The sequence below is a fragment of the Gossypium hirsutum genome, chromosome D03 (genome assembly GCF_007990345.1).
Source record: "Gossypium hirsutum isolate 1008001.06 chromosome D03, Gossypium_hirsutum_v2.1, whole genome shotgun sequence".
Classification (NCBI taxonomy): domain Eukaryota; kingdom Viridiplantae; phylum Streptophyta; class Magnoliopsida; order Malvales; family Malvaceae; genus Gossypium; species Gossypium hirsutum.
Window position 1 is genome coordinate 16,683,915 of NC_053439.1, and position 72,089 is coordinate 16,756,003.

General features: G+C 31.3%; 1 non-coding gene and 2 pseudogenes across 1 annotated transcript; 1 reads left to right on the forward strand and 2 right to left on the reverse strand.

Moving 5' to 3' along the window:
• Nucleotides 1–2,229: 2,229 nt before the first annotated feature.
• Nucleotides 2,230–6,026, reverse strand: LOC107951958 (probable acyl-activating enzyme 9; annotated as a pseudogene).
• A 10,845-nt stretch (nucleotides 6,027–16,871) lies between these two features.
• LOC107949472 (amino acid permease 3-like) lies at nucleotides 16,872–45,690 on the forward strand (annotated as a pseudogene).
• An 18,513-nt stretch (nucleotides 45,691–64,203) lies between these two features.
• Nucleotides 64,204–64,310, reverse strand: LOC121215808 (small nucleolar RNA R71). Its single transcript, XR_005911781.1, has one exon. It is a non-coding gene; the product is annotated as a small nucleolar RNA R71 (small nucleolar RNA).
• Between the last annotated feature and the right edge of the window lie 7,779 nt (nucleotides 64,311–72,089).

Sequence of the window (72,089 nt, forward strand, 5' to 3'; positions counted from 1 at the left end):
GGTTAGCTACTTTGTAAGGTCGATAATGTGATTTGTATGTCTTCTGTATGTGAAATATATGGTATGGATATGGTAAGTGTAACATCTGTAGTATGTCAGTAGAATTAATTTTGCATCTGATCTATAAATACTGAGAACTTTGTTAAGCATGATTAATCTGTCTGTATCTGAGCATGTTTTATGTATCAATATGTGCATTGGGGTGGGATATCTATGTGACGGAGGAAGTGATAGTAGTCTAATGATCTACCTTATCTAGTGGTTTTACCACATATATTTGTTCTAGTAACTTGACTGCAAATATGGTGGGAAAAATGGTATAATTTAGATGCTAGATTGTGAATTAAGTCTTTTTTTTAATAATGCAAATATTTTTAAATAATTAATTTATCTTAGAAAATATCTTTTTTTAGGCAGTGTCTTCATTGCATTGAAAACACAGTAAAAGCACCTCAAAATCTTTTGTACTATAGCTTAGAATGCATTTTAACCATTCTACTAAAAATATAGGCAAATTAGCCCCTGTATGTTAGATGAGTGAGTAAAATAACCCCTCCATTAAAATTTAGTGTTTATATACAATGTATAACAAATTTGACCCTCAACCTTTACACAATTATTCAATTTGTCCCCTGCTCTTTTATTGGAAGTAAATTAGAAAATTTTGAAACTATTAAGATTAAAGGGTCAAAAAGGCCTTAGTAACAAATTTTAAAAAAAACAATTAAGCCCTTTTAAAATTTTAAAGTATTAAAAAAATATAAAAATTATAAACAAAATTTACAAAACAAAGTTATAAAATTTTTAAAATCATAAATTTTTTATTAAAAAAATAAAAATACCGACCCATTAAAATATAACAGTTATAAATTTTAAAAAAATTGACCCTACACTTTTATCGGGTCAATATTGTTAATTTTTAATAAAAAATTTATAACTTTAAAAATTTTATAACTTTTGTTTTTGATTTCTGAAATTTTTTTAATTTTAAAAAGGCTTAATTGATTTTTTTAAGTTGTTATTATGATCTTTTTGGCCTTTTAGCCTTTTTAGTTTTTAAAATTTTTAATTTACTTTCAATAAAAGAGTAATGGTCAAATTGACTAAATAGTTAAATTTATTATTAGACCTTATATAGAAACACCAAAATAAATATTATTAGACCTTATACTCAAAATAATACACACTAAAATTATTAATTTTACTAAAAATAATAACTAACTATAATAATACTAGTTTTTTACTAACTAGTTTATTTTGGTAAATAAAAATAATAACTAACCATAATAATAATACTAGTTTTTTACTAACAATAATACTACTAAGTTACATCTTAATACATTAATAACATCTTAATACTAACAACAACAACAACAACAACAACAACAATAATAACTAAAACTATCAATTTCAGTTTTATTAATCTTAATAACTAAACTAAAACAAAAAATATTACAAAATATACAAAACAATAACAACAATATAATCAATTATTTTAAAAAAATACCTTCTTTTTCTCTTCTCTTTCTCTCTTTTTCTCTTCTTTTCCGCAACACCTCTTCTTCTTCTTTCTTTTTCTTCTAATTTTTCTCCCTTCAGCTGAACGGAGGTCGTGTTTATAACTCAAGTAATGCCGCCAATGCCTTTGGCACCATTGGTGCCGCCAATGGTTTTGGCACCTTTGGTGCCGCCAATCGTTTTGGCGTGACCAAGGTGCCGTCAAATCGGTGCAGACTTTTTTTGCAGGTTTTTTTTTTATATATTTTGGTAAATAAAAAATATACATATTTTGGTAAATAAAAAAAGTTATAATATTTTGGTTATTTTTTATTTATTTTTATAATATTTTTGTAAAAAACCCGAGCCTCTACCCCTACACTAATAAAAGGTACAATTTCTAGCAAAGATAATACCAATAGAATCAATCACTGATACCTATAGAGACTGCAAATTGCATACATAAAATTACTATGGACATACTTGTATTATATATATTTTTAATTATTTAAAAAGTAGGCAAAATAATTTTTATATGTTAAATTTAAAAACAAAAAATGGTTTTTTCTTTAAAATTTTTATTCATCAGCAACACTAATTTTAACAATAGAAATTGATAGAATTTTTAACAAAAAGTATTAAATTACTCTTTAATTTAACATATGAAAACTAATTTACTAATTTTTTAAATAGAAAAAAATATAATACTACTATACAATCATCTCCGTTATAAATTTGCCCATCAGCAGACATGAAGGCAGCAAATTGAAATCATGAACCCATTATTGAGCAAAATATTGATACGTTACGTCAAACACATTTATTACACCACCAAACCTAGGGCAGGCCAACTCAACTCATAGCCTTAGCAATTCTCTTGAGAATGAACTTCTGTACTTTCCCCGTTGAAGTCTTGGGAAGCTCATTTTCAAACACCACCGTCTTCGGCACCATATAATGTGGCAACCTATCCCTACAATACTGTATAATCTCCTTCTCGCTTGGTTTCTGAGTCAACTCACCATTCTTCTTCAAACTAACAAATGCACATGGTGTTTCACCCCAAAACTTTTAAGGCTTAGCCACCGCCGCCGCCTCATTAACCACTGGATATGAATACAACACCGACTCAACTTCAGGGCCGCTTATATTTTCCCCATCGTTTATAATTATATCCTTGGATTGATCCTTGATTTCCAAATAACCATCTGGGTGAATTACACCTACATCTCCCGTATAAAACCAGCCATTTTCTCTCATACATTTGGACGTTCCTTCAATGTCTTTAAGATACCCTAACATGAGAGATCCACCTCGTAAAACAACCTCGCCAACAGTTTTTCCATCAGGTTTAACAAGTTCCCCAGTCTTAGGATCCAAAACATCGGCTTCCGTTAAACCAACAGTGCCGAAACCTTTTTTTAAAAACAAAAAATTTAGGTTGTCGACTTTAAAAAATGAAAATTGGGAGTCGTCACCAATCTTTTATTAAGGTGTGATTGGATCACCTAAAAAACGGCTTTGGTCTACGAGTTTTAGAAAAACGGATCCGGGAGTCAGTTACGTACGAGGAAGGATTAGCACCCTCGTAAAGCCCAAAATTGGTACCTAGTTAATTAATTAGTGTCTTAATGTCGAAAATTTGAAAAATATAATCCTTAGCAAAAACTTAAAAACATTACTTATTACGACCCTTATCATTTCGAAGAAGGAAAATGTCACACCCAATGCGTTAGGGCACAACATTCTAATTTCCTCAAAAATGAATTAGTCTAAAACTCGTGTAATAAAAATTTAAAAGAATATTCATTTGTTTAAGATTTAATAAATCGCGGCCCAATACGTTAGGGCACAATTCCTCAAAATCCCAAACTTGAAATATTTCCTTTATTATTATTTTTTCAAAAAATCTTTGTCTCGAGAAATCAATACGTCACATCCAATACGTTAGGATACAACATATTTAACTCCCCAACAACAAGCTTTTTATTTTATATATTTTTTTTATTAATGAGCAACCCTCGATCGTTGGATTTAACGAAGAAAATCGGAACCCAATACGTTAGGGCTCAATTTCCTTGAAAATCCTAAATACGAGAGTTATCTCAATTTTGAAAATTTTAAAATCGAAAAAAAAATGATGTGATGCTACATTAAATATAAAATGTAATAATAAATACAACAATGACATAGAAATAAATGAAATTAATGTACATAAACAACGACATGTAAAATATCAAATGAATATAAATGAAAACATGAATCAATAAGCAAATGAAGGAAATAAACAAAAAAATATAAAAAGAAAAAGCTACAAAATATATATAAATTTGAAATTATGAAGAATAAAAGACATAAAGATAATTTACTCATAAAATTTTGGGTTATAAAACTTATATATATAAAATACATAATGCATTTATGAATACAAGGAAAATATAAATATATACATATAAAATATATTCATGCATTTACAAAAAAATGAAATATATAAGTATAGTATAAAACGTGGAAAATATTTATAATAAGCTTTGAATGGAGTATAAATATATGTATATATATTACAAAATTGTATAAACATATAAAAATCATAAAATATGGACAAACGTATAAATATTATGAAATATAAATGTGTATATATATGTATAAAAAACTATGAAAATAAAATAATAATAAAGTATGTATATAATATGTATATATATTAAAACGTTTAAAATATATATGTATATATATTAACATGCATATGCGCACATATATGTAGGTATAATAATAATATATAATATAATAATAATAATAAAATTAATAAAATAGACTAAAAACCTAAAATGAAAGATTAAGGATTAAATTGAAAATCAACATAATTTAAAAAAAATGAAGGGCCCAATTAAAAGGCGCGAATAACTCATAGGGCTCGAATGGGAAAATATCTCCATCCTTTGAAACGCGTCACTTTATTAGGGCTAAATAAAATAAATAAATAAAATTCGCAGTGGTATCACCTTCTCCCTTTTTTAAAATCGTAAATAAGTAAAAAATAATCGAAAAAGAAAAAAAAGAAAACAGTCAATCATTCTCCCTTTTTTACTGATTCTTTTTTTTTAAAACTGCCAATCGTTCTCCCTTTTTTATTGATTCTTTTTTTTTTGACAATGAAGGGAGAGACCTCTATTTATAACTGAGCCTCCTCAAATCTAACGGTACAGATCAATTACATCAACGGCTAATATTAAAGGGTATCTACAAATTAAATCTCTAAGATTACAAAATCATATCTTCTAAGATTGTATATATCATATCTAAGATTGCATATATCATTTCTAAGATTGCATATTATATCTAAGATTGTATATCCTCAAAAATTATGTTTCCATATGTGAGCCCGAGCTAAAATTGGGTATTACAAACAGTGTTCATTCCTTGTCTTGACTTTAGCCTGGCCCTTTCTGTTAATGGAAGTTTGTTCCATTTCTGTTTCCACGCACATGAGAAAACGATTCCTCCAATTTCAGTTAATCCATAACCATGGCTCACCACAAAGCCCATCGACTCGGTTCTGGCTAGTACTGCTGCTGGTGGGGGTGAACCAGCCGTTAGAATCTGGACATGGTGTTCTAATGTTTCTAGGTCGGGTGAATTTGATAGCATGTTAAGAACCACAGGTGCACCACACATGTGGGTCACCTTATGTTGTTTGACCAAACGGTAAATCTGTGAAGGGTCAACTTTGCGGAGGCAAATGTTGGTCCCTCCTACTGCAGCCATACCCCATGGGAAGCTCCACCCATTAGCATGGAAAATGGGTAGAGTCCATAAGTAAACAGGTTGATTTGGAACCGACCAATCAACCAAAGCATCCATGGTTTTTATGAAAATTGCCCTATGGCTTAAGCTCACACCTTTTGGACAAGATGTTGTGCCTGATGTGTAGTTCAACACTATTGGATCCCACTCACTCTTTGGCCTCACCCACTTGAACTTTGGATCACCGTCTTCCAGTATCCCCTCGTAATGATCAAGAAAGTGACTGTTTGATAATGTGCTTTTGCTTCCTGATGAGACCATCTCGTCATCAATGAGGATGAGTTGCGGATGTTTGGTGTTCCTTGGAAACAACGAGATTGCCTCAAGAACAAGTGAACTAGAATGGTGGTCCACAAAAACAGGCTTGGACTCGCTGTGTTAGTATCGACAATGTGTGAGCATCAAGGCGAGTATTGATGTTATTAAGGACAGCCCCGGACATGGGCACAGCAAACTGAAGCTCGTACATGGAAGGAACATTTGGGGCGACAACTGACACCACTTGGCCACGTTGGATGCCGAGGGATGTCAACGATGATGCCATCTGGAGACATCGGCAGTGGGTTTGCAACCATGTGTATGAAACATTGTTGTAAACAATGGAAGGAGAGTCGCCATAGGCGGTGGCAGCTCTATCCAAGAACCCTAAAGTTGTTAAAGGGGTTGAGTTTGCAGGATTTGGCAATAGAAGTTCCATTGAAATGAAAACAGAATTTGGGTTTTGTTTGTGTGGGAGAATGATAGTTTCATTAGTTGTGAAGAGCACTTACATTTTTATTTTAGGTTTGTATGTTAAGAAATGTTAAAAAAAAAGAAGTTAATGTAAATTTGTACTATGGTTTAGTTTTGTTGAGATTTGTCATTGTATAATTTATTACTCTATTTCAACTCTATATGAAATTTTGCAACTTAATTTTTATTTGAATGAATTTTGAAATTAAAGTTTAATTTTTTTATTAAATTTTACTATTCAATTTTAATTTAACTTAATTTAAATTAATAAAAATATTTTAAATATTTTATTTAAAAATTTAAAATTAATTAATTAACATAATATTAATTATTAATAAAAACTGATATTTACAAAAAAAATAAAGTAAATTTTTTATATAATTTAAAAATTTTCGAATCTTCCTTCCATTAAATAAAAATTTAAAGTTAATTTATAGTTTTTAATAATTGTATAAAGTAACTTAATGCTCACTATTAAAATAAAGATATTTGAAATAATATTTTTTCATTAAATTTTATTTTCAAATAATTAAATTAATATCTAATGGTAAATTTTTATTTTAAAAAAATTAAAGTTGGTAAATAATTAACTAAAATTCAAAGTTTGATGGCTATTTTCAATAACATAAAAGTTGAGTAATAAATTTATCTATATTCTTAAAGTATAGTGGCTAACATTAATCAAAATAAAATACAGTGACAAATCTCAATTTCCAATTATAGTATAGTGACAAATTTACACTATAACCTTAAAAAAGTAATATTGGATGCACCATTTGTGTATAAGTCTCACTCATCATTAATGAATAATAACTAAAACATTAATCGTAACTATTATAAATAAATAATAACTTTCAGAGATTTAGTATTTTGATTTGAGGGTTTAGGGCCTAGGATTTTAAGTTTAGGGTTTTAATATTTATTTATAATTAATTATTATTTAACTATGCTTAAATAAAATTATTAGTATTTATAAGTCTTCCACTGTTCTTTGTTTTATTTAATGATGAAATGTCATATTATTATTTACTGATGGTGTATGAGACTTATGTACTACAATGCATCAAATATTCTCCCTAAAAAAGTTAAAATGGAAATTTGTCCTCCCGAAGAATCTAAAAAACATTTTTATGTGAATTTGATGCACCGCCAGTTTATATATCTCATATACCATGAGTTACTAATAAGATGACACATCATCACTTTTGTGAAACAAAAAATATTGAAAATTTAAATATAAATAACTTTGTTTTGAAAAAATATATTAATTATAACTGTTAACATAAACAAATCAAATACAAAACCTGAAGTTCAAAACCTCAAATCTGTAACCCAAAACGCAAAAACCAAAACTTAAAATCTAAAATTCGAAACTCGAAGTCTAAAGTCTGAAAGAAAAAATAATTATATTATAATTTAATTAAATTTAACAAATTTAATATTATTTATTTTCAAAATTATTTATTTTATGTATCATCTTATTATTAAGAGGGCAAATTTCGAACAACAATTGCGACTAACACGACTCGAATCCAAATCACACTTGAAGCTGTAAATACCCTTAACCATCAAGCCATCACATGAGTTCATAAATCTCATAATTTTATTAAGTAAAATTTAGATTTTTAAATAATTAATTAATTATAACAAATTTTAAAAATATACGTACCGTACGTGTTCAATTAATTAATGCTGAATCAGTTTTTGCGTTTTAGGCAAGAAATTTCTATTAGAATACCTAATCTTTTTCCAGGGAAATCATATAAAATTGTGACGTTAATCTAATTAAAGTCATGCCCGTCTCTTTTTTCTTCTCATGATGATGATCAAAGTTAGGCTAGAGTTATTTTAGACACTAATATGTATGTAAATTCTTTACTTTCTTTTAAATTGTCGATTGAGTTTTAGTTTGATTGTCAATGTAGGAGAATATGTGTTCGGGTGAGTTGAAGCATATTATTTTTCTATTTACATATGTAATTCTAAACATTGTGCCAAAAAAAATCAAATATATTCTAATAAAAATTTAACCTTCAGAGCTCATTGTTTGTAATTAGTTATTAAACTAACCGAATCCATTAGTTGAATTAAAACTCAATAATGAACACATTGATATGATGGGGAAAGTTTTAAAGCGAAAAGGATGGATTGGGAGGGTAGAAAGTATGTCCGAATACTGAATTTTTGGAGAAGGATGTTGATGACTTCAACCAAAACAAAAAAAAAAAAAACTTTGTAAGTAAGTAAATTCTTGTTAGTTACAAAGATTTTATTTTTTCATAAAACTTTTATATATAGAAAAAAGAAAGGAAAAAAATAGTGCTATTATTAGATGGACAAAAGTACAATGAAAATAATTCTTGAGCGTTATGATACTAATTTTGCATCACAAAATACACACCATCAAATATATTATTAATGCGAAAATTATTTATAGCATGTATATCAACAACTCGTCCCTAAGTCAAGATGAAGAGCTAAATCAATAACATATCTGGACCATTTTGTTTGCTCTTTCCTTATCTTTTCCATTTGTTAACAATGGTTTTGGTGTCATGTTTCGGTAGGGTGTTCAAACGGTCAGTTCGATTAATACCCCAATTGAATTATTATTAATTAAATTATTTGAAATATAAAATCTTTAATCATTAATCGAACCATACTTTTTTTTGCAAATATATTAAGCAAACGAAATATTTCAATTAATTCAGTTTTTTCTTTTGGTTAAAATAAGTATAAAACATATAAAAATAAATTGTTAATGTTCATTTTCTTTTATTTAATAGTTCAAAAAAACTTTAAATGGAGGTGAAAACAACAAATAAGATATTAGAAACACTACATAAGTCTTGAAACTTAACAACCAAACACTACACAACAAATATTTCGGTTAATTGGTTAATTCGGTTAATTACATGGTTTCGAACTGAATTAACTGATAACCGAAATTTCAAAAAAAATCATTAACCGACATCTGAAAAAAATAAATTTGGCCATGATGCGAGTCTCAAGGCCCAGAATAAGGCTAATGAACGTGATGGGGTCAAATTTCCTCAGGGCCCAATAACGAGGTCGAAGGCTAAGCAAATCTGAGAAAGATTGAACGAGACCATCCAAGTATTCGTTACCAAGACCCTAGATGTGCACACGACCGAAAAAGAAAATCAAGATTCACTTTCTTGTTTTAAGAAAGTCAAGAAACTGAATCTTGGTCCAATTTTACTGTTTCAGAAAATTTCAAGAATCAAGAAAATCAAGATTTCAAATCTTGGAAATCTTGGTCCAAGAAGCTGAATCCTGCAACCAAGGCACATTAGATTTCATGTACGAGCTTGAATGAGCCAATTTCGAGAGCAAAAGGATCACAAGACCAAGTTCTTGAAAAAATGGCCCATTAAGATGTCTACAAGCCCATCCTGAAGTTTGGAAAATAATTTAATTGAATATCAGACCAAATTATGAAAGTAGCCCAAATTGTAAAATATTTAAACTATAGGTCCAGTTTTATTTTAATAGGTGGATCATCATGTAAGAATTCAGCTCAAGGAGCCCATTTAATTCATTTGGCTGAATTCTCATTAAAATTCCACACTTAGAATTATTTTGTTTTTTTTATTTGATGAGTTGTCATGTTAGTTATTCCATTAGGATTAGGAAAACTTATTTTGGGGGCCTATAAGTAGCATGGGCGTTCACCCTTATACACATACAATTGATTTATGTTTTTTTAAGTTAACAATAATTCTCTTTGAGTTTTTCTTCAAGAATTGCTCTTGAGTTTCTTTTAGAAGCTGTTTTAACAATCTTTCAGGTTGTTGGAATCATCTTCAAGCTTTTCTAGCCAAGATTTTTTTCTTGGAGGGGGAATTAGAGCCATTTAAAGGAGTTGTGGATTCTTAATGTTTCCAAGGCTTCTTAGGATGTCATCTTCTCTTTTCTATCCTTAATTTATCGTTTCTTGCTTATTTAAGTTAGTTCTTGTTGTTTTGGCTTGCTGATTTTATTGATTTTCATTCTAGGTTAAAGTTGCTTCAAGAAAGATGTTCTCCTATCTTATCCCATCAATAAACACATCAAAATTAGGAGTTTTAATTTTTTCTTGTTGTTTCAAACATTCCTACACAAAATAGTTTGCTTTTTGTCTTTAAAATCACTTCTAACAAATCTGTTTGCGTTTTGTTTTTCCAGATCTGGTTGGGGCATTTTCTTGAGGTCCAAGGACGGTTACTTTCCATCCAAGAAACCCTAATTCGTTCTCTTTTGGCATTTTTACCAGCCAGTTCATCTTTCTTTTGTTTCAATTTTGTTTGACTCTCTTTCATGACAACTAATCTATTTTCGTTGTCTCTAGTTTCAGTTTACTTTCGTTTAGAGATCTAGGAGAAATCTGCTACTTTGAAAAACTTTATGATCTGCTTCCGCATTCATCCACCTTATTCTTTATCATTTGGCATCAGATTTGGGCGTTTTTGGGTGTTCATGGTTGATTTCTGAACTGATTTCCATTGCAAAAGAACCTATAAGCAGTTTTTACCTAGAATTTTTTCGAAAAAAATATTTTTGAGTGGGTAAACGTTTTTCAATTGATCTAAAGTTTTATAAACTAATTCTTGGCACTGTATTACAATATAAAAAAATTTCTCACGGAAAAAAGTGATCGAAAAAGTACAGAAAAAAGAAAATACGAAAAGAAAAGAAAAAAATAAAAAAATATTACGTGATTTGAATTTTTTGCCAAAACTTTCCAGATCAGATCTACATTATTTGAGGAGGCTCTAGTTTAAATTTTGTGATTTATGGAAATTGGGAACACCTTGAACGAAGTTTGTCAAGTTGCTTCGTAATTTTTCGGGTTTCAACAATTTTCATTGACTCTTAGCCTTAGGTTTCCATTTTTTTTTTGCTTTTTATTGTTCATATACGCATTCTAACACTTTATTGTTTATTGTGTTAGTAGGATAAAGCACATTGCACATTCCTTCCTCCGTGCAACAAAAACCGTTGGTGTATAGCCACTTTTGGACTCCTAGTGTCGTTAGGATATTTGGTAGCTAGATTCTTTAACATTCTGAGTGATTGTCATAAATACTCGTAAAGGACTCACAAGATTAATTCTTACCTCATTGAGAAATTGATTTTTATTTCTAAGTGCATAACAATTAGGTTTGTTTAATTTTTGTTTTCTTGAGTATTGTGTTCTTTTTAGGCTTTCATAATGATTCACGATACTATGATTGAGAAGTTAAAAAGGCAAATAGAGGAATTATTAGACAAGGGGAGATGGTTAACTGAAAAGAGGAGAACGATTGATCTCTCACCTGTTATGAAATGTTATTGGTGTAGTTCAAAAGATCATAAGGGTTTTTGATGTCCAATTAAATATCCAAATAGAGAGAATAAGATTGAGTTATCACCTTTTGTGCAATGTTATTGGTATAGTTCAAAATATCATAAGGGTTTCCAATGTCCAATTAAATATCCAACAAGAGAAGAAAGTAAATATGATTTTTTACCTTTTGTTGATTCTTATTTTAGTGGAAAAGAGATATGTGATGGCGAACTTTGTGAACCGGAAAAAGATGATAGTGAAAATTTTTTCCTCAAATCTATGGAGTTAGATGAGATAGAAACGTCATGTTCTCCTTCCGAGATGTATTGTACTGAATTGTATATTCATAATACTTATGCGGGGGGTATGGGAAGTAAGGAAAAATCATGTGAAAAAATCGTGAGAAAAGAGACCTTAAGTGATAAAAGTCTACTTGATGGTCTAAATTTGGTGAGTGAAAATTCATATGAGGCAAAATTGGAGAGTTCTCACGAGGACAAATAATATGAAAAGAAAGAAAATACCCATACAAAAGTAAAGAATGACTATGTTTTAACTTACCCTAACTCAAATTTGTTTAGTGGTGTTTCTTTATTGTAGGACTTCATGGATCCATTGACGAACTCTCAATTATATTACTCTACCACCGATAGACAATTTTACTTGTGGGAAAGAGGTAAGTTGAATATTGATAATTCCCCACAAGTGCTACAAGGTAAGAAATGTAAAGAAACAGTAGAAATTGATTTAAGAAGGCATACAGTGAATGTTTTTGATAAGTATGCTACTGGTTTTGTTTGTAAAATATTTTCTTACAACATGCTTTCTTCTTGGTCAAATTTCATTAAACTTTGGTCTGACAGTTCAATTGATTTTATGGGTTTATCTAAATTTGTAAAGGTTAAAAATAGTAATTTTGTTGCATTAAATAAGTTTTTTAAAGCATTTTACATATTTCTCTTGCAACAAAATTTTCTATTTGGACCTTTAATGATGAATTTTTACATAATAATATTAAACTTCTTGATTTTTATAATTATGTGAAATTCTTAACTCTTCGTTGGAAATTCTTATGGATAACCATGATTTTAAGGTTATTTTTTACTTGAAGACACATGTACCTAACACTTCTTTGTTTAGGGTTGATACATTGTTTTTAAAGGAGACATACATGATCGAAGTTGATTTGAAAGATCACAATAATGTCTTCGATCCTGAAGATAGTTTTTGCGTACAAGAAAGCTTAGATAAGTTTTTTTTTCATTTTTTTATTATTTATTCTAATCCTTTTTCTTTTTGTGCAACTAAAGATTCGAGGATGAATCTTCGTGAGGAAGGGGGGAATGATACGAGTAGCTCGATCCAATTCAAAGGCCATAATAGAGATAGGCCTTTCCAAGTACTCAAGCGGATCAATCACAACGCTCATCAAATAGATTTGCCTGGTGAGTACAATATAAGATCTACTTTTAATAATGCTGATTTATCTCCCTTTGATGTTTTAGGTTCGAGGACACGAATCTTTGTGAGGAAGAGAGGAATGATGTGAGTCTTAAGACCCAAAATAAAACTCATGAACGTGATGGACTCAAATTTCCTCAAGGCCCAACAACGAGGTCGAAGGTTAAGCAAATCCGAGCAAGATTGAACGAGACCATCCAAGACTTCGTTACCATGGGCCTAGATATGCACACGACCGAAAAAGAAAATCAAGATTCACTTTCTTGTTTTCAAGAAAATTAAGAAACCGAATCTTGGTCCAATTTTGATGTTCCAGACAATTTCAAGAATCAAGAAAATCAACATTTCAAATCTTGGAAATTTTGGTCCAAGAAACCGAATCTTACAACCAAGGCGCATCAGATTTCATGTACGAGCTTGAACGAGCCAATTTCGAGAGCAAACGGATCACAAGACCAAGTTCTTTACAAAATGACCATTAAGATGTCTACAAGCCGATCCTGAAATTTGGAAAGTAATTTAATTGAATATCAGACCAAATTATCAAAGTGGGCCAAATTGTAAAATATTTAAACTATAGGTCCAATTTTATTTTAATAGGTGGATCATCATATAAGAATTTAGCTCAAGGAGCCTATTTAATTCATTTGGCTGAATTCCCATTAAAAGTCCACACTTGGAATTATTTTGTTTTTTTTTATTTGATGAGTTGTCATGTTAGTTATTCCATTTGGGTTAGGAAAACTTATTTTGGGGGCCTATAAGTAGCATGGACGTTCACCCTTATACACACACAATTGATTTATGTTTTTTTGGGTTAAAAATAATTCTCTTTGAGTTTTTCTTCAAGAATTGCTCTTGAGTTTCTTTTAGAAGCTGTTTTAACTAATATTTCAGGTTGTCGGAATCATCTTCAAGCTTTTTATTGCCAAGATCTTTTTCTTGGAGGGGGAATTAGAGCCATTTAAAGAAGTTGTGGATTCTTAATGTTTCCAAGGCTTCTTAGGACGTCATCTTCTCTTTTCTATCCTTAATTTATCGTTTCTTGCTTATTTAAGTTAGTTCTTGTTGTTTTGGCTTGTTGATTTTATTGATTTTCATTCTAGGTTAAAGTTGCTTTATGAAAGACATTCTCCTATCTTGTTCCATCAAGAAACACATCAAAATTAGGAGTTTTAATTTTTTCTTGTTGTTTCAAACATTCTTGTACAAAACAGTTTGCTTTTTGTCTTTAAAATCACTTCTAACAAATCTGTTTGTGTTTTTTTTTCCAGATCTGGTTGGGACGTTTTCTTGAGGTCCAAGGACGGTTTCTTTTCATCCAAGAAACCCTAATTCGTTCTCTTTTGGAATTTTTATTAGTCGGTTCATCTTTCTTTTGTTTTAATTTTGTTTGCCTCTTCTTTATGACAACTATTTGTTTTCGTTGTTTCTCGTTTCAGTTTACATTCGTCTAGAGATCTAGAAGAAATCTACGACTTTGAACAGCTTTATGATCCACTTTCGCATTCACCTGCCTGCCTCATTCTTTATCATTTGGCCACTGACTGATTAACTGAATTAGATCGGTTCGGTCGATTAATTCAGTTTTAACCGAATTGTGAACACCCCTATGTTTTGGAACATATTTGGAATTCATTATTATGTAAATAGTAAGAATAAAGTGAATATATTATGGAAAAATTAGTTAAAATTTAATATAATTAATATTTGATAGGAATAGAGATATGAATTTGTCAAATATGAATTTCAAAGTCATTATTAAATATCTAACAAATCTATAGATTTGAGAAATTATCATAGAAATTTAACAAATCTAGAGATGTGAGAAATCTAATAAGGGGATCCTTGAACATCCTAAGGTTACTCTAAACATTTGTCGCCTCAATCAACACGTCCTCCTATCTTTGTCCTGACTCTAAGTCTTTACAGGTGAATTGGCCTCCATAACACCACATTGACCTCCTTCTTGTCCTCTTTCCTTATTGTATTTTGTATCAACAATTGATACGATGAGTATAGACTGGGAAAAATGTCTCGGATTCAGAACGATTTTATTGACTACCTCATTAACAAAAAGAATGACCCCAACCCTGGCAATTCTTCCAATTCAATGAATGACAATGATGCTACCAATACCTATCTCCGTCAACCTAAACTAAAATGTCAACTCGCCCAGAAGTGACCATCATGGAAACCCTAGCCCAACTCTTGAATGCCCTCAACACTCCTTCTGTCAACCCCGCCACTATGGCCTTACCATCGATTCTGATACGAGCCAAGGAGGTGACACTCAAGGGGTTGTTTTTCCTAGTGGTCCAATTACTCGAAGCAAGGCACGACAAATAAAATTAAAGATGAATGCTTTTGTCCAAGACTTTGTTGCTACAAATTTAATTCATCATGTTCGTGACATTGACAAATACGAGAATGCAATTCACTAGACCAATCTTGGAATAGTGAAAGCCCATAAATTGGTGGATTAATCTTTTATGTATATTATTATTATTATTTACTTAATTCTCATTGGTTGGGACACATCATTTATGAGTTAAGTAATTTTATTGGTTAGGTTATTATTTATTTATTTTCTTAGATAATTTTAAAGAGTTTTATTAGGATTCAATTACTCTTTAAAGAGTTTTTATTAGGATTCAATTACTTTTGAAAGAGTTTTATTAGGATTCAATTACTCTTGTAATTTGCCTATAAATAGGCTTGTTTTCTACACATTGGGGGAGGAATAAAAAGAAGAGTATTTGTTTTCTTTCAAATTTGTGTAAGGCAAATTTTTTTAGAGTAGAGAGATTCTTCTCTTGCTATTTAGTTTGGAGTTTGTTACTTTCGAGGGTATTTCGGAGTTGCAAATATTCAAATTTCTTTCCCGTTCATCGGTGTTTCTAGAGGTTCTTCTTCTAGGGGTTTCGTAGAGAGCCGCTCAATCATTGGCGTTTTTGGTTACAAGTTAACCAAGGGTTCCATAGGGCAAATCTATCCTTTTTATTTATTTATTTATTATTTAACTAATTTTATTCTCATTTTATTTCTAATTTGTGTTTCTCTTGTGTCTAGATCCGGGATTCCGCATCAGTTGGTATTAGTTTCAGGCCATTCGGTGTTATTTTCGAAGCTAAAATCAAATTCGAAACGAGTCAAAATACCAAAAATACTTTTCATCGGTTTCGTCGATTTAAAAAAAAGTTTGTGTTTATTCTCCTCTTATTCTTTAAATAAAAGCAAAAAAAAACAGCAAAAAAAAACAAAAAAAAGCAAAAAAAAGCGCAAAAAAAAGTAAAAAGTGCAAAAAAAACAGAAAAAGCAAAAAAACGCAAAAAGAAAAGAGTAAAAAGCGCAAAAAAGAAGAAGCAAAAAAGCGCAAAAAAAAAGTTGCCTACCTTTCATACATAGGTTTCTTCTTTTCCTATTATTGTTATTCTTTTTATTTTATTTTTTCCCAAAATTGAATTTTTTTCCCCTTCTTTCTTGACTCAAATATAATTAAAGCTTCAATTTTTGAAAATCTTAACACACCAAACGTTTCCGATTTTTTGTTTTCCTTTAAATTGGGTAGAGTTTTCTTAAGTTTTCTTCTTATTAAAAGCTTTTCTTTGACTCTAGAGTTAGGGATCGTTGCAGGTCTACGTTTTTTTGTTTCTCTTACGTTTTCTAACACTTTGTTTCTTCTTGTGTTAGCAGATATTAAAGGCACACACAATTCTTTCATCCGTGTAGCCTCCATTACAAATTACCTCGTCAAGTTTATTGGCCTCTTAAAGCAATTAGGATCTTCATTGTTTCTTTGAAGTTTGCACCTCTATTATTTGATCTTGATTAGTAACCCTCTCCAAACATATTTACAAGTTTTGAATCATTCAGAGAGTTATTCTTTTGAGAGCTAACGAGTGAGGTTATTATTATTTTTTCTTTCTTGTTCCTATTTGTTTGATCTTTCACAGATACCATGCCGCTCGCTAGATCCTAAACTAGTAAAAATGAAGAGGATGAGCAAAAAAGAGAGAACGATCCTTTGGTTGAGTTGTTACAAAAAGAGATGAAAAAGTTGCAAACTCAACTCGAGCATCGCATGACCCAAATGTTACAAGAGCAAAGGGAGTATCTTGATATAAAACTTACAACTCAAGATGAGATGCCTCCTTTGGAAGATGCTGATGATGTGCATGATCATGATGATTATGAAGACTACTTGAAGTATGGTGAGAAAGCACTTGTTGCTCGAAGGGCTTTAAATGTCCAGTTTAAAGAGGAAGGGCGCGAACAAAGAGATAACATTTTTCACACGAGATGTTTGATTGGTGGACAGCCTAGTTCATTGATCATCGATAGTGGAAGTTGTACCAATGTGGTGAGTTCTTCCCTTGTTGAGAAACTTGGCCTACCTTATGTGAAGCATCCAAGGCCATACCGCTTGCAATGGCTGAATGATAGTGGGGAGGTAAAAGTATCTAAACAATGCTTAGTTTCATTTTCCATTGGTAGATACTCTGATAAAGTTTTGTGTGATGTTGTTCCAATGCAAGCTGGGCACATATTACTTGGACGGCCATGGCAGTTTGATCGACGAGTAAATCATGATGGGTTCCTTAACCAATATACCTTTGTGTTCCTTGGAAAGAAGTTTACTTTGGCTCCACTTCCTCCTCAAGAAGTCTACAATGATCAATTCAAACTTGCTAGTGAGATGGGTAAGGGAAGTGAGGTAAAATCATTGAAAAAGGCTAAGAGTAAAGAGGCCATTAGTGTTAAAAGCCAACTTAAAGGCCCAACATTGGTGAGTGATTGCACACACAAGTCATGAGATGAGAAAGTGAGTTTATTCGCTAGGTTTCGAGATATCAAATTTGCTCCTTGTACAAAACAAACATTTGTAATTATTAGGTTTAGGGAAAACTTCGTTTTGACTAACCCTAATACACATTTGCCTAGTTGTTTTGTTAATCTTTTGCAGGATTTTTAGGATGTACGAGGAGATGGATGATTCCAAGTACTCGAGAAAATAAATGACAATGCTTATCGCATTGATCTTCCTGGTGAGTATCGTGTTAGTGCTACTTTTAATGTTTCTGATCTTTCTCCTTTTGAATTTGATGCAGGTTTAGATTCGAGGACGAATCTTCTTGAAGAGGGGGAGAATGATACGAGCCAAGGAGGTGACACTCAAGGGGTTGTTTTTCCTAGTGGTCCAATTACTCGAAGCAAGGCACGACAAATAAAATTAAAGATGAATGCTTTTGTCCAAGACTTTGTTGCTACAAATTTAATTCATCATGTTCGTGACATTGACAAATACGAGAATGCAATTCACTGGACCAATCTTGGAATAGTGAAAGCCCATAAATTGGTGGATTAATCTTTTATGTATATTATTATTATTTACTTAATTCTCATTGGTTGGGACACATCATTTATGAGTTAAGTAATTTTATTGGTTAGGTTATTATTTATTTATTTTCTTAGATAATTTTAAAGAGTTTTATTAGGATTCAATTACTCTTTAAAGAGTTTTTATTAGGATTCAATTACTCTTGAAAGAGTTTTATTAGGATTCAATTACTCTTGTAATTTGCCTATAAATAGGCTTGTTTTCTACACATTGGGGGAGGAATAAAAAGAAGAGTATTTGTTTTCTTTCAAATTTGTGTGAGGCAAATTTTTTAGAGTAGAGTGATTCTTCTCTTGCTATTTAGTTTGGAGTTTGTTACTTTCGAGGGTATTTCGGAGTTGCAAATATTCAAATTTCTTTCCCGTTTATCGGTGTTTCTAGAGGTTCTTCTTCTAGGGGTTTCGTAGGGAGCCGCTCAATCATTGGCGTTTTTGGTTACAAGTTAACCAAGGGTTCCATAGGGCAAATCTATCCTTTTTATTTATTTATTTATTTATTATTTAACTAATTTTATTCTCGTTTTATTTCTAATTTGTGTTTCTCTTGTGTCTAGATCTGGGATTTCGCATCAGATTCCCAACACACCATCTTCTCTTGTCATCCCACAAGACCTTAACGATGATCTTTTGAAACAAATCATCATCTTTTTTGACCCCAAAAACTCAATCAACTACCATAGTTATTCCTTCAAACCAAGTTTCCCTACAGCAACAAATCTCAAACCCTCAATATCATGTTCTTGAGATGTAGGAGAAAATACGCCATATGGAAGAGCAACTATTGGCTCAACAATGCCAATTCTAAGAACAACAAGAGTGTCAATGCTTGTTAGGTGAACAAAATGCCCGTAATAAACAACTAATTACAAAGGTACAAGTAGCCAAGGACGCTGCAAAGGGTGAAAATTTACCTATCCCACTAGAATTGGAAAGTATTGTGCAATCCACTATCCGTGTAAAAAATCAAAATCAAAATCAAAATGATAACGAGGTGCTGCAAGTCCTTCATCTAGAATGAGAATCCCAAAACAAGGCTAATCTTATTGAAGAGCAAATTGTAGCGCTTAGATTGGAATTTTATAAGAGGAAAAAGGTTTTAAGCCTAATTAAGTTTCTTAGAGCTATGCTAATGAACCCTTAGCCCCTTTTGTGTTGGTGCATAACCTATTAGCCTCTCTTAAGTTCCCTAAAAGATCACCTAGCTCATTACAACAACCATATAAACATGCTTGGAGCCTTAGATGCCGTGAAATGCAAGGCTTTCTCCATGACCCTTTCTAGCACAGCTCGAAAATGGTACCTCTCACTTCTTTCAAGATCTATAAATAATTTTGATCAGTTGGCTAGGTTATTTATGAGTAGAATTTTAGCCAACAAGATTGCACAACAATCCCCGGTATACCTCATGTCCATCTGACAAAAAGAGAATAAACCCCTTCGTGATTTTATGAAAAGATTTAATGTTACAACTATGATAAGCAATGGTTTTTTTTTATGCTCTAGCCATTGAAGCCTTATTGGCAAGAACCACTTACAAATTTCTCTAATTTCACCTCATCGATAATCTCTCATAGAAGTTATCTCAACTGTATGAAATGATCCATCGTTTCACGGAAGGTGATCAGATGGACATTGATTAAGCTAAGCCAATGGCCCAAACAACCCAAGTATACCCCTTTTCTAAACGATCCTCCCCTCCACACCATCATCGATGACGCCTCGCCAATATCAACCCCAACAAAGAACTTTACCTTTGGTAGGTGACTAACTACTCCAATGGTACAACCCACCAAAACAAGAGGGTAAGCGAATGATTAATACTATAAGTCCACCACGTCACCTAGGACCCATGAGAGACAATTTCCCCAACCAACATCAATGTGAGTGAGTTTCATATAATCTTCATCGCACATACCATGAACTTAATTGCTCCTTCACTACCATATTTTAGCAAATAGGGTATTAAAGAATTCTACCAAATCCACCAACCATGCCTTACAACCCTCGTCAAGATGATTCACCTTTTGCTAAATAGAAAATGCCATCTGAAGAGGTAAACTACATCAATATGTTGTACAAGATGCCTATTTGCTAAATAGGAAAATGACCAAGAAGTAGAACCCTTTAATTGTCACACCCAAAATCCTTTAAACTTGAAAATTTAGAACACTTGGGAGTTAAATTGAAAGAGACCAAAAGCTGGCAGTCTCTACTAAAAAATCAAGAAAAGATGATAATTGAAATTGGACAGGGTTGAGAACCAAATCTGGTTTGGTTAGATTCGAACCAGTCGGTTCCTTTGTGGGGGATAAAATGATTGTGAATGGGTGGATTCTACACGGTTGAAGACCGTGTGGGAAGGGCTATAAATAGCTAAGAAATGACTTCTTGGGGGACTTCTTCTCCAGTCTGTTTTGTATTTCTTCTTCAACTTCTTCCTTAGTAACTGTAGAAGAGTAGGATACGAGAAAGCTTTGCATGGAGCGACATAAAATTTGAATTTTAGTTCATATGTATACATGAAACTATGATTTTGATTTAGTTGTACATATTTTAATTAATGAATACAAACATTTATTTCCATATTAAATTAATATTATTGTTTGTAAATGCAATATATGAACGTAAAATGATGCTCAAATTTTGAAACTTTAATCAAATTAAAATTTCATATATAAAATAGCACAAAATTAAAATTCATGTATGACATTGCACATTACATTAAAAGTTCATTAATAATTTTGATATTTATCTTTTTTTTATATCATCATACATAAAATTAAATTCTTATAATATAAATGAGCTTACGAAAGCTTTTTTTATAATCTAAGGTCGTTAGAGGACTAAAACAAAATATTTTAAAAATTATCGGATTGAAATTGTGACGTTGAGGGTATCATATCAGGCCTTGTTAAAACAGTGAGTGTCATCATAACATTAAAAGTCTAAAGTTGCAACGCCATTCTTTGTCAATTTTACGTTGCGACATTGAGGGTCTGTCCTCATGACATCACCTACTATGTTCACAATATCCATTAAGTACCAATTCAAAACACCTAAAACAAATTATCAAATGCATTAATTAAACCATTTCAACCTTATACCATTTACATACATAATTAACAAACCATATGATCAAATTTAAAATTAACATCAACTATCTAAATTTCCAAAAGAAGCATTCACGATACAAAATCGACTCAAAATTTAGGTACATAAAGATTCTATACAAACATTGCCGAGTCAAGAGTTGTAGATCAGATGTTGGATCACTCATTGAGTCTTTGAGATTTACCAATACCTGCGCATGGAATAAACAAACCGTACGTTGAGCGATAAAGTTTAGTGATATTTTCATGATTCAAGTCAATAATACATTAGAAATAACATGATAGATTTCAATCAATGTACAATTTAGTTCCACCATTTCAATTTACCAGTCATATCTAATGAATCAACTTATTCACAATCCAAAATGGCAACATACATGAACAATTTTCAACCAATTCATTCCACCTATTCATGTTTAATATTCCAAATTAATTGTAACACCCCTAACCCATATCCGTCGTCGAATTAAGGTTACGAGGCATTACCGAACAAAACACAACCATCTCACAATCAATACATATATATTATATATATTATTTAAATATAATAAACTTAGTCTAATATAAAACAAAATGCAAAATATTAAACTTCTCTTCTAACCATTTCTAATAAACAAAGACATTAAAATCTAACTAATAAAGACATTACGAACTAGCAAATCCATAAGGAAATAAACCATTTTAGTATGGCTATTATAATCATCTACAATACAACAAAGTACGATCTTCAAAACATTTATCTAGTCTATACATGCCATAGTTAGAATTTAAGTATTTTAAATACTAAGATAATAGATAGGGTGATGAACTTGCTGACAACCCCCGAGCTTGAAGCTTGATCTTTAAGTCTATAAAATAGAAAGACATAAGTAAACAAAGTAAGCTTTTATAGCTTAGTAAGTCTATAGCATAACAATAAATATATTTATAAAAATCATAATATTTCCTGGTACACTTAATGAATTCGCAAACACTGTATTTATTAACAAATACTTATAGATAAATTCATACTTAATTATCAACAATTAAAACTGAGTGTATATACACTTTAACGTAAATAGCCGATTGCATATATATACATATGTTTAACAAATTTTATAACTGAATGTGTATACATCTTTATTACCTGCATACATCTGTTTGCACATATGTACTTATCATGTGTATATAATTGATCATACACATATATACCAATCACATTTTGTATTCGTTTATATATCTATATATACTCATTATGAATTTATACCTGAATACATAGCTAATACATACATTTGAATATATATACATATTCTTCATATAAATATAAATGAGTACATTTATATATATATCTCAAATGCATACATAAATAATTATCAAACACATAGGCTCAACATATATATATTTAACAACCGCATATCACCATATGCATTTATAAATTCAACAATCGCATATACCTAATGTACATATGCCTTTATTAATTGTATATACGGAATACATACAATTATATTTAACCAATGCAAAACCCGAATGTAGTTGTATACTCACCAAGCATGTAAAAACTAAATGTTTATGTATTCATCGATTTCATATATCAAAATCATAGATATATCAATTGCATATTCTCACATAATTTAAACAGATTCACCGACACTTCGCCTGCTAGGTTTTAAAACCTGATTCGGTACATCGGCTTTTAGCCTGCTAGACCTATAGTCTGAAATGTATCACCGGCATTAAGCCTGCTAGATGTAAAGTCTGAATTATTTCACTAGCATCAAGCCTGCTAGACGTAAAGTCTGTATTACATTCGATCACTTTATAATGATCCAAACTAATAATTTCATATCTTCACTTTCATTCAAGAACCTTTACATGAATATACATACATAATCGAAACTTTCACATACATATATAAATTTCATACTTAAATTCATTACAAGAACATATACACATAATCTTGCATAATCAAACCTCATATATAAATGTTATACATACCTTTGATTTGTACCAGGAATTTATACATATACAACATTTGTACTTTAATTAAACTCAAAAACTTATATATATACATATATATATTCGAGTATTATACATACATATATATACATATCTTTGACTAAATTCAAGACTTGTTCATGTATTCACATATATATATTTGATCTATCGTATGTATATATATAACTTTCTTACCTAATTTCAAGAAAAGAAATTTACATATATATATATTCATGCTTATTCGAATATCACCTATTCTTGATTACATTTCATATCTTCATTTCAGACCATGAATTTATACAAGATCATACTTGTATATTCAAACATGTTATATATATATAATATCCACACTTCAAAATTTATTCAACTAATATACTTTAAATTATAGCTCAACATAAAATACAATTAGTATGCATGTATAAATATTAACTTAATAACTTTTAGTTGCTAATAGACTTACCTCGGACGGTGAAAAGTCGAAACCAGACAATTAATCGACAACTTTAGTTTTTCCCCGATCCAACTCTGATTTCTTCAGTTCTCGATCTAATTATATTCAAAATAAGCTAGTTTAAATATAATTACATTCAATTTAATCCAAAAAAACACATAAATGGGTAAATTACCAATTTGCCCCTAACATTTACACTTTTTACAATTTAGTCCCTATTTGATAAAACACAAAATACACAAAATCTGTTCACAACATACAAGGGCCGAATGTACCTAGTTTTCATACAAGTCCTCACATTTCATTTATTTCACATTTTAGTCCCTCAAAAATTTAATTTCACAATTTAACTCTAATTACTCAATTTCACCAAAATTTCCAATACAAAACATATTAATCTAAAATATATCTTTCATTATTCATCATCAAACATCACATAACACAAATGTTCATCAATGGCACAACTCAAAATATTCATCAAAATTAAAAATTCAAACATGGGTCGGATAGTATTCGAAACAACGATCTCAAAAACGTAAAAATTATTAAAAACCCGAAGTAAAACATACCTTGAATTAAGCTTGATAATGACCGAATATATCAAAGCTTTTAAACCCTATTTGCTTTTCTAAGTTTTGGCAATGAAGAATGAAAATAATGGCTTCAATTTGATTTATTATATCATATGTTAATTTAATTATTAGTTTTCTATATTAACCTTTATTACAAAATAATAAACCTTATAATATAAGGTCATTTTTGACCATTATCACCCACTCACATAATAATGGGCTTTTTACCTATTAAGAACTCCATATTAACAAGACATTAGCAAATTAACACTTTTCACAATAACTAGCCAATTTTTCATTTTACGCGATTAAGTCATTTTTTTTAATCGATCACTCAATCGACAAAATTAAAACACGAAAACTTCACACAACTAAATTCACACATAATAAACACACAGAATAATATTAAAATATTTTTTGACTTGGACTTGTGGTCCCGGAACCACTATGTCCAATTAGAGTCGAAATCGAGCTATTACATTAATACAAAACCTCTTTTAACTGAATTCATATGAATGTTTCATACCATTTCTACTAACACATATCACAATCATTTTCATTTCATGGCATAGTACTCATTTATTTCATAATCTCAATCTTTCTCGAATCTATTGATTAGTTTCATTACCATATTGGCCTTCAGGACTCGTTTAACTGATTCCCATGATCTTTTACATGTTTTCATTTGATACATTTCATATAGATACACATATAGTACCATTCCATTCCATCTTTTGAGTTCAAATATCATTTATCAAGTTCAAGTTTTATAATCCCTATTAATCAAACACGGACTCAAGCCAGATACACGAATCATCTAACCATCACGTTAATATAGCCCCCAATGCCTCATTGGAACGTTTGAAATAAATATTGCACACCACGCCTCATCGGTTAAACTGAAGTATAAACTTGTACACAAATCTAATCCTATGACATACAAACTATATCTGACTTTGATCGAATAATTAATAAGGTAACTGATGTTCCAATTGCATATTATAAATCGATTTACATGCCATGATCTCATATCATTTTCATTATCAATTCGTATCATGCTCATTTTTACTATGCTTAGAACAATACAATATGCATATTAATCACATTCAATATCATGCTTGCTTATATTATATTCAAATCAATCAAATTCTCGACATTCGATACCATCATGTATAAACCGAGTCAGGAAATAGTAATACACTTACCTTAATAGGTAGATTTGAAACAATCACATATATGTATATATGCACATGTATATGTGTTTATATATTGAACTCGAATCATAAAAGTTCAAACCACAATTTTTGTCACTCGTTTTTTCTTTCTCTCAAGACGACCCAACGTCATCTTTAGCTATGTTCGATAATTAATTAGTTTAATTAAATCCTTTTAATTAAACATATTTATTAATTACATTTAAGAAAGTTTAATGGTTATCACCATCGTTCTCTACTAACTCCTATTTAAAATTGGTTAAATAACCATTTTGGTCCTTTGGATAATTGATATCTAGATCCCCAAGCATTTTCTCAATTAAAACTCAGTAGCAATTAGAGTTTTACAATTTAGCCCATTAGCTTTAATTAACAATTTTCTCGGTTAAATTACTTAACTGATCTTTAATATATTTTCATATTAACTCCGTGTATTATCCTATTTTATCTTTATGGACTCAGTTTACAAAAATAAGTTTCCAAAATCGCAGTTTCTGACACTGAAAAAAGTCAAGTTGTTTCAAATAAGTATATTGTTTTTATAATGTATAACATTGGCACATTAATAAGTTATGTCCATACTTTTTGGCCATAACTTTTTATAAATAGATATATTATAACACTTTTATAATATGTATATTGTTTTTTATAATAAACTTTTTGGCCAAAACTTTGAAAACATTTTAGTATTTAAATAATATATTATGTTGTTATATCTTTATAAAATAGACAAATTGTATTTATGATATAAGTTTTTTAGGGTTTAGAATATAAGAAAATTTTTACCATAATTATCCTAAACACTCATACATATTCATTCTTATAATATAATTTTTTTATAAAAATACTTTTTTAAAATTGAATTTTTTGGTGTAATTACTTATGCAATTACTCCAATTCTCACCCTCTCCTAAAATTGGAAAGTATAATCGGGATGCTTCAATTACAATGGCTATCTAAACATGTCACCTTTGTGTAATTATAAGCAATTAAACTCAAATCCAATTACTAGGTTGCTTTCCAAATACTACCTAAATTTCAAAGTTTTTTCCATAAATATTTCTAAAAAAAGAAATTTCAAGAACATTTATATTTTTTCACTATTTAAATATAAAATACATATTTTTATATAATAAAAAATAAAATTAATTATATATTAAATAAAAATAAATTTTAATTTAATTTCAAATAACTTTAATTTTTAAACTTGCATCCAATAAATCGTTTTCACACCTCGATTCACTACACCAGAATAGGCTTTTAGCGGCACTTTTTGCGGCGTTTGGAACAAAAGCGCCACAAAAAATCGAGCATTAGCGGCGATTTAGCCCAAGCGCCGCTAAAGGTAGAGCATCAGCGGCGATTATCCGGAAGCGCCGCTAAAAATAGGAATTAGTGGCGTTTTATATAAAGCGCCACAAAAAACCTAAGAACAACGGTGTCGCTTTTGCGATTTTTTAAACCTTTAGCGGCGTTTTTGTGTAAGCGCCGCTAATGCTCAGATCTTTAGCGGCATTTTTGTGAAAGCGCCGCTAATGCCCCGATCGTTAGCAGCGATTTCGTCTAAGCGCCACTAATGCTCGGATCTTTAGCGGCGTTTTTGTCTATGCGCCGCTAATGCTCGGGTCTTTAGCGGCGTTTTTGTCTATTCGCCGCTAATGCTCGGGTCTTTAGCGGCGTTTTTGTCTATGCGCCGCTAATGCTCGGGTCTTTAGCGGCGTTTTTATACAAACGCCGCTAATTCTCAGATCTTTAGCGGCGTTTCTAACTGTGCGCCACTAATTCGCTTGTCTTCAACGGCGTTTGTATTTAGGCGCCGCTAATGTATTTACCTTTAGCGGCGTTTTTGCCGAAGCGCCGCTAATAGTAACAAAAATCTTATAAGTTGAAATAATTAATATTTTGTTCTATTTATTATATAGTGGGACAATTTACATTTAAATTATAATTAACAAATAATATTGATTAATATAAAAAGTTTTTATTAAAGAGAAGTCGTATATATATAACAGCTAACTATTTATAACAGTTGATTATTTAAACTACTTTACGAGAGAAAATATATTAAATTATGAATAAAATAAAATATAATAAAACTTAAATTGTTGTATTAATGTAAAGAATAAATTAAAAATAGAATTAACTTTTTATAAGAGTAATAAATTTTGGTAGTATATATTGTTCGACTAATTTATACAAATTAAATATATATATTTTAACAATTAATTATTGACTATATTTTATGATTAATTATATTTATTAAACATTTAGGGAATTTTTTTTATAATGGACGGTATTTTAAGGAGTACGGGGTATAAATTTAAGGTAATTGGAATTTAGGTTAATTTAGGGGTTAGAGGTTTAGGGGTTTGAGATTTAGGGTTAATTTCAACGGTCATGTACAGGGTTTAATTAATTAGATTTGTAATTTTGATTATTTTTTATGGTGAATATATACGTTCTTATATATTTGTAAAATAGATATTCCAGAATAAATTTAATATATATATTGAATATTATAATAGGTAGATCATGATCACTTTATGCATGTCGATTGATAATTTATAATTTGAGACTTGTATAATTATCTTCTATATTTAAAAACATTTAACCGGCCCTAATAACTATTAATTGATTTTTTTGATATATATATATATGGCTATATATATGGTTAATTAGTAGCAATATACCAAATGCAAAAATATCGATCGATACTTAAGTTCAAAAATGATAAAAACTTATATTTAGATCCATATATACGAAAATTTTTGTCATAAAGATATTAGCATATATTTCAACTAATTTGTACAACATTTTTAACTACTATAATATATATAATTAATTAACTTGCATGTTTAATAGATTTTCACTATATTATGTGATTATTATAGAATATTAATTTAGGGAATTTTTTGGGTTTGGTCGGGGGGTTTAGACGGTCATGATAGGATTTCTTAAGAGATTAATATTAGATTGATTAATTTTTACGGTAAATATATATATTTGTAAAATAAATCCAGATGATCAATTAATTTAATTAATATATATATTAACGAAGTTTAGTATAGTTTATATTATAAATATTAATTAATAGATATATATATATATATAATAGGTGCGTGGTAGTTAGATGATCATTTTATGGATGCATGTTAATTTATAATTTGAAGATTGTTAAATGATACAATTAACTAATAATATATATATAGTTGTATATTTAAAAACATTTAACCCAAATATTTAACGGCCATTTGAAATTTTTGATATCTATGGATATATATAGTTATTAATTAATATTTAATTTGTATATATAGGACCAAAATAATCTTGGTATAAATAAATAAATAAACAAATAAATAAGTAGGTAATTATGTATTTGTTAGGTAATTAATTATTTAAATGTAAGATCACAAAAAAAAGAGAAATTTAGCGGCATTTCTATAGAAAAACGCCGCAAAAGGTAGCCTTTACTGGCGTTTTAGTCAAAAATGCCACAAATATTGCAATATACGACGTCGTTACGTGTTAGGGAATCAGTTTCTGTTGTGGCGTTTTATAGGTAAGCGCCGCTAATATTCTTGATACTCTATCAGAACGGCGTCGTTTCAGTTGAATGATGTACTCTATTACTGGTGTTTTTTCAGGAAAACGCCGCAAATATGTGTACAATTTTGTGAAAACGTCACCGTTTGTTTGTGTAATTGAAAATTTGATGTTTAGGGGTTAGGGGGATTTAGGGTTTAAGGGTTATGCTTTAAGGGTTAGAGGATTTAGGGGTAATTGGTTAGGGGGTTATGGATTTGGGGTTTAGGGTTTCAACGGTTATGTTAGAGTTTAAGTTATTAGATTAATTAGTTTTATTAATTTTTATATCAAATATGTTCTTATATATTTCTAAAATATATATAATAATAAATGGCATATATATTAATATTATGAGTATATAGTTTAAATTTATTTATTTATCAATATAATTAAATATTATAAATTTCAAACTTTATACAAAAAATAAATATTATAATATTACAAATTAAAAGTTGTCTACTATTAATTATTGTTTAATCAATTATAACTATTTTATGATCATTACAGATTTAGGGATTATTTTGGATGGCCGTGCTATTTTAAGGATTAGGGGGTATATATGGATTTAAGGTTTGGGATATAAGGGTTAGGGTTTAGGGGTTACGAGTTACGGGCTAGTGTTAGTGGTTTAGAATTTAGAGTTTAGGGTTTCAGGGGTCAGATAAGGGTATTAGGTTAGTTTAGATTAATTTCGTTAAATAATGTTTTAAAAAATCAATTTAAAGTACCAATTGATATCAAATGGTATAATGTTTTTGTCATTTAAATATTATTTTAAATAGAATTAAGTTTAATAAGTTAAAAAATAGTTTGAAATATGCATTAAAGCTTTATTAAATGGCGCCGTTTCAGATTATAACTTAAGTTTTTAGTGGCGTTTCTTGGAAACGCCGCAAATATACAAGAAATAGTGGCGTTTTCCTAACAAACGCCGGAATGGTGTCTTAAAATTTTGGCAAAACGACGCCATTCTGTTCATCGTGTTTTAACTTTGCCATTTTCTCTATAGGCATAACACAATAAACAGGAACAGAATCAGAGGACAAAACGAAAGCGATTGAACGAAAGAGAAAATAAAAAGGAAAAAAGGGAGAGGGGAACTCATAAATCGGGTGAAACGAAGCAACAGTTGAGCCAATCTTGACAGGATAGTATCAAAGTTGCAGAATTTGTGGTTAAAAGGTAAGCTTTTTTCTTTAAAAACACTGTATCTTGATTTAGGGTTTGGGTTAAGTGTAATTTGGGAAATTGGGGTTTAAATAATAAATTCAATCACCAAGCTTTGGCCTGTTTGTTTGGGAATTTGGGAAGAAGTACCGATCCTGGGTTTGCTTTCTAGTTTGTTCTTCTCATTGTTGAAGAGTTAACATTAACAGTTGTTCTTATGTTCAACTTTTGTTCAAGGTACTCACACTGCATTTGCCCAACTGTTAAAGAAAGGAGAACTCAAAATTGTTTGTTAACGATTTGTTACTGCCTTATTGATCAGCTCGTATTTAGGTAAGTTTCCTGAACTTAATTAGTTAATCAAAATGTCCTTACTTTTATTCCTTCTGATTTCAGATCTGTTGATGAAATTCAGATGTTCTCTTCTGTTTTTTTCTGTTATTATTATCTTATTTGCTACTTGGATTTCTTTGTGGAATTGAAAATATATATTTTTTTAAAAGCGCGAGCTTTTAGGTCTTTTTTATTGTTAATGTGTTATGTGGTCAATTAATGGATTCAGGAGGGACATAGGCTTCTAATTTTGTAAGATGCCATAATAAATTGTGGTATATTATTCTTTTGCAAATAATTTGTTATATTTTGTTAACATGTTGCTAAATCGATTATGTGTATTGAAGAAGCAAATCTGTCTTAAAAAAGGTGCTCATTATGTATGTATATATGAGTGAATGATGGTGACTTGCTGTAATTTGTTTGAAATCGAAATTCATTTTGTATTGCGCTTTCTTGATGCACCAGTAAAATTAGGAGTCAACCGATAATTGCTTGGCATTCTAAGGTTAATCTTTGGGCACTTAATTTGGTTAATTGCCATTTTAACGCTGACAAGTTAAACTTCATTTGTTTTATGAGAGACTGGGTTTGGGGATTAGGCCTCTTTTGGCGAAAATAAAATTTTATGTTACAGTTGTAGATGTTATTTTTATGCATCATTGGAACAAATACTGATATTATCTGGTTGCAATCTTTTGCAGTGACTTCCAGTTCAAGCTTCAGCTTATTGGAGATTCTGGTGTTGGAAAATCTTGTCTTCTTTTGAGATTTGCTGTAAGTTTCTTGACTTACGTTTCCATTTGAAAGCAAATGTCTACATTGTAGAGATCTATTTTCCTCATCATACATTCTTAGTTTCTTATATGATTGCCCGGAATGCTTATATCCAAGTATGATGCTAGATTGTAATAATGATTCATTAAAAAATTTAACTGCATATAACATGTGTCTTGAGACAGTGAAATGTGCACTTCACGAGTTTGGACATAGGCAGTTGTGGCCTCTGAATCTTGTCACTATATTTAGTTGTATATCAAGATATCAAACATGTGGAATTTTGGACTTCTTACTGGTTATGCAGGACAAAATCATGAGCTTGAGATTTTGTAATTTCTTCTATGAAGTGTGGCCTACGCTTCTATGAATTTGAAGAATTTGTCTATTTTTGTGTTTCAAAACATTCATTTTCTTGGATAGCAAGATTATCATTCATGTACTGCAAAGAACAAGTTTTAAAGGTAAATGAAATAAGCATGATTACCACAGAATTGAATGAAAGATTAGAGGTCAAAGGCAAATGAAATAAGCATCGATCAAGATTTGAATAAGGCTTTATTTTATGCAAATTAATTTCATAACAAAGCCAGCTGCAAATAGGTAAATAATCATAATTAATTTGAACACCAAATAAGCATACAATGAATTCTTAGTAGCCATGAAATAATTCAACATCTGCTCCTGTTTTTCCTATAATTTTTGAATAATAGACCTCAGTTCATCACATTCCTAGTGTATTCAAGTCTCACATTACAGAATTCATAATTAATTTCTTTCTTCTGCTAAGAATTTTAATGAAATTAATAAAATTGTAAAATTCTCATAAGCATTTTACTTAAAATAAGATATTTCATTTAACTAATAGCGTTATAAACATTGAGTTACCAAATTATGTAAAAAATTAAAATATAAATATAAAATCTCAAATTTACGAATAGTGAAAAATATAAATATAAATATAAGATATTACATAACTTACATTAGTTAATATACATAAATTACATAACATAATTAGTTAATTATACATAAATTACATAACATACATTAATATTATACATAAATTACATAACTTAATTATTTAATATTATACATAACTTACATTAATATTATACATAAATTACATAACTTAATTAGTTAATATACATAAATTACATAACATAATTAGTTAATTATACATAAATTACATAACATACATTAATATTATACATAAATTACATAACTTAATTAGTTAATATACATAAATTACATAACTTAATTACTTAATATACATAAATTACATAACTTAATTACTTAATATACATAAACTACATAACTTAATTAGTTAATTATACATAAATTACATAACATACATTAATATTATACAGAAATTACATAACTTAATTAGTTAATATACATAAATTACATAACTTAATTACTTAATATACATAAATTACATAACTTAATTAGTTAATTATACATAAATTACATAACATACATTAATATTATACAGAAATTACATAACTTAATTAGTTAATATACATAAATTACATAACTTAATTAGTTAATATACATAAATTACATAACTTAATTAGTTAATTATACATAAATTACATAACATAATTAGTTAATTATACATAAATTACATAACATACATTAATATTATACATAAATTACATAACTTAATTAGTTAATATACATAAATTACATAACATAATTAGTTAATTATACATAAATTACATAACATACATTAATATTATACATAAATTACATAACTTAATTATTTAATATTATACATAACTTACATTAATATTATACATAAATTACATAACTTACATAACTTAATATACATAAATTACATAACTTAATTAGTTAATTATACATAAATTACATAACATAATTAGTCAATTATACATAAATTACATAACATACATTAATATTATACAAAAATTACATAACTTAATTAGTTAATATACATAAATTACATAACTTAATTACTTAATATACATAAATTACATAACTTAATTAGTTAATTATACATAAATTACATAACATAATTAGTTAATTATACATAAATTAAATAACATACATTAATATTATACAGAAATTACATAACTTAATTAGTTAATATACATAAATTACATAACTTAATTAGTTAATTATACATAAATTACATAACATAATTAGTTAATATACATAAATTACATAACTTAATTACTTAATATACATAAATTACATAACTTAATTAGTTAATTATACATAAATTACATAACATACATTAATATTATACAAAAATTACATAACTTAGTTATTTAATATTATACATAACTTACATTAATATTATACATAAATTACATAACTTAGTTATTTAATATTATACATAACTTACAACTTACATAACTTACAACTTACATAACTTACTTATTTTTAATTATTCGTAAATTACATAACTTACATAATTTTCATAATAAATAACTTACATAATACATAACTTACGTAGCTTAATTATACTTATTCCTAAATCCTAAACCCGTGCACATTATTGTCAAGATTAGGCTTCAAGAAATAAGAAATGGACCGGTCTTGGATGAATTTGTCAAGGGTAAGCGACGATTATCGAAATGGAGTACAAACTTTTCTAGATTTTGCATTTCAATATGCAAGCCAAGAGAACATGATTCTTTGCCCGTGTAAGAAGTGTGTCAACATAAACTGGCATTATCGTGAAGTTGTATACGAGCATCTAATTGTTGATGGGTTTGTTCGTGGTTATAAACAATGGTTTTTTCATGGAGAATGCCCGCCTAGTACTTCCTCTTCAAGGATGGATGTATCTTATGATAGTACTGCTTACCATCAGTCTGTTAGAGGGGATGATATGGAAGGGATGTTGCGGGAAGCATTTAATATTCACAGTCATGGTTTACAGTCGTTCCCACCCGACTTTGTGCCATCTGATGATTGTAATCTCGGTGGAAATGCTTTTACCGAACCCGGAAGATTTACTGCCAGTGAAGAGCCGAATGGAGAAGCGGCAAAGTTCTACGCGCTACTTAATGAGATGAATGAAGAACTATATGAGGGATCGAAATTTTCAAAAATGTCTTTCTGCATTCGTCTTTTCCAGTTAAAATGTTTGGGAGGGTGGATCGGGAACTCATTGACAATGCTGTTAGAGTTTTTGAGAGAAATGTTTCTGTTTGCAAAGATCCCTCAGTCATGCAAAGATATGAAGAAAATGATAAAAGACTTAGGTCTTGGGTACAACAAAATCCATAGTTGCCCAAATGATTGCATGTTGTATTGGGGCGATCGGAGAAACCAACAGTGCTGTCATGTATGCGGCGAATCCCGTTGGATAAATAGAAACACAGAATATGGGAACGACGATGAAAATGATGCACAGCCAATAAAGAAGTCGGTCAAGATTTTACGGTATTTTCCGCTGATACCAAGGCTTCAAAGGCTTTTCATGTCCTCGAAGACAGCGGATTCAATGACGTGGCACCATAAAGGACAAACCGATGATGGATTATTAAGGCATCCGGTAGATTCTTTAGCTTGGAAATCATTTGACAATAAATTTCCAAGCTTTGCAAGCGATCCCAAGAGTGTGGGGCTTGGCCTATCATCTGATGGATTTAATCCTTACAAGATCATGAGTACTGCATACAGTACTTGGCCAGTAGTGCTTGTTCCTTACAATCTTCCTCCGTGGATTTGCATGAAGCAATCTTCCCTTATCTTATCTATGATTATCCCTAGAGAGAAAGGGCCCGGGAATGATATCGACATTTATTTACAGCCACTTATTGAAGAGTTAAAACAATTATGGGCTGGTGTCGAGACATACGATGTACTGAGAAAGGAGAACTTTAATTTACGTGTAGCTTTGATGTGGACTATTAATGACTTTCCCGCTTATGCCAATTTATCCGGTTGGAGTACCAAGGGTCGTTATACGTGCCCAAGTTGTGCTGCACAAACATGTTCGCAATGGTTATACAATGGGAAAAAGTTCTCTTACATGGGGCATCATCGGTGGTTACCAGAAAATCATAGATTTAGATCTCAGAGTTCGGCATTTGACGATACTGAAGAGTTCAGAGAAGCTCCTTCGCAGACAAGTGGATCTGAAATCTTGTTAATGTTAGAAGATATGAATTTCAGTTATGGGAAGATGAATCAACCGCCAAACACGCAAAGACATAGAAGATCAAATGATGAAGCTGATGATAACTCCGATGAAGAGGATGATCCTAATGAGGCGGACTTGTGGAAAAAAAGAAGTATTTTTTTTAGTTGCCTTATTGGGAGCACCACCATTTACGACACAATCTTGATGTTATGCATATTGAGAAAAATGTCTGCGAGAACATTGTCTGTACAATTTTGAATGTAGACGGAAAATCAAAAGACAATCTTCAGAGTTGACTTGATTTAGTTGAGATGGGAATTCGACCTGATCTTCATCCGAATCCACTTCTGAATGGTAAATATCGGTTGCCGCCTTCTATTTTCTCAATGTCAAAGACAGAGAAAGAAGTGTTCTGCATGGTGTTGAAAGATATAAAGGTTCCCGATGCGTATGCATCTAATATATCTCGATGTGTTAGTGTTAAAGATCGAAGACTATATTCGCTCAAATCACATGACTATCACATCTTGATGAAAGATTTACTGCCAGTTGCTCTACGATGTTGTATTTCAAAGAAGGTGACGTCTTGTATAATTGAACTATCCAATATAATGAAAGCCATTTGTGGCAAAGTTTTGGATGTTCAAGAACTTCAGAAGGTACAGGATCAAGCTGCTTTAACTTTATGCAACATGGAGAAAATCTTCCCACCTTCCTTCTTCACTATTATGGTTCACTTGATAATCCATCTCCCGCATGAAGCAATTCTTGGCGGACCCGTTTTCTATCGATGGATGTATCCCATAGAAAGATGTTAATCAAAATTTTTAAAATTTTCATTCATTCACCTATATGCCTTTAGTTACAACTTTTGATAATGTTGTATACTGTGTTTAGGTTCCTATCCAAATTAAAGTCTTATTGCCGCAACAAGCGTTATCCAGAAGGATCGATTGCTGAAGGCTACTTGGCAGAGGAATGTATGACCTTCTGTTCAAGATATTTGGAAGATGTTGAAACAAGGTTGAACAGACCAAATAGAAATGTTGGACTCACGGATCATAACTTGGCCGATAATTATTTGTTCCAAAGTTTTGGAGAACCAATCGGTAAAGTTGAAATTGCAGAATTAGATGATTTATCGTGGGTTCAAGCACATCGATATGTTCTGTTTCACCACGAATCAATGGAACCTTTACGCAAGTAAGTTCTACAAATTTGTTGGATATTCATCATTTAAAAATTGTTTATAGTCTAACAAAATGAACATATTTTTAACATAGTGAGTACAAACAAATATTGAGATCTCGTTCGCGCTCCCGAAGAACACAACATCGAGATATCAATAAGTTGTTAACAGAATCTTTTCATGAATGGTTAAGTCAAACGGTATGTAATTGGAGCTTTCACCGACAAATAATAATATTTACTCAAAACATTTTTAAATACAAATGTTTACTTTCCATTCAATAGGTTTGGAGTGGGCAGAACGTCACCGACGAAGTTAAATGGCTTTCCCAAGGTCCAAATCAGGTGGTTAAAAGATATAGTGCGTTCCTCATAAACGGATTCAGATTTCATACAAAATATCGCGAGAGATTGAGGAGAACGCAAAATTGTGGAATAGTGGTTAATTCCTCAATTACAAGTTATGCTAGTGCTAGGGACAATAATCCTGTGGAGGGAAATGTGGAATATTTTGGACTTCTTACTGACATAATTGAGTTGGATTACTACGGCAAATGGAAAGTTGTCTTATTTCGAGGTGATTGGGTCGATGTTAATACTGCACGTGGAATCAAGCATGATCAATTTGGTTTCACAATGGTAAACTTCGCTCGATTGATTCACACAGGAGAACAATTGATTGATGAGCCGTATGTATTTTCTTCTCAAGTCAAACAAGTTTTTTACTCAAAAGACCCAACTGATGAGGGCTGGTACGTTGTACTCCGTAACATCCCTAGAGACTTGTTTGACATGGGCAGTAGAAGTAGACATGACATTGACGACAGAAACTTTTCCATTTCCAGAACAGAACTTAAACGAAAACATCTCTAGTACTAGTACACAATTTCAATGGGTCCGCCAGGATACGGATGAAGAGATTTATGAATTATAATGTATTAACTTTTTACGATTATCTAATTACATCTACGAATGATGATATTTCAACTATTTTATATGTGAAATTATTGTTGTAATTATATACTAAGTTTTCAACTAATTTATTTGTATTGCAGATAAAATGCCTAGAAGAAAAGTGCGATCGCACCGCATTGTTCAAGGTACTCCAAACTCGGCGGAAATAAACAGCACTGAACAACAGACTGTTGTTGGATCTTCGAATGTTCCGGTTACACCTGAGGAACCTATAGAAGTTCAAAGTAATTACACATTTAATTTATATGTGTGTTGAGTTCTTGTTTGTTTATTTTTAAATTTCGCATATTACAATACTTTTATTTTTCAAATGAAATTGGTGGGACGCGGAGAGGTCGCGGACGTACGGTACTGAGCGATTTATACGACCTAGATCTAGTCGAGCGTGTCCAAGTATCCAGTAATAGCTTTGGTCAGCCTGTTGGATCAGAAGCTCGCCTTTTAACAGGATACATGGGCATTCTAGCACGGAATGCAAATATGTTGCCAATTAACTTCGAGTCATGGCATAAAGTGCCCGAAAGTAACAAGAACCAAGCTCTCGATAACATTAAGGTAACAAAATGTGTATGTCATTTATAATACTTGGGTTTAAGATTAGTTTACATTTACTTTCTTAAGTTGTGTTTTTTGTAGGCGAGATTTGCTCTAGAGGTCTCCGATGCTTATGTAAAGAAGGCATTGGGAAAAAGATGGAGAGACCATAAGAGCACTTTAAAGAAAGACTATTTTAAGACAAAACAACACTCGACGAGAGATTACAAAATGTCCCGCCGGGAATGCTGAGGTACCAGTGGGAAGAGGTCGTTAGATTTTGGACTTCGAAGAAAGGAGAGGTATGTGTAACTTATAAAATTTTGTAATTATTTTGGCGTATAGTATTTCATGATTAACGTACTAATAATTTCATAATGTAGGATCATGAAGAAGTTGGAAAAAAAAGTAGGCAGCAACAAAAATTCACTCACATAGCTGGGTCGAAAAGTTTTGCGTGTGTAGCTCATGCAGAGGTATTTTTAATTTTTTAATATTGGCAGATTTTTATTACTTACTTACAATAATATTTTTACTATTGTATTGTAGGAACTGTCGCCCGGTCAAAAAGTTGGACGCCTTCAACTTTTTGACATTATACATAGGAAGAAAGATGGAAACCCTATGACTCCTGAAGCTGCAAAAATTATGGTACGTTTGCTTAATTAATACAATTTCACTTGTTTTAATTATTTATAGTGTTTATTTTCTAATGATTTATTTCATTTATTGTAATGCAAATATTGTTAAGTTATGTTGCATTGGGTTTTTTAATATATATTGCATTCCTAACTATTTGATTTATTTTTTAGGAAAAATTGAAGGATAAAAAGGCGGAGTACAAAGCGATTGCTTCCAGTGATAGTTCTGTTCATATTGACGACATTGATAACCGGATTATCACTGAAGTTTTGGGCCCTGAAAGGTATGGTCGGGTTCGATTTCAAGGATCTTTTGTTAACCCATCCCAATATTTTGGATCTAGCTCGCAACAATATATGTCTTCGGGGAGTCGAGCCGAAGCTGAAGTTCATAGGTTAAGAGACCAGATGGCTCAGATGCAAGCGACAACAACTGAGCAAATTACACAACTTAAAGCGGAGGCAACATCGAGAGAAGCTGAGGTTCAAAAAAGATATGAAGAACTCCAGCTACAACTGAAAGCAGATGTAGCAGCGAGAGAAGCTGAGGTTCAACGAAAGTATGAAGAACTCCAGCAGCAGCTTAAAGCAGATGCGGCAGCAAGAGAAGCAGAGGCGGCAGCGAGAGAAGTACAGGCTGCAGCGAGGGAAGCAGAGGCTAAAGCGAGGGAAGCAGAGCAGCGTCAAAAGTTCGATGAACTCCAGCAGCAGCTTCAGAGTATGATGAAAATGTTTCAGCAGTCGCAACAGCCGCCGTCTTAGACTATCGTGTAAATATACTTCGATTTTGACTTTTAATTATCATTTTAACTTTTAACATTTTTGTAAGAATAATACGAATTTTATTTTATTTATTTATATTTATTATATTAATTATTTAATATATAGATTTATTACTTTTGGCTGGTTTAGATATGATTTCTTCTGATTTGTTTTTACAGGAGGGCTGCAAAAATATAAAAAATTTTATTTTACAAATCTGCCAAATTTAGTGGCGTTTTTTTAAAAAAACGCCACTAAATTTGGTGGCCGTTTTAGTGGCGTTTTTGGTCAAAGCGCCGCTAAAGATAAGGGTCTTTAGTGGCGTTTGTGGAAAAAGCGCCGCTACAGATCAGAGTCTATTGCGGCGTTTTAGGGGAAAGCGCCACTAAAGAATAGGTCTTTAGGGGCGTTTATGGTCAAAGCACCGCTAAAGAATAGGTTCTTTAGCGGCGTTTTTGGGAGAAGCGCCGCTAAAGGTCTTACTCTTCAGCGGCGTTTGGGATAAAAACGCCGCTAAAGACCCTGATCTTTAGCGGCGCTTCTACCAAAAACGCCGCTACAGATCAAGGTCTTTAGCGGCGCTTCCACTAAAGCGCCGCTAAAGGTCTTACTCTTCAGCGGCGTTTGTGCTAGTAGCGCCGCTATAGACCAACACCTTTAGCGGCGTCTGTTGCGGCGCTTTTCAAAGCGCCGCTAAAAGTACTGCGCGCTTTTTAGCGCCGCTAAAGGCCTAAAAAAGCGCCGCTAAAAGCCTGTTTTGGTGTAGTGATTCATTTTCGATTTTTCAATTGTTTTTCTGAGTCCCAGATGTATAGCAAGTTGATCTGATAATTATAAAAAGCAACAGCCTTACTTGTGAATCAATGGAGAAAAAAGTGGCAAAACCAACTAGTGTGGAGTACAGCCATAGTTGACCACCATATGAGTTCATTGGTTTTTGCATGGGACCTTACATTTGCACCATTGTTGACTGTCTTACTACCATCCATAGAGGGAATTTCCAAATTGGTATGCCCAACCTCTTCTCTCTCTTGTATATGTTAATATTATAATCTTTTGGCTTAATTTCACCCAATATTTACAAATTATCACTTAAATTTTTAAACTAGTTTCTAGTTAGTTTAACTGTAAGTGTTAAATGTTAATTGAATATGATAGAAAACATATTTTGATTAAATTGTAAATATACATACTATTGCATTAGGCATTAGCAACTTGAATTTACGAGAGAAAACATGTTATAGGCCCAAAGAAAAAATTGAAAATTTTTATTACCCTTAAAAATTTTCAAAAGTTTAGTTTCCCTCATTTTAATTAGTTCTCTTTAAATTTTTTAAACAATCCTATTAAATACTCTATTTTTTTTTTAATTTTAGTTAAGGCCTCTCAAATCTTAACACCAAGAATAGAAAATATAGATTTGCAAAAAGTAATTCCATCCCTATTCATTTTTGTTATTACTAAAGAGTTCATAATAAGACATTTTCTTTTATCATTTAAACTTTGAGTTATGTATTATTTCATCGTTGAACTTTAGAATTTTTATGTCGATGCGGCGACATTTATTAGCATATCACATTAGCTAATTATATTCTTCTTCAAAGTCCCCTATGAAATATGAATTTTACACATATATGTCGTTGATATTAGAAATTTAAATTTTATAAGGTTTAAAGGGAAATATGTATTCTGTTAAAGTGAAATATTACATATTAGAAAAAGGTTAAAATGTCAAATAAATCCTTTGAAAATAATTAAAAAATCAATTAAGCCCTTTATTAAATAGTACATTCAATTGAACCTTTTGAATCATAATTAGTATCTAATTAAGCTCAATAAATTTATTTTTCCGTTGAAGCCCTTGAACTAATGACATAAACAATTTATATGAATAGAACATGAAAGATGCATAATATTAAAATTATTCTAATTTTACAATCACGTAAGTGGACTCCCTCAATGTTGGTGGTGAAGTGAAGCTTAATACGGAAAAGGACACACCATGCTTTTCTTGAGTGCATCCATTGAGAAAACACAAAAGGGAATTAATTAATTATATATATTATAGTAATGTGATGTTATAAAAATAAACCAAATAATTATGTTTGCATTACTGTTTTTTTTACATCTTATTATTTATAATTTGGATAAATTACTATTTTATTCTTTACATTTTAATTTTTTTTAAATTTTTTATCTGTTAAATATAAAGTTGATTATAAATAAATTATCTCTTTACTTTAATATTTTACTTAATTAAATTAACTTTTAATTTTACAATATTAAAATTAATGGATATTAAAATGCTAAGCTTAAAATATAGTTTTTGTTAAAAAAACAGACACATATTAATAAGATTTACCAAATTAAATTTATATTTTTCAAATATGATAAGAGTTAATTATATCCATTGATTAAAGTAGAGTAAAGATAATTATAAAATTATAAAATTTGAATATTAACCATTTTAACATTAAAGCAAATTAATCTGACAATATATAAAATACATAACTTGTAGGAAATTATTAAAAGTATTATTTAAATTATAACATAATATTTAGACCATGATGGATTTTTGTATTATTTTAATATTATGTTGTTAGAACTAGACCGATCAGTCGGATCGATTGGATCAGGAACCAATTAGGGTACTAGTCTAGAGAGTGGCTTTAAACTGGTTAAATTGGGAACCAATATAAATCGGCTAAAAGATTAGTTGAACCATGAATTTTTTGAATTTTTTTTTTTGAATTTTTAATAAGTTTTAATTGGATCGTTTGGACTGACTAACCTTTGACTAGGTCAGTTCGACCACTAGTCTGATTTAAAAATCATTGTTTAAAAATAAATAAATTAATATATTTGATTCTAAATTAATTTATTAATGATTTTTTTGAAGAAATTTATTAAAAATTTAAACAAAAATTAATCTTATAAAAATATTATAAATTTAATGTACATAATTCACCCGTGCATAGTACATGAATACAAACTAATTAGATTTTATTTCTCCCTTGACGAATGGCAATGTTTTATTTTTGCTTTTTATTTTTTTGTTTGAAACATAGAGGGATTAATATCTACAATAAATTATGTCTGTTGAATGAAGCGATAATAAATTTAATATTTGTTAAGTAAAATGTAGAACTCAAATTTCGTGTTGGATTGAATTTTAATTTTATTAACATCAATACTATTATTAATACAGAAATATGTGAATTCAAACTCGCTAAAGCATATATTTTTTTTTATTTAAGTGTCGTTACTATTATAGAGTTTGCATTTGCCCCGTAAAATATAGTAGGACTTAATCAGGGACATATTCCCAGAATTTTGAATCAGAGGTGGACCTTTAAAGAGATATATTTACAATCAATTAATTAATTAATTGATGTTATAAATTAAAGCTCTTCCTCACCACTATTTAAATTAAGCAACGAAAATTTCATCCATGACACACACCGACTGACTAAATTTTGAAAGTGATTTTTCTGTGGCATAATAGTGAAGGTATGAATAGTAATACGTAACAAGATCATTTTATTTCTGGGGTATTATTTATGGAAAATGCTGGATATTATCGCAGTTAATTACGATAAAAATCACAAAATATCATGTGCATGGGAACTTGAATTTTGATACATACATGTCATTGATTTCAGCATCTTTGACATAATAAATTAAGTATGAGGGTTGATTTTTAAGGCTTACTTATTGTTTTGATACTTCTGTTTATGACAGAAGATGGGATCGGAGACCGGTGCTGGAAAGAATTACCTTTACAACAACCAAGATTTTGATCTCTCCATTGATGTGTTCTCACAAGTCAGCTCCAAGTTATTAGATGATGATGGCCGTCCCAAGCGAACTGGTAATGTTACAGAAAGGTTAAATTCTATGAAAAAGATTGCAGACTTTGTTTTAGTGATGTCATTGGGTTTTCCTTTGTTTAGGAAGTGCATGGACCGCAAGTGCTCATATTATTACAGCAGTGATTGGTGCTGGTGTTTTGTCCCTGGCTAGGGCAACAGCTCAGCTTGGATGGATTGCTGGTCCGGTAGTAATGTTTATGTTTTCTTTTATAACTTATTACACTTCCACTCTTCTTGCTGCCTGTTATCGCTCTGGTGACCCAGTTAATGGCAAGAGAAACTATACCTACATGGACGCTGTTCGGTCAAATCTTGGTAAATTTCAAAACCCAGAAATCTTTGAATTTGCCTTACCAAAAATGGGGTTGTTTCAATTTCAATATCTTTATCTTTTATGTTACTTTTCAGGTGGGTTTGAAGTCAAGATCTGTGGATGGGTTCAATACTTGAACCTTTTTGGAGTTGCCATTGCATACACCATTGCATCATCAATTAGCATGATGTGGGTAGTTTTAATGGCTCAAACTCAGTGATTTGTTGTTTTGGCAGTTGTATTGTTTGGGTTAACACTTAACATTTTAAAAATATATATATATGGCTATTAAAAGGTCTAATTGCTTCCATGCCAGTGGTGGCAAAGATCCATGCCACATGAATAGCAATCCTTATATGATTGCTTTTGGCATTGTTGAAATTTTTTGCTCTCAAATTCCTGACTTTAATCAACTATGGTGGCTTTCCATTGTTGCTGCTGTCACCATTGGACTTGGTATTGGAATTGCTAAAGTAGCCGGTATCTTACTACAACTCAATTATTAGCATTCCATATTGATGACTAAATGTATCATGGAAGAATTTTGCCCCTTTTAATAAAAAAATGAATAAATTATTCTTTATACATTAAATCAAAGAGCAAATTAATCTTTTCTCTTAAAAGTTTTATCTAATTGTACCGTTAAAAACTGACATAATCGACAAAATAACCAGGTGATGATACATGGCGTACCTTCATACTGATGTATAGGGACGGGTTTTTAACAGTAGAAATGGATGGAAGTTTTTGCAAAAGAACCAATTTGTTCTTTGATGTAATGTATAAATATTAATTTATCTATTTTTTTAGTAGAGAGAACAAAATATAATCTGACTCCTATTATAAGGACATCATGACACTTATACCAAATTAATGTGCTTTAACGTAAATATGTTAGAATTTTTTCATGAAAGATCTTCATATCCATACCGGAATAATGTCAAACATATTTGACCCTTGAGATGTTTTCGTTTTTTTTTTTTTTTTTTGCTTGGTTAATTTAGCGGAAATAGGGAAAATTGGGGGAAGCCTAACAGGATAAGTGTTGGAACTGTCACTCAAACCCAAAAAATATGGAGTTTCCAGGCACTTGGTGACATAGCTTTTGCCTATTCATACTCATTGAAATTCAGGTTTACATTAATTTTCTTTTTCATCCAAATTCATTGTAACTCAAATAACTTGTTGAAGTCGAAAGCTTTTAAAACAATATGGTGTTTTGTGTTACAGGATACACTGAAGGCTCCACCATCAGAATCAAAGACAATGAAAAAGGCAACACTGTTAAGTGTTGGAGTGACAACTTTTTTCTACATGTTATGTGGTTGTACGGGTTATGTGGTTGTACGGGTTCTTATCCCCTGGAAACTTACTCACAGGCTTTGGATTTTATAACCCATTTTGGCTCCTTGACATTGCCAATGCCGCCATTGTTATTCACCTTGTTGGTGCATACCAAGTTTACTGTCAACCCCTTTTTGCCTTTGTCCAAAAAACGGCATCCGAGAAGTTCCCGGACAGCAAATTCACTACCAAAGATATCAAGATCTCGATCCCGGGTTTTCGGCCTTACAATCTAAACCTTTTCAGATTGGTTTGGAGGACTTGTTTTGTGATGATAACAACATTGATCTCTATGCTTCTTCCATTCTTTAATGACATTGTTAGACTCCTTGGGGCACTTGGGTTTTGGCCACTCACAGTTTATTTCCCAGTAGAGATGTACATTTCTCAAAAGAAGATGCCAAAATGGAGCACCACATGGCTTTGCCTTCAAGTCCTAAGCATTGCTTGCCTTGTTATCACTATTGCTACTGCTGCTGGTTCCATTGCAGGGATTGTTCTTGATCTGAAGTCATATACTTCATTCTCCACTGGGTATTAGTTCAGTTACAATTTGAAGAAAGCAAGGGAAACTAAGCTCTACGGATTAAAAACGCTTCTTGTAGTTGTTCATGTTCGTAAAATGTAAAAATTGTTGTTGCTAATTTACTGTTTAGGTTATGAAGTTTTTATATGTAGCTTGTAGCTTTCACATTCAATGCAAATGGAAAACTTTTATTTTTAGAAATATATAAATATTCTATATAACGTTCTTTTATGAGTTTATTATACCATTAACCGGGTTTTAAAAACTATCCAACACATTATCTATAGTCCATTTCTAATTATTTAATAGCAACACAACAATTTTTTTCCAAGTCACTGGCAAATAATTTTGAAATTTTTTTATTCTAAACCTCAAACCCAAATCTCGAATCTCGAACCTAAATTCAAACCCCGAACCCTTATAGTTCATGGTTTGGATTTGGGGTTCAAGGTTCGAGGTTCGAGGGTTAAGGTTTAAAGTTTAAAGTTTAGATTCAAGGTTCAGGTTTGAGTATGGAGTACAGGGTTCATGTTTAGGGTTCAGGATCCAATGTTCAAGGTTTGGGTTTAGGTTCAGGGTTTAGCATTCAAAGTTAGGGTTCAAGGTTCGGGTTTAGATTCACGATTCTGGATTTGGGTTCGAGGTTCAAGGTTTAGAATAAAAAAATACGAAAATTATTTATCAATGACATGAAAAATTTGTTGAAATGTCATTCAATAATTGAAAATGGACCATAAATAATGTGGTGGGAAGGGTTCATAAAATAATTTCTCATATTTATAAATGATTTAATATTAGGGTAAAAGTGACTTACCCTCCCCTCAAATTTAGTGTAAAATAAGGTCTACTTATTTCTAGATTTGAAAAAAATCACATGCAAATTTTAAATTAAAAGGAAAAATATATTTTTGTTTTTATTTATTTATGTATATTCTATTTAGTTTATTCATTTTTCTATTTTTAATTATAAAATAATGAAATTAATTAAATAATAAAATTTAATTACATATTGAAGTACTATAAAATTAAATATATTTAATTTATTTCATAAAAAATATATTATGATTTCAATTAAAATTAAATATTTTAAATATTTACTTAATTAATCTTGAAATACATTAAATTATTTTTATTTAAAATTAATTACTAAACATCATTTGGAAGGTTTAATGAAAAATATTTAAATATAAAAAATAAAAAAATCATCTCAAATTTAATATTATAATTAAATTAAAATTTAAACGTTTAAAATATATTTGCATAAAAATTATTTAAAAAACAAAAAAATAAAAGAGAAGACAAAAACAAAATATAATTTTCATTGATAATAAATTTTTTAAAATAAATTTTCAACCATTAAGGCCTTAGCAACTTTAAAATATCACATTTAAATCTTTCACTATGTAAATTATGTGGTTCTTAATCTTTTTTTTTTTTGATTTATGTCCCAACATATGTAGATATTGTATAATTTTATTGTGGTATAAGTCTAAATATATTTTGTTTATCAGTTTGATCGTCTCACCATATGTAGATCTTATATAGTTTTGTTGTCGTATAGGAATAAATATATTTTGGCAATCAATTTGATCGTGCACGATTAATTTTGGTTATAGTTATTCGGATGTATTTTTTATAATTTCAATTGTGATTGGACATGTAACTTCAAAAAAAACTTACTTATATTAATAAAAAATTACATTATATTTAACATATTATTATATTAGAATATAATGCAATTTATAATTTAATTTAGTAATAAATAAAATGATTTTATAACTAATTAAAATTTTATTATATTTAATTGAAAATATTGAATATAAAAATTAAAATAACAAAAATAAATAGAATAATAATTAATGAAGTGTAAATTTTTTTATTAACAGGATTAAAGATATAAAAATCCCTTAAAAATAAAAGAAAATTAATTGCGCCATTGTCATTAACAAAAAAAAAACAATTAAACCTCTTCGCAAAAAGTTTCATTCTTTGATCACGTTAACCATTAAAATTAGCTAACGGACCAATCAAATGGAGACACATCGCAGTCCCGGATGTAAATAAAAAATTATTAAAAATTATTAAAAAATTGTAAAATATTATATAAACTTATAACAAATTGTAGAAAAAAATTATAAAAATTATAATTGGGCAGAACAAACTGTTGCAGTTGATACAAACCAAAATATTCACCTAAATAGAAATTTGAATTGGTTGTCTTGGTTTATTACTAGAATGGTATGCACTAACCATAAATTAATTTATTTTTTTATTTCCCAAAATAAACATATTAAATAAATTTAAATAAATTAATTTCCTAATTAAAATATTTTCTCAACTCAATTCTAATTTCGTTAAAATCATGACAAGTTTACCATAAAATAATCTATGAGAAAATATATTTAATATTTCTACATTCAATGGATTCACTATGACCAAATGATTTATTTTACTTTTTGAACTTCATTTAATTGAAAACCATAAATTCATTTACAGGCCATTTTCATTTTCATTTTGGAGAAAACTACATTCATTTCAAAATGTTTCTCATTTCTTCATTTTTATCATCCATTTATGTTCATTTTATCCAACATGCAATTCATTTCTAGTTTCAACGAGCTAGCGGAGAGACTGATTAGACATATGTGATTAGGGCTCAAATTTATAATTAAGTTCTAGCTTTTCACCTATTAATTGTAAATTCATTTAGTCATGAAGCCATTCCACTATAGTATCGTGATTGAGCTCTTCCCAACGACATACCATTACGAAAGTAACTTGATCAATGTTGGATCTAGTGCCCTGAGTGTAGTATATTCATTTACAAACTTGTCATTTTTTTGAACAGATTGATTAATAAAAAAAATTCATTGATTACATTAATATACTTTTAATAATTGTCTTCACATGGTTTTCGCAAGCAAAGCAAAATGGAAGCAAATGTTGCGCATTGGTTATCTAAATATCTAACTAATAGTAACTAGTATTAGTGTTAGATCGTAGTAAAGAAAGACAACTTGTATTAGTAGATGAACCTAAACATTTCCTTAGTCTAATCGAAAATGAGCAAATCGATTAAAAGACTAATATGCCGTCTATCAAGTCAAATTGGGGAGATACCTTGTCTTGGGCATCGAAGCGGATGACTCTCAAAAGATAGAGATATAGATGTAACTGACTGGTCTGACAATACATCGGACATGATCCAAGGAAAATAGACCATGAATTCGTTTATGTATTTATTCACTTGTGACGTTCGTAGTGTGGCATACCTATATCCTGAGTGGATAAAAAACTATGTATGCGTTACTTAAACACTTTGATGTAAGTAAAAGCCTGTGTCCAAATAGATAAGGAATCGAAAGCGGGTGCGTTGGGTTTACGACTTCTGTAGTATGTAGCTTCATTCATAACTGTGGAATTCATAGCCCAAAACATAGGTAAATGATATCCTTTGATTGGCATTACATGGTTGATGAAAAGTAAACGTGGTCACAAGTCGTTCATCTTTGTGATGGATGACTTGATTACTATTTGATAGTAATTGACTTTTCGTGAAAGAAGATGTAATGGTTACAATGAGATAAGACTAGATCATATTGGGAGAATGGATATTATCCCAAAGAGATTAAGGATATCCTATGAGGGTAACACATTTATGACAAGGCCATTGAATGAGCACTAAGAAGTTGCTTTTGTAATGGTATGTCGTTGGGGAGAGCTCAGTCACGAAACTATAGTGGAATTAATTCGTAACTAAATGAGTTTATAATTAATAGGTGAAAAGCCAGAACTTAGTTATAAATCATTTGAGCTTCAACTATATATGTCCAATTGGTCCCTCCGCTAGCTCATTGAAACCAGAAATGAATTGCATGTTTGAATAGAAATGAACAAAATGAATAAGAAAAGAGAAATGAGAAACATTCATGAATGATTATGGTTTCTCTGAAATGGAGCAATGAAATCATTTTGAAATGAATGTAGGTTTTCAAAAATGGAAATGGAAATGATCCATTTACAATCCTATATGGATTACTTAAAAATTTACCAAAAGAATGAGTTTATGTTTTTGGGCTGTTTTAAAGCTCGAAAGTAAAAATAAATCATTCGATCATAACGAACATGTTGAGTTGTGAAATATTGAATATATCTTCTCAAAATTTTACCAGGGGAAAAATCGTCAAAATTTTACCAAGGGTAAAATTGTCAAAAATTTGTTGGGGTAAAATACGGATGAGAAAATTGTTTTATATATGAATATTAAAATTTATTTTGTGAAATAGAAAAAAATGACTAAGGTTGGATCACGTTATAGAGTACTAGGTCAAAAAGGCCCAGGTAGTACTCGTAATTGGACCCGATGTGAGAGAGACCCAAAAAACCCTTCATGGACATGAAGGGGACAACAACCCTAGTAGAATACTAGGGTGTGTCATCCACCCTTGTCCTATTCTAAGTAGGATGTTGTTTTTCTATTGGAAATAAACCAGTACAACTCAACAAGGGTTCTACGTTCTCTTCCTATAAATAGATCACATGGGTAGAGCTATTAATACAACTTTGAGACATTGTTATTCTGTTGAAATATAAAGAGAATTCATTCTCAACTATTACATATATTTTTCCAGAATAACAATTCTATCGGTTTCTATTAAGAAGAGAGATTTTTGGTTTTCACCCCAATATGAGTGAAAGCTCTTTTTAGTTGTGTTTCGATTCAATTGGTTCGAGCCCACACTCGAAGAAATTTGTGGTATAAAAATAGCTTAGAAGATCGTTTGGTTGAAATTCGGGAACAACAAACATTAGTTAAGCTGAAAACATAGATACAGATTCGGTTAAAGTTTATTGCTATAAATATCACAAACTGGATCGGTTTTCAAAATTTTAATTTTTCGCTGTGTAAGAAAATCATTTTCAAATCGAGATTTTTCCAACAATTGGTATCAAGAGCCAAGTTGTGCTATGTTTATAGTGTAAACCGAGACCAAATCTCTCTCTTCATCTTGTTTGATTAATATTTAATAAGATGTGACATTCTTGTAATTATTCGCATGTTTAGGGGAATGTATGTGAATGAATACTTTATTATATATTTGTTATATAATTATTAATTTTTATAAAGGTTGTGGTTATTAGAAAATAGATCGTGGGCTATCATCTCCACATAGGATTTTTTTATATAGAATTCTTGTGAGCCAGAAATGGACATAGGATATAAATGTAATTTTTTCTTATAAAAAAGAGTCCATGATGATGAGAAGATAGAGTGATGGAAGTTGAAGACACAAAGAATGCTTTGTGGTAAAAAACTATGTAATTTTTGGTTTTTCATTTTTTTTAGAAATAGAACCATGAAAGCCTTAACCGACAATTTTATTTTATTACCCATCTCATTATATATATGTTTAATAATTGTTAATGATCTAATTGTGATATATATATGAGATGATCCACAGTCGATCAATTAAAGATAACAAGTGTGCTAATTAGAAAATACATATGTTTGATAGTTCCATTCACTTATTTAGGTTATTCAATTACTATGAGAAGTGTGGTAATAAGAAGGTGTAGTCTAGGATTGGATCTGCAAGGAAAGGCTTGGTTTATAAGTGGTCAAATACGACTTATCTCCTTTTCTTGGGAACCTACCTATTGCACACTTCACATTCACTTCTTTGGTTTTTCCTTTAAAAAAAACTACGGAGAATCAAAATTGTTTGATTGACTCTTGTTAATAATTGAATGTGAATATTATAAAATTGTCATAACATGTCATGCATATATGATATAAGCATGCCATATAGTTTAGGAAAGAATGTCACATGTATTTGTCATGCATATATTGATCATACATGATTGGAATTGAATATTATAAAAACCTTACATGTTTTTTAAAATATTGAGTGGGAGAAGATCCCTAAACAAGACCTACGAACTCCATCAATGGTCTCTTGTGATGGCATGGCAAGTGCACTACCCCACGGTAGGATTGTTATGTGGGTTTCACTAAAGAGATTTGTAAAAAGTAAGAAGAATTCACTTGTGATCAAATGATAATTGGACTGGCCATTGTAGTAGGCATTACCATGTGATAGGTCAAGAAATTCTATCTTTAAAAGAGGAAAACTAGTCAAAGCATGCTACTTGGTGAGATTGTCCCATGATGACTCATTTGTGGTGTATGATGCGATAGGTGTTGAGTTGATGGTTATACACTCAAGATCTTCTAGTTAAGTAACTGTTGGGAAATGAGCCTATATTGTAGTAAACATGTAATTGTTTTCTATGTATTTGAATGATTAATACGTAAATTTCACATTTCACTGTTATGTCTTTTGTATTTCTATCTAACATATTTTGCATGCATAGAGAAATTGTGACAAGCAAATATTAGCTCATTGATTGTCTGAGTTCAAATTGATGATAACAGGCACAGTAAGAATGTTTATATTGCAAGAGAGACAACTTACTTTAGTAGATAATCTAAATAAGTCTGTAATCCCGTAAAATAATCAAAGTGAGCATTTGATTCAAATATTGACAATGATTATTATGTCTTCTAGAATTTCAATTGAGGAGATGGTTAGTCTTGGTTATAGGAGTAGTTGACTCCACGGGTAGATACATAGATGTATTCATTGACAGAATGATACATTGGACTGGAACCAAGATGAATTAATTTTGAATTCGTTTGTGAATTAATTCACTTGTGACATTCATGGTGTGATTTACCTAAATCCTAAGTTATTCACTGGCCATGCGTATGTAACTCATGTGTTTTGATATAAGTGAAGGATTATCCTCTAAAGATGATCGAGCCGATAGCCAGTATGTTGTGTACATGGCTTGTGTATGACATGACTTTACTAGAAACAGTGAAATTCATAGTTCAATTAAAGAGTTAACGATATCCTTTCATTGGCATTGTGTGGATTGATCAATATGGAACGTGGCCACGGGTTACTTATTCTTGAACGAGCAATTTATCACAGTCATTTGTTGACAGTGGTTATATTAATCATTAAGAAGACACAATGGTAACAATGAGATAAAATAGGATTGTATTGAGTGAACGAATTTAACTCAAAGGAATCAAGGATATCATATGAGGGTAACACACACATGACTAGGTCATTGGCCAAAGCAGTTGGAAGAATTACTTTCATAAAGAGTATACAATAAGGAGTTTTCAATCATGGTACTTCTTGTGGAATGACTCCATGATTAAATAATTGTGAATTATCGAAGCGATACTTCTGGATATAGTTGCAATTACTAGAGCCTAATTGTATATGTCCGATTCATCCATTCGCTAGCTCAACAAAAGTTCAATCGGATTGCTTTTGAATTAGAAGAAAATTCTACTACTTTGGATATAATTTAATGAGTAAATTTATTCGATGTGGAATTAAATTGGGAAGTCATAAGAATTGTTCAACTAGAGAATTTGATTAAAAAATTCTCTTGAAAATTTAATTTGGAAAACTAAGTGACTTTTGAGAAAATTAATTTTGATCAAGAAATAATTAAAATTAATATAATATTTTTGGAAATTAATTTTCAAGTCAGACAAATGGCTTAATGGGTAATTGAACTTAAAAATTGGACCTTAGATTATAAATTGGGCCCGAGAGCCCAAAACTGAGACCAAGATCCAAAAATTTGATGAACCGAGCATGTTATGTGAAATCGGGTTGACGGTCACACCGGTGGCTGGATTGGACCGATCGGGCCGTCATTGGCCTGGATCGAACCACGAAAAATTGAACCAGCTCGGGGTGACGACAGCTGCGACAACAACCGACAAATGGTTGGCGGTAATGGTTATTCGGTGGTTAAGCAGTGGAAGAATTACACTCCTACTGGGGCTCTACTAGAGAATTTATTTTCATATTAACTATTCTAAAATAATATTATTTTAATAGATTTAATATTTAATTTAATTCAATGCTTATCTTAATAGTATTTTATTAATTTAATATTTATCTTGTAGATAAATATTCTATTAGTTTAATAAGATTTAATATTAAATTTAATCTAATATTTATCTTGGTAAATATTATATTAATTTAATATTAAAATGATTAAGTTTAATAATAGTTGAACTCTTTAAACTCTCAGTATGTAAAGAAAGGCTTAGGTCATTATGTACACACACTTGAGTTCAAGAGAAAGTTTTAGAGAGAAAATTCTCTAAAGAAATTATTTCAAAAATATTTAGAGAAATTACAAAACTACCCCACTGGTAATTTTTGTGAAATTTTTTGATTCGAAGCTAGCCCACACTCGGCAAACGCTAGCTTGAGGGTAGTGGAGAAGACTACTTGGTCGAATCGAAAATGTACAATTTTGATTAAGTGTTTATTACTTTAGATATCAAAACCAAGTTCTTGTTTTGGAAAATTTTTTAAAAACTTTAGTTTTTCCCTAAATTTATTTTTCGCTACATTTTCCAAACACCGTTTTCCAACAATTTGTATCAGAGTCAGGTTGTGCTCTATTTATAAGTATAAACAGATAATCAAAATAATTTTCTCTTCTTCTTGAATGATTTGATTACATAGAAAGTGACATTCTTTAGATCTTATGCATGTTTTTAGTTATGTATGGGAATAGATGAGATATTATTGCCATAAGTTGTGGTTCTTAGGAAATAGGCTGTGGACTATTATCTCCACATATGACCTTTTTTTTAATTCATAGAAGTCTTCTGAGCCGAAAACGAACATAGGACTTAAATGTATTTTTTTCCAAAAGGAGTCCATGACGAGGAGAAGATAGAGCGATGGCAGTTGAAGACCCAAGGAATGCCTTGTGGCGAAAAACTATGTAATTTTTTGTCATTTATTTTCTAAAAATAGAACCATAGAACCATTGCCTGACAATTTTATTTTAAATACCTATCTCCTTATATATCTGTTTTATAATTTTTTATAATATTTATATTATGTAATGTTATAATTCTAATATATATGAGATGATCCATAGTTGATCGATTAAAAAAATAGTAAGTGTGGTTATGAGAAAATACATGTGTTGTATTGTTCTATTCACTTTTTTAGGTTATTCAATTACTGTAAGAAGTCTGGTAATGAGAAGGTGCATGTCTAGGATTGGCTCTGGCTAGGAAAGACTTGGTTTTTAAATGGTCAAATTTGATTCACCTCTCTTTCCTGAGACCCTACTTGGTGCACGGTTCAAATTCACTTATTTGGTTTTTCCCTCAAAAGAAAAACTATACTGAATCAAAATTTTTTGTTTTATGATTGATTGATTCTTGTGAATGAATGAATGTGAATATTATAAAATTATCATAACATGTCATGCATATATTGGAAGCATATCATATAGATTAGGTAAGAATGCCATTAAGACTATTGTATTATCATTCTTGAAATATGGGATAAAAACAAACCTTGCATGTTGTTTTAAAATATTGAGTGGAAGAAGGTCATTGAACAAGACCTACGTCCTCCATTGATGGTCCCTAAGTGATAGCATGATAAAGTTTCGAGCTGGTTCCTACCCTAGCCACACCCCAAGGTAAACTTTATCATATGGGTTCACTGGATGAGATTTCCTTTTAAGGACAACTAGTCATGCATGACTCTCAGTGAGATTGTCCCAAGATCACTCACAAATGAAAGTGTGTTCATGAAGGGTGTTGGGTCAATGGTTACACACTCAGGATCTTTTCTTGCTAAATATTTTCCTAAGAAATGATATTTAAGTCAGAGATGATGGGCAAACATTAAACGGTCGTTGATTCATATGGAGTCTTGAGAATTAAGATTCATGAACTAATTGGATGTAATCCATGTTCTTGCTAGTTAATCATGGGACCCTAAGGTGATATGATTGATGTGTGTGAGAACGATTGTAGCAACGAAATTTTTTTTTCAAGGTTTTAATACAAGATGCGTGCATCATACTACATTCTTGATATGTTGATGAAATGAAAATATTTACTTAATACAAAGATAGTAATTAGTGAATCTTTATTTTTAGTTTAAATATGTCTCATACTCCTCTTATTAGCATTCTTACTAAGAATAAATTGAATGGGGATAACTTTCAAGAATCAAAACGGAACTTGCTAATAGTTCTCAACTATGAGAAATACAAATTCATTCTTGACAAAATGTGTCCTCCTGAAGCTCAGCCCAAAGTGAGAAATTGCTGGAGAGATTCTGACTCGATTGCTCAATGTTATATGTTAGCGAGCATGAGTAGTGTGTTGCAAAAGCAACCCGAGAATTTTCGTACTGCCAAAAAAATCATGAAAAATTTGGAGGATTTGCTTGGAGGCCAAGTCACATTGGCTCAATAATCCACTATTACAAATTTGATGAACTCTCAGCAAAAGACCGACAGTCCAATCAAAGAACATATGCTTAAGCTTATGAGATTCTTTGCGGAAGCGAAGCACAATGGGCTGAACTAGACGTGAACACTCAGATTGGAATGGTGTTAAAATCCTTAATGAAGAAGTTTTCTGGTTTTAGGGTCATTTACAACTTGGGGAATGAGGTGCTTACCTTGACTCAACTCATGAAGAAATTTCAATCCTATGAGTTGATGTTGAATAGTGGTAAGCCAGTTCAAGAAAAACCTAAGGCAAACTTAGTTGTGGGCCCTTCGTCCTTTAAGGGGAAGCAGAAAGCTAAGGGAAACAAGAAACCCATTAAGTTTTCGATTCTACCTTATGTGGATAAGAAGAAGGAAAAGAACTAAAAAATTCCTAAAAAGATCAAATGTTTCTTCTACAATAGGAAAGGACATTTCGGATCAAACTACAAGGAGTATTTCAATTACCTAGTTGGAAAGGGTAAAGGTATGGAACTCTTTGTGGTTGAAACTTGCTTAGTTGAAGAATCAGTTGACAATTGGGTTATTAATTCTGGAGCCACTAACCATGTGTGTGTTTCTTTACAAGGGCTTATTGAAATAAGAAGTTTGCGTGGCAGGAACCTCTCGTTACAAATCGAAGACGGGAGCTATGTTTAAGTTGAAGCCATGGGAGAAGTTATTTTACATTTTGATAATTTTAGGAAAATTATTTTAAGGAACGTGTTTTATGTATCTTATTTTAAGCGGAATTTAATTTCTGTAGCATATTTTTTTTATCATGGTTATACCGTGACATTCAATAAAGGGATTGTTATTCAAAGAGAATTCTTTAATCTGTAATGGATGGATGGAAAAAGTCTATTCATTATCAAACAAAATAACAATTTGATGCTTCAAACTGAAATAGTGAATAAAAAGCTTAAAAATTCTCACTCTAATGAGGGGTACCTATGACACTTTAGACTTGGTCATATTAACCAAGAAAGAGTCACTAGACTCGTGAAAAATGGTCCTTTAAGTATGCTTAAGGAAGTTATTCTTCCACAATGTGAATCTTGCTTGGAAGGTAAAATAACTAAGAAGTTTTTTAATGCAAAAGGTACAAGGGCCAACCAACCTTTAGAACTTGTGCACACTGATGTATGTGGTCCCATGAGCATCAGTGTCTGAGGAAGTTACGATTTTTACGTGACTTTCATCGACAACTATTCTAGATATGGATATGTGTATCTAATGCATCGCAAAAGCGAAACCTTTGATAATTTTCAAGATTTTTGTGCAGAAGTGGAAATGCAATTATGTTTATCCATAAAGAATCTTCGATCTGAACGAGGTAGGGAATACTTGTCCAACGAGTTCTTAGGATACCTCATAGAGAATGGGATTTTATCCCAATTGACTGTGTCGAGTACTCCACTACAGAATGGCATAGCTAAGAGAAGGAATAGAACTTTGTTTGACATGGTTCGTTCAATGTTAAGCTAATCACAACTCCCTACATCCTTCTACGGATATCCGATGCGAACAACTTGTTATATTCTGAATGATGTGTCGACCAAGTATGCTTATAAGACACCTTATGAACTGTAGCATGGAAAGAAACCTACTCTAAATCACTTTAGAATATGAGGTTGTCCAACACACTTTCTGGATAAGGATGCAAAGAAGTTAGGTAACGGATAGGATTGTGCATGTTTGTAGGATATCTGAAAGGAACAAATAGTGGATTATTTTACAATCTAAAAGATAATATGATCAAAATTTCTAATCATGTTACTTTCTTCAAGGAAAGCTACACGGATAATTTTAAGCCTCAAAGTGTAAAGTGGTACTTGAGGAACTTTCGGGAGTTGTAGAACAATCACCAAGTTCAATTCTCGAGAATATTGTAGAAAGACCTGCAAATAATCAACATAATAAGGGAATCCATCATAGTGGGATGTTTCTAAGAAACCAGACTTCTTCATCTATGATGCCAATATTTATAATACAGAAACCAATCATGAGAATGGCAATCAACTCAATTACAAGGAGCTTATCCAGGACGTTAATTCCAAGCTTTGGAAATAGGCAATGAATGCCAAGATGGATTTTCTGAAATCAAATATGGTGTGAGAACTTTTAGACTTACCAATTGGGATTAAACCCATAAGGTGTAAGTGAATCTACAAGAAGAAGAGAAATATGGAAGGGAAAGTGGAAATGCATAAAGCTAGACTTGAAAGAAAAGACTACACATAGAAAGAAGATGTCAATTACGATGAGACCTTCTCTTCGGTAGTCATGCTCAAGTCTATCTACATACTCTTATCCATTTTTGCTGCTCTCAATTATGAGATATGGAAACGGATGTCAAGACAATATTCTTGAATGACTATATTGATGAGACCATTTATATGGTTCAACCTACCGGCTATGTTGTTAAAGGAAAAGAGGAGAAAGTTTGCAAACTGCTAAGATCCATTCATGAACTTAAATAAGTGTCTCACTCATGAAATAAAAGATTTGATCAAACAATCAAGACTTTTGGGTTTGAGTAAAAACGTTGATGAACCTTGTGTTTATAAGCATATAAAGGACAAAAAGGTGGTCTGCCTTATTTTGTATGTCAATGATATTCTGCATATCGAAAACAATGTAGGAGAATTGTCATTGGTTAAATTATGGTTAGCTCAACAGTTTAGCATGAAGGACTTGGGTAAAGCTAGTTATATTCTCGAAATTCGATTCCTTAGGAATCAAAAGGATAAAGCGATAGCTCTACCACAAGATTTATACGTTGATAAAGTACTAGAACATTGTGCAATGACTGACGCGAAGCTAGATGCTCAGTCGACTGCATCATGTTTTCATCTTTGTTTAGATGACTGTCCTAAGACAGTAGAAGAAAGACAGCATATAAGTAAGGTTCCATATGCTTCGACAATTGGAAACCTTATGTATGCAATGCTTTGCAGATGTCCAGATATTTGTTTTGTCATGGGAATGATTATTCGATATTAGGCGACTCCTGGTCTCAGGCATTGGCATATCTTAAAAGAAATAGGGATTATATGCTTATGTATTCTTGGGAGAATCTTACTCCTATATGATACACAAACTCAGACTTCCAAACTTGTAAAGATTTGAGGGAATCAACATTGAGAAATGTATTCATTCTAGGCTATGGAGCCATAGTATAAAGAAGTATTAAAAAAACTTGCACTACTGACTCTACTATGGAGGTCGAGTATGTGGGTGCTTTTAAGGCAAATAAACAAGCAATATGGCTTCGACAGTTCTTTATTGATCTTGAAGTCATTCATGATATAGAAAAGGCTATAACATTGTATTATGACGACAGTGCTACAATAGCTAATACCAAGAAAATGAGAAGTCACAAGAGGACGAAACACATTGATCGAAAGTATCGCTTGATACGAGAGGCAATAGTTGAAGGAATTATAGATGTGGTGAAAATAGCTTCTAAAGATAACTTTGCAGATCTATTTACTAAGACTCTTGTAACTAGGAGTTTAACAAACATGTCAAGGATATTAGAGTGTGAAACATGACGCCTTTACATCACTAGGGAAAGTGGGAGATTGTTGGGAAATGTGCCCATATTGTAGTAAACATGTAATTATTTTCTATGTATTTGAACGATGAATAAATAAATTGTGCATTTCACTGTTATGTTTTTTTGTATTTATGTCTTCCGCATTTTGCATGCATAGCGAAATTATGACAAAGAAATATTAGCTTATTGATTGTCTAAGTTCAAACTGATGATAAGTGGAACTGTAAGAACATTTACATTGCAAGAAAGACAACTTACTTTCGTAGATAATCTAAACGATTCTATAATCTCATAAAAGAATCAAAGTGAGCATTTGATTCAAATACTGAGAAGGATTATTATGTTGTCTACAATTCCAATTGAGGAGATCACTAGTCTTAGCTATAAGAGTAGTTGACTCCATGAAAGAATCAAAGTGAGCATTTGATTCAAATACTGAGAAAGATTATTATGTTGTCTACAATTCCAATTGAGGAGATCGCTAGTCTTGGCTATAAGAGTAGTTGACTCCATGAAAGAATCAAAGTGAGCATTTGATTCAAATACTAAGAAGGATTATTATGTCGTCTACAATTCCAATTGAGGAGATCGCTAGTCTTGGCTATAAGAGTAGTTGACTCCATGAGTAGAGACATAGATGTAGTCATTGGCAGAATGATACATTAGACTGGACCCAAGAAGAATTGATTTTGAATCTGTTTGTGAATTAATTCACTTGTAACATTCATTTTGTGATTTACCTAAATCCTAAGTTATTCACTGACCATGCGTATGTAACTCATGTGTTTTGATATAAGTGAAGGATTATCCTCTAAAGATGATCGAGCCGATAGCCAGTATGTTGTGTACATGGCTTGTGTATGACATGACTTTACTAGAAACAGTGGAATTCATAGTTCAATTAAAGAGTTAACGGTATCCTTTCATTGGCATTGTGTGGATTGATCAATATGGAATGTGGCCACAGGTTACTTATTCTTGAACGAGCAATTTATCACAGTCATTTGTTGACAGTGGTCATATTAATCATTAAGAAGACACAATGGTAACAATGAGATAAAATAGGATTGTATTGAGTGAACGAATTTAACTCAAAGGAATCAAGGATATCATATAAGGGTAACACACACATGACTAGGTCATTGGCCAAAGCAGTTGGAAGAATTACTTTCATAAAGAGTATACAATAAGGAGTTTTCAATCATGGTACTTCTTGTGGACTGACTCCATGATTAAGTAATTGTGAATTATCGAAGCGATACTTCTGGATATAATTGCAATTACTAGAGCCTAATTGTATATGTCCGATTCGTCCCTCTGCTAGCTCAACAAAAGCTTGATCAGACTGCTTTAGAATTAGAAGAAAATTCTACGACTTTAGAAATAATTTAATTGAGTCGATTTATTCGATGTGGAATTAACTTGGGTGATCTTAAGAATTGTTTAACTAGAGAATTTGATTAAAAAAATTTCTTGAAAAATTAATTTGGAAAATCTTAGTGATTTTTGGGAAAATTAATTTTGATCAAGTAAAGGTAAATTAATAAAATTAATTAAAATTAATATGATATTTTTAGAAATTAATTTTCAAGTCAAACAAGTTGTCCAATGGGTAATTGAACTTGAAAATTTGACTTGAGATTGTATATTGGGTCTAGGAGCCCAAAATCGAGACCAAGACCCAAAAATTGGTCGAACTAGGTTTGTTATGTGAAATCAGGCCGACGGTCCAACCGATGTCTAGACCAGACTGACTGTGCTGTCATTGGCCTTGACCAAACCAACAGAAACTGAACTAGCTCGAGGTGTCGGCGACATTCCAGTGGCCGACAAATGGTCGGCCGCAGTGGTTTTTTGGTGGTTGAGCAGTGGAAGAATTACACTCCTACTGGGACTCTACCAAAGAATTTGATTTCAGATTAAATATTCCAAAAATAATATTATTTTAATATATTTAATATTAAATTTAATCTAATTCTTGATAAATATTATATTAATTTAATATTAAAGTGATTAATTTTAATCATAGTTGAACTCTCTAAACTCTCCATATATAAAAAGAGTCTTGGGTTATTATTTACACACACTTGAATTCAAGAGAAATTTACAGAGAGAAAATTTTGTAAAGAAATTATTTTAGAAAATTTTGATCATATTACGATAATTGGCATAATTTAATAAAGTATGCAATTTTATGCTTTTATGCATCAAATTTGTGCATAATTTAATTATCTCATGTTACATATTAGTCTCCTATATTTAATTGTGCAGTGGGACCATGGAGTTAACAAGTTAAGAAGCTTATTTTAATTTTGCATGGGCATAAGACATATTCTACCTTAGTTGGACAGCAAAGGCATGCAATTTGCGTCATGAAGAGGTCACCTTGATCTAGTTAAAGATGGTTTAAATGAAGGACAAGTCTGACAATTAATTGGGTCACAAAACTATCCAAGCAAGGGTGAAAGAAGCTTAATTCGGCAATGGCATATGAGTAGCCCAAAATCAGCTTTTGGGAGATTTATTCTAAGGTCTCTACACTTGTAAAACAATTAAAATTAAGCACACAACTTTTACCCATGAAACCATCTAGCTCCTTTCCAAAATTCATGGTCAACCAAGAGTAAGAAAAACCTAAGGGAATTTCAAACTATTTTTAGTAAACCTATTAGCCATACCAACAACCTCTCCTTTCCAAAATTCATGGTCAACCAAGAGTAAGAAAAACCTAAGGGAATTTCAAACTATTTTTAGTAAACCTATTAGCCATACCTCAAGTATAAATAGACCTGTCATTCACCTTTCACCTCATATCCCATCCTTCACATCTCATCCTTCATCATTCTCTCAATCCTTCATTCCTTCCCTTCTCACTCATAAACCCTCCATTTTCGCCTTCATTTAGTTAGCAATTCCTTGAGAAAATTCCCTCTTGTCAGGCCACTTTAAGGAATGTCTTGCAAAGAAGCAATTACGAGGATCAGAAGAAGTCATCGCGATCAATTTCTAGAGGACTGTCAAAATTACTTTAGAGTTTCTTCTTCCTTAATTTTTATTGTTGTTCAATATGTTTGTAATTTTCTTTGATTTTTTTCATTAACGATGATAGCTTAATTTCTTTAGCTAGAATGATTACATTAATTTGATGAAGTTCATTTGAGTTATGTTCATAATGTTCTGTGCCTCAACCAATCATGCTTTCAATTAAAATCATGTATGTATTTCATTCATTAAAATATGATTGAATGCATTAGAATTAGTTCGGCGATCCTAGTCAAGTGACGATTAATGGACGCAATAATTGAAAGGTGATTGCTTAATTTAGATCGTAGCCCTATTAAATTAAAGGTTCGCAATAACTCAAGAGAGCTCTGTTACCTTGCATAACTTTTAGATTTGTGTGATTAATTTGTTTCAAACCAAATTCGTCCATGTTACTTCGCATAAAATCTAAGAAACCCTTAGTTAAATATGATCATGGTAGTACGCATGTTTTTCTAAGTAAAAGATTTCAAAAGGACTAAATATTGGTTCCAAAAAGTTCATGAAAGATTGAATTGCCATGAAAGATTTTTCGGAACATTGTGAGCATGATGAGAAAGAACTAAGTCAAATGAAGTAATTATTGTAGCCTATTCATGTTATCGTTGTTGAAATCTTGTGAATTCTACTGCTAAATCCATCTCATTCATTTTAATTATTCATTTCATTTGCATTTAGGTTAACTTGCATCTAGATAATTATTTTACTTAACATCAACCAATCAAAATTATTATGTTTTTATTACCAAATTGTTAATATTAATTTTGTAAAAAATTGATTAACATATATAGTCCCTGTGGAGACGATAACTCTTATACTTTCTTATTACTTGATAACGACTTTGCACACTTGAACAAACCCCAGCATTACAAGTTTTTGACGTCGTTGCCGAGGACTGTGTCCTTAATCATTTTTGTGAAATTAGTCCTTGCAATTTGGTTTTTAATTTATTTTTTTTATTTCTAACTTTACTTATTAATTCTTTTATTTTTTTGTGATTTAATTTTTCGGTGTTTATAAGCATAGATTGAATCATCAATTTATTACCTGTAGACCTTGAAATCGAGCAGACATTTAGACAAAGAAGACGAGAAATATTTGCCCAGAAACAAGCCGTAGAAATGGACATTGGAAATCAAAATGATGGCCAAGGTAATGGAGCCGTTAATGTTCATAATGCAATCCTTATTGCTAATGATAGGAATCGAGCTATAAGGTAGTACGTTGTGCCCCTTTTCAATGAGTTAAATCTGGGAATTAGGAGACTAGAGATAAAGGTAGCGTAGTTTGAATTGAAGCCTGTGATGTTTTAGATCCTTCAAGCCATGGGCCAATTTAGTGGTATGCCCATAGAAGATCCACACCTTCACCTTTGATTATTCATGGAGGTATGTGATTCATTTAAGATAGCTGGTGTAATTAAATATGCATTGAGATTGAAGTTGTTTTTGTACTCATTGTGAGATCGACCACGAGCATGGCTTAATTCGTTGCCACCACATTCAATTTCTACTTGGCAAAAATTAGTTGAACGCTTCCTGGTAAAGTATTTCCCACCTAGCAAAAATGCTAAGTTATGAAATGAGATCACCACTTTCTAACAGATAGAAGATGAATCCTTATATGAGGCATGAGAACAATTCAAGGAGTTACTTCATAAATGCCCTCATCAGGGGATTCTACATTGCATTCGGTTAAAGATTTTTTATAATGGTCTCAAGGCACACACAAGATTGGTGGTAAATGATTTTACAAATGGTGCTCTCTTTTCGAAGTCTTATAATGAGGCTTACGAGATCATCGAGAGAATAGCTAGTAACAATTACTAGTGGCTGACAAATCGAGTAGCTTCAGGAAGACGAGTAGCTAGAGTGCATGAAGTAGATGCCCTTACTTCACTCTCAGCTCAGGTATCTTCTATCTCTTGAATGTTGACACAGTTTACTACTTACAGTTTTAATCATGTTGGAGCCCAACTACCAAGTCAATTCAAGGTTATTTCCTATGTATACTATGGGGATGGTCATTCTTTCGAGAATTGTCCATCAAATCCTGAGTTAGTTTATTACGTGGCGAATCAACACCAAAATAGAAGTGGACAAGAACCACAGTCCAACTGCTATAATCCTTCATGGCGTAACCATCCAAACTTTTCTTAGAGTAACCTAGGGAATGGATCGAACAACACTTACACGCATCATATATCAAATCAACACCAAGGGTTCAATCAACAAGTTCTAAAACCACCACAAGTTGAATCATCCAATAGTTTGAAAATTTTGTTGAAGGTGTACATGGCGAAGAATGATGCCTTAATCCAAAGCCAAGCAGCAATACTAAAAAATTTAGAAAACCAAATAGGTTAGTTAGCTACGGAGCTTCGTAATAGACCATAAGGAGCCTTGCCAAACAATATAGAAAATCCAAGGAATTTGGGTAAGGAACATTGCAAGGTAGTTGCTTTATGAATTGTAAGACTTTGGAACCCAAGAAAGCTATGGTTGAAGATGAACCTATTAAGAAGGAGGAAAGTTAACCAATAGTTGAAATTCCTACACCAGAAGAGCCAAAACTTACAAAGTTTGATGAGTTAAAATCTAAACTAGTGAATTCTAATAAGTTAATACCTTCTTTAGATGCAGATTTATCTCCTTAGAAAAGTTGTCCAGACCAAGCAAAAGTTCCATCACCTCCATATCCACAAAGATTCTAGCAACATAAACAGAAATAAGAGGTGCAATTCAAGAATTTTTTAAATGTTCTAAGATAACTTCACATCAATAAAGGATTGGTGGAGGCCTTAGAAAAAATGCCCAACTATGTCAAGTTCATGAAGGATATTTTATCAAAGAATAGGAGACTTAGTGAGTTTGAGACTATAGCTTTAACGAAAGAGTGCAGTGCGTTCTTACAGAACAAGCTACCTTTGAAAATGAAGGACCTTGGAAGCTTTACTATACCTTGTAATATTGGAGAATCTTATTGTGGTAAAGCTTTATGTGACCTTGGAGCAAGCATCAACTTGATGCCAAAATCTATTTTCAAGAAGTTAGGAATAGGTGAAGTAAGACCCATGACTATGACACTCCAATTGGCTGGTCGATCTTTAGCATGCTCAGAAGGAAAGATCGAGGATGTTCTGGTAGATATGGGTAAGTTTATTTTTCTTGTTGATTTAATTGTCTTAGACTTTGAAGTAGATAAGGGAGTGCCAATCATCCTAGGGATCCCTTTCCTAACCATGAGAAGAACGTTAATAGACATGCAAAAATGCAAACTATGAAAGTTCAAGATGATCAAGTAACATTTAATATTTTTAAAGCAATAAAATTTCCCGATCCAACAGAGGAATGTTCAGTGATGGAGGAATTAGAAACCTTAGTTTTTGTGGAATGAGATTATAATTTTGTAAATGACCCATTGGAGAACACTTTAAGGTCTGAGCCATTTGAAGATGAAGAAGGTAATGAAAGTAAGGATTTGATGAAAGCCAATCTGAGGAACTATGTTCAACGAACCATTAGAGTTCGAAGTTCGGGAATTTGCACAACCCAAGTTGTCAATTGAGGAACTGCCTAAACTTGAACTAAAGTTACTTCCTTCCCACTTGACATACGTTTATTTGGGTAACTGTTCTACTTTGCATGTGATTGTTTCAGCAGAGCTAACAGAACAGCAAGAGGAGCAACTGATCGAAGTTTTAAAGAAATTTACAAAAGCGATTGGTTGGACCATAGTTGATATTCGAGGAATAAGACCGTCCTTTTGTATGCATAATATTATCTTAGAGGAGGGTGAAATTGGTAGAATCGATGGGAAAATGAGACTCAATCCAATCATGAAAGAAGTAGTTCAAAAGGAAGTCATCAAATTGTTAGATGCGGGAATTATCTGCCTCATCTCAAATATTTTATGGGTAAGTCCAGTACAATGTGTACCAAAGAAAGGTGGAATCATGATTGTTGAGAATGAACTACATGAGTTAATCCGACAATGATGGTCACAGGTTGGAGAATTTGTATTCACTACAGAAAATTGAACAAAGCCACTCGTAAGGATTATTTTTCGTTGCCTTTTATGGATTAGATGTTGGACCAATTGGCAAGTAACGAATATTATTGTTTCTTAGATGTATATCCAGGATATAACCAAATAGTTGTATCCTCAGAATACCAACACAAAACAACTTTTACTTGATCATACAGTACATTTGCTTTTAGGCGAATGCCTTTCGATTTATGTAATGCTCCTGCCACATTTCAGCAATGCTTGATGGCAATATTTACTAATATGGTAGAAAATTTTGTTCAGGTATTCATGGATGATTTTTCTATTTTTGGTAATACTTACGATGTTTGTTTAAGTAATTTGGCTAAGGTACTAAATAGATGCGAAGAGACAAATATTATCCTTAATCGGGACAAATGCCATTTTATGGTTGAGGAAGGAATTGTTTTAGGACACAAAATTTCCAGAAATGGGATTGAAGTTGATAAAGTGAAGGTGGACGTAATTGAAAAATTACCACCTACAATTACTATTAAAGGATTTAGAAGTTTCTTAGGCCATGTCGGTTTTTACCAAAGGATTATTAAAGAATTTTCAAAAATTTTCAAGCCTTTGTGTATGCTATTAGAGAAAGATATCATGTTTGAGTTTGACAAAACATGTTTAGAAGCTTTTGAGGAATTAAAAAGTTAGATAATCTGAACCCCAATAATTGTTACACCTAATTGGAACTCACTTTTTGAGTTGATGTGTGACGCAAGCGACTTTGCTATTGGAGCTATGACAGATCAAAGAAGAAACAAAGTTTTTTATCTGATATACTATGCAAGCAGAACTTTGAAAGGACCCCAGCTTAATTATACTATAATTGAAAAATAACTCTTTGCTATAGTTTTTGCTTTTGAAAAGTTCCTTTCTTATCTCATAAGTATGAAAGTCATAGTTTTTACCGATCATGAGGCCATCAAATACTTACTCACGAAGAAAGATGCTAAATCGAGATTGATTCGATGGATACTTTTACTCCAAGAATTTACCTTAAAATCCAAGACGAAAAAGGAGTTGAAAATCAAGTAGCTGATCATCTGTCGAGGTTGGAACAAAACAATGTAACTCATTCATTTGTTCCTATCAACGAGAATTTTCCAAATGAGCATATCTTTTAGGTAAGTTGAATTCATGAAATTCATTGCTTTACTGATTATGTGATTTATTTAGCATGTGGAATAATATCTTCTGGAATGACATACCAACAAAAGAAGAAATTCCTTCACTATAGTTAGTATTATTTCTAAGAGGATCCATTTTTATTTAAATAGTGAGTAGATAATATAATCAGGAAATGCGTAGCTAAAAGCGCGATTGACGAGATCCTATACAACTGCCACTCATCTCCAAGTATGGGGCACTTTGATGGTTCCCGTATTGCAACAAATATCTTACAAGCTAGATTTTTCTTGCTTAAGGTGTTTAAGGATGCATACGCATATGCGAAAAATTTCGATTGATGCCAAAAGACTAGAAACATATCAAGAAGGAATGAGATGCCTTTGAAAAACATCTTAGAGGTAGAATTATTTGATATTCGGAGCATTGGTTTTTCAGGACTGTTTCCTTCTTCTTATTGTAACAGGTACATCCTAGTGGATGTTGACTATATATGTAAGTGGGTGGAAACCGAGGCATACCTAACAAACGATGCTAAGGTAGTCATGCGATTCCTACACAAGCATGTGTTTATATGGTTTGGGACTCCGAGAGCTATAATTAGCGATGAAGGATCTCACTTTGTAAACAAATGGCTTAAGTCGTTTCTTGACAAGTATGATGTGAGACACAAAATTGCCACTACCTATCATCTACAGTTGAATAGGCAAGTTGAAAGGGTAAACTGTGAGATCAAAGGAATCCTTGAGAAAGTGGTTTGACCTAACAGAAAGGATTGGTCCCGAAGGCTCGATGATGCTCTATGGGCCTATCGAACAACTTTTAAGACACCATTAGAAATGACTCCTTATCGGTTAGTATTTGGAAAGGCATGTAATTTGCCGCTTGAGTTGGAAAATAAAGCTCACTGGGCCTTGAAACAATTAAATCTGGATCTAAGTAAGCCTGTGAGAGTAGAATGTTACAGCTTGAGGAGTTGAGGTTATTTTTATACAAGAATGCCAAGATGTTTGAAGAAAACACTAAGAGATGGCATGAAAAACGTATACAACCTTGAGAATTCAGAGAAGGTCAAAGAGTCTTATTGTTCAACTCAAGGCTCAAGTTATTCCCATAGGAAGCTCAAATCCTGATGGACTGGACCTTACACCATTCACAAAGTCTATCTATATAGACTGGTGGAGCTACACAATAACAAGGGAGGTACATTTAAAGTTAATGGTCAACGTCTCAAACACTATTGGGATGGTGAAGTTGAGCGAGTTGAAACCTCATTCAGTTTAATAGACCCTTGATTTTTCTTATTTTTATTTTTTAATAAATAACATACTTAGAAATTATTTTTCTTGAATTAGTACATTAAATTAATTCTGTCGAAGGAGATTGAAACTTAAGCGGGACCATTTGTGACCCCTCTAACCTTTCTTAGGATATTAATTTAATGTAATTTTTCGAGAAAAATGTTTCTAAGTAATCCAAAAGATTTTTATTTTTTATTTTTATTTGCAAATTTTAATTTAATTGTTTATGTTTAATAAGAGGGTTAAATTGACCCAAGTACTAATCAGTTTATTTTTATAGTTCACTTCAATTTCTCAAGAAATAATTGTAATTTGGGCTTGAGGCTTAGAACAAGGAAGAGGAGGAAATTACCCATACAAGTGTAGTCCATAAACCCCCCGAAACCCTAATTTTTGCCTCCACTTTTATTCCCTCTATACTTTTCCACCCAAGTCACTACAATTAGCTAAATTTACCTTAATTTACTACTATATAAACCCCTCTCTACCACCGTATTTTTTACACCATTCAAGCAACTAGCTTCAACCCTAGCCACCTATTTTCTTTCTCTTTGTCATCAGCCTCAAATTTCAAAAGTTCTCCCCAATTTCCTTATATAGTCACAAAACCCTACTATCGCCACCTCAAACCTTTCACCGCCACAAGACTATCATCGGAGCAATCCCACCGCCACAACAATCATCGTGACATTGCCTCTACAACCCTCTTGCCGTTGCAACTTAATCGCTGCCACAACCTTCACCTTAAAAGGCCAAAAGTCTTATTTTCTTTTGGGAAATGTCACCATGTCTCGCAAAAGAACTAGATCTTCCAAAACTACTGTTGAAAGTCCAATTATGATTCAAGATGAGGAAGAGGGAAATATTTGATTCCATCTTAAAAAATCAAGCCATGATACCGGAAAAAGGTTTCAATTTAGAGAGAAATCAACCCAAGAAGTGCTAGAAAAAAGGCATGATCTTGAAAGGTTAGTGGAGAATATTGAACTGTTTAACCAGGCTAAGCCAAATGGACCGAATGAACCAGAATCTGATGAATCGTCAACCAAATCTAAACCAAAAGTTGACTTAGTAAATGACACAGAAGAAGCAAAAACTGAAGAGGAGCCAAATATCCTTGAACCAGTGGAGCCAAGTGTTAATCCTCAGTTGGCCATTCCTATGCCCACTTCTTCAAACATTATGAAAAAATCAAAATTTTCAACTATGATGAATATGTGAAAATTCATGCATAACCAACAACAAGCTTACTGGAGATATGTAAAACTTAGAGATGATACATACAAAATACTTTTAAGAATATCTCTAATTTTTTTATTCTTGAGTTTCTAGATCATATCTTCGAGACAAGGCAATAAGAGATTTTGGGATCAAGTGCGACCAAGAAAGAAAATGAGAAAGACATAGACGAGGACACAAATTAAAAGGGTGAAATTTATTTTTCTTAATATTTATTTATTTTTTGGTATTTATATTTCTTTTAGTTAGTATTTTGCTTTCGCACAATAAGTAGGAAATTGCTAACATGAATAAATTAAGTTCAATGCTTCTTCTCTAATAAAAAGCGAAGTAGTATGGTAATATGAATGAACATGTCTAGGATTGGATTGTTAAGACTTGGTACTTAAGCAATCTTTAAGACTCACCTTTGTTTTCTTGTTATCCTACCTAGTGTTCAGTTCTCATTCATCACTTTGTTTACAAAATGAAGACGTTGATTCTTTTTAAGGAGGGGGTAAGGCAATATTTGCATGAATTTTAAATTTTTCTTAAGTATGATTCAATGTTTACATATAAGTATGTTAAAATAAAATGATGTTTAGAGAAAAAAATTTTCCGTAAGTTAGCTCAAATGCAAGTATGATTTTTGATTTTATCTGAGTTTTTTTATGCTATCTTAAGTTATGGAATACTAGTATGTTCTTAGGTCTTCTGTAGTCTTTTGCCTTGAAAAATTAATTTCCTTAGAAATAGACATACATGAAGGTTTAGTCCTTAAAATTGAATTAGTAACTTTCTTGAGGCGAAATCCTAGAAGGGATAAGAATTTGAACATGATATAGGCACATTTTCTTTGAATCATTTGAACATGATATAAGAATTTGAACAAGATATAGGCATATTTTCTTTGGACCGTTTAAGCCTTTCAAGTCTACCATATGAATTTAACCCTTGAAACCTTAGTTTGAGCCTTTAAGGCTATTGTATTGCTATTCACCTACATCATAAGCCATATTGCCATCTTTTTAAGTTTTATCCTATTTTTGCACCAATCATAACTATACTTGTCTTGGTGATCAAAGTTTAAGGAAAAATTCAAGAACACGTATATGTTCCTTCTATGTTAAAAAAGAAGAAGAAACATCTCTATGCAAACGTTAAGCAAAAAGAGTAAAATAAATACTAAAAAATATTGAGAATTATTGTTGGGCATAAGCTTCAAATTAAGTTTGGGGTGGTAAAACTCGTTAGTAGGAAGGTTGTACCTCGAAAAGATCCAAGGCAAAGTTAGGGTTAAGATTACTGAACCTAGAAATTCACTTCTCTTTATCCCTACCTTGAGCCTAGCCCTATTACAACCTTATAAATGACCTATTGATATTTATAATTATGTCGACTACATTAGTGGAGAGGAATTTGTAAGTTCAACATATGAAGACCATTAATTAAACCTTGTGATTATTTTGTTTAATTGATAAGGAAACTTTGATTGAATGGTGAATCTTATATATGACCTTGAAAAGCATGCACTCTATGACTTATATTAGGATTTTTTCGCATTTAGTATAAAATTTTGAAATAATGTTTGCATATGAGCAACTTATCAATAAAAAGGGTTTTTGAGCATGAATTATTTGATGTTTGATCATGTACAATATTTTATTCTTCTTAATGATTCTACTTAAACTTATTCCAAGATTGCCCAATCTAAATTTTTACTTTGCTTTACTTGGAACAAACAATGGATTAAGTTTGGGGGT